The sequence below is a fragment of the Mesoplodon mirus genome, assembly GCF_964341445.2.
Source record: "Mesoplodon mirus genome assembly, contig: HAP1_SCAFFOLD_34, whole genome shotgun sequence".
Taxonomy (NCBI): domain Eukaryota; kingdom Metazoa; phylum Chordata; class Mammalia; order Artiodactyla; family Ziphiidae; genus Mesoplodon; species Mesoplodon mirus.
Window position 1 is genome coordinate 4620849 of NW_028295813.1, and position 72089 is coordinate 4692937.

Below are 72089 nucleotides of genomic sequence, written 5' to 3' on the forward strand. Positions count from 1 at the left end.
GGGATGACAAGGGCATGGAGCATTGTGATGACCAGGTCATGCAGTATTGTGAAAAGAGGTGTCAAGGAGCATTGTGATGACATATGTTTTGGCCCATTGTGATGACAATGGCATGGAGCATTGTGATGACAAGTGTCATGGAGGATTCTGATGACAAAGGTAATGGAGCATTGTGATCACAATGGCTTGGAGCATAGTGATGACAAGGTTCAGGGAGCATTGTGCTGACAAGTGCATGGAGAATTGTGATGACAAGGGTCATGGATCATTTTGATTTCAAAGAGCATGGAGCATTGTGATGAAAAGGGCATGAAGCAACGTGATCCCAAGGTTCATGGAGGATAGTGATGACAATGGTAATGGAGTATTGTGATGACAAGCGCATAGAGTATTGTAATGAGAAAGTCATGTAGCATTTTGATGACAAAGGCATGGAGCATTGTGATGACAGGTGTCATGGAGCACTGTGATGACAAGCTTCACGGAGCATTGTGAATACAGGGGTCATGGAGCATTGGGATGACAAGGACATGGATCATTGTGAGGACAAGCGTCATGGAGCATTGGGCTGAAAATATTCATGGAGTATTGTGATGACAGTGGTCATGGAGCATTGTGATGACTAGGGAATGGAGCATTGTGATGACAAGGGTCCCGGATCATTGTGTTGTCAGGTGTCATGGAGTGTTGTGATGACAGTGGTCATGGAGCATTGTGATGATATTGGTCTTGGAGCATTGTGATGAGAATGTCATGGAGCATTGGGCTGTAAATATTCATGGATTATTGTGATGACAGGGGTCATGGAGCATTGTGATGACAAGGGAATGGAGCATGGTGATGACCAGTTCCTGGAGCATTGTGATGAGAAGACCATGGAGACTTGTGATGACAAGTCTCATGGAGCATTTTGATGAAAAGGGGCATGCAGCATTGTGATTACATGGGTCTTGGAGCATTGTGATGACAAGGGCATGGAGCACTGTGATGACAGGGTCATGAAGCATTGGTCTGAGAAGTTTCATAGATGATTGCGATGACAGTGGACATGGAGCATTGTGATGACAAGGGCATGGAGCATTGGTCTAATAAGTTTCATGGATTATTGTGATGACAGTTGGAATGGCGCATTGTGATGACAAGGGCATGGAGCATTGTGATGACCAGGTCATGCAATATTGTGAAGAGAGGTGTCATGGAGCATTGTGATGATATATGTATTGGCCCATTGTGATGACAATGGCATGGAGAATTGTGATGCCAAGTGTCATGGAGGATTCCGATGACAAAGGTAATGGAGCATTGTGATGACAATGGCTTGGAGCATAGTGATGACAAGTTTCAGGGAGGATTGTGCTGACAAGTGAATGGATAATTGTGATGACAAGGGTCATGGAACATTCTGATGACAAGCTTGTGGAGTATTTTGATGACAATGGCATGGAGCATTGTGACGAAAACGGCTTGGGGCTTTGTGATGAAAAATGCATGGAGCCTTTTCGTGACATGGTTCAAGGAGCATTCTGACTACAAGGGTCCGGAAGCATTGTGATGACAAGTGTATTGAGAATTGTGATGACAAAGGTCATGAAGCATTGTGATGAAAAGGGCATGGAGTATTGTGATGATAGGCATCATGGAGCGTTGTGATGAAAAGTGTTATGGAACATTTTGATCACAAGGGTTTGGAGCACTGCGATGACAGAGGTCATGGATCATTTTGATTTCAAGGAGCAGGGAGCATTGTGATGACAAGGGCATGAAGCAATGTGATCCCATGTTTCATGGAGGATTGTGATGACAATTGTAAAGGAGTATTGTGATGACATGCGCAAAGAGCATTGTAATGACAAGGTCATGTAGCATTTTGCTGCCAAAGCATGGAGCATTGTGATGACAAGTTTCATGGAGCACTGTGATGACAAGCGTCACAGAGCATTGTGAATACAGGGGTCATGGAGCATTGGGATGACAAGGGCATGGATCATTTTGATGACAAGGTTCATGGAGCATTGGGCGGAAAATTTTCATGGAGTACTGTGATGACAGGGGTCATGTAGAATTTTGATTTCATTGTGCTGACAATAGCCGGAATCATTATGATGATTGGCAAGATGCATTGTGATGACAGGGTTCATGGAGCATTGAGATGAAGAGGGGCATGGAGCATTGTGATTACTGGGGTCTTGGAGCATTGTGAAGACAAGGGCATAGAAAATTGTGATGGCAGGTGTCCTGGAGCATTGTTATGACAGGGGTAATGGAGCATTGTGATGAGAAGTGCATGGAGCATTGTGATTACAGGGTTCATGGAGCATTGTGATGACAAATTTGTGGACTGTTGGGATGAAAAGTACGTGGCACATTTTGATGACAAGGGTCATGGAGCATTTTTTTGACAAAGACATGGAGCATTGTGATGACAAGGGTCACGGAGCATTGTGATGAAAAGTTCATGGAGCATTGTGGTTACAAAGGTAACAGAGCCTTGTGATGACGTGGGTATCGCCCATTGTGATGACAAATGTTATGAAGAATTGTGATGACTGGAGTCATGGAGCATTGTGATGACAGGGGTCATGGAGCATTGTGATGAAAAGGGCATGGAACATTGTGCTGAGAAAGGCATAGAGCATTGTGATGACATGTGTCATGGAGCACTGTGATGACAAGCGTCACGGACCACTGAGAATACAGGTGTCATGGAGCATTGAGATGACAAGGGCATGGATCATTGTGATGACAAGGGTCATGGAGAATTGGGCTGAAAATGTTCCTGGAGTATTGTGATGACAGGTGTCATGGGGCATTGTGATTACAGGGGTCTTGGAGCATTATGATGACAAAGGTCCCAGATCATTAGGTTGTCAGGTGTCATGGAGTGTTGTGATGACAGTGGTCATGGAGCATTGTGATGATATTGTTCATGGAGCATTGTGATGAGAAGGTCATGGAGCAGTGGGCTGAAAATATTCATGGAGTATTGTGATGACAGGGGTCATGGAGAATTGTGATGACAACGGAATGGAGCATGGTGATGACAAGTTCCTGGAGCATTGTGATGAGATGACCATGGAGACTTGTGATGACAAGTCTCATGGAGCATTCTGATGATAAGGGGCATGGAGCATTGTGATTACAGGGGTCTTGGAGCATTGTGATGACAAGGGCATGGAGCATTGTGAGGAGAAGGCCATGGAACATTCTGATGACATGCGTCATGGAGTTTTGTGATGACAAGGCCGTGGAACATTGTGATGGCAGCGGTCATGGAGCATTGTTATGACAGAGATAATGGAGCATTGTGATGAGAAGGGCATGGAGCATTGGTCTGAAATGTTTCATGGATTATTGTGATGAGAGTGGGCATGGAGCATTGTGATGACAAGGGCACGGAACACTGTGATACATGGGTCATGGAGGATTGTAATTACAAGGGCATGGAGCATTGTGATGGGAAGGGCATCGAGCATTGTGATGACAAGTGTCATGGTGCTTTGTAATGACAAGTTCATGGAGCCATGTGATGAGAGGGTTCATGGAGCATTGTGATGACAATGACATGGAGCATTGTGATGCCAAGGGCCATGGAGTTTTGTGATGACAATGGTCATGGAGCTTTTTGATGACAAGAGTGTGGTGCATTGTGATGAGAAGGGCAGGGAGCATTTTGATGACAGGGTCTTGCAGCAATTTGATGAAAAGTGTAATGGTACATTTCGATGACAGGGGTTATGAACATTGTGATGCCAGGGGTCATGGATCTTTGGGATGAAAAGTGTCATGGAGCATTTTGATGACAGGGGTTATGGAACATTGTGATGTCAGGGGTCATGGAACATTGTGCAGATAAGCGGATATAGCATTGGGATGACAGGGGTCATGGAACATTGTGATAACAGGGGTGAGGGAGGATTGTGATGACTAGTGGAGGAACATTGTGATATCTCATGTGAGAGAGCATTTGGATGAGAAGTTCATGGAGCATTGTGATTACAAGGTTTATGGAGCATAGCGATGAGAAGGTTGTGGATCATTGTGATGAAAAGTGCATGGCACATTGTGAACACAAATGTCATGGAGCATTGTTCTGAGAAAGGCATGGAGCATTGTGATGACAAGGGTCACGGAGCATTGTGATGAAAAGTTCATGGAGCATTGTGGTTAAAATGGACACAGAGCCTTGTGATGATGCGGGCATGGACCGTTGTGATGACAAACGTTATGAAGCATTGTGATGACTGGAGTCACGAGGCATTGTGATGACAGGGGTCATGGTGCATTATGATGACAGAGGTCATGGAGAATTTTGATTTCATTGTGCTGACAATAGCTGGAAGCATTATGATGATGGGCATGATGCATTGTGATGATAAGTTTCATGGACCATTGAGTTGAAAAGGGGCATGGAGCATTGTGATTACAGGGGTCTGGGAGCATTGTGATGACAAGGGCATGGAGCATTTTGATGAGAAGACCATGGAACATTCTGATGACATGTGTCATGGAGCTTTGTGATGACAAGGGCATGGAACATTGTGAGTACAGGGATTTTGGAGCATTGTGATGACAAGGGTCATGGAGCATTGTTATGACAGGTATAATGGAGCATTGTGATGAGAACGGCATGGAGCATTTTGATTAGAAAGTTTATGGAGCATTGCACTGACAAATTTGTGGACCGTTGGGCTGAAAATCGTGTGGCACATTGTGAAGACAAGTGTCATGGAGTTTTTTTCTGACAAAGGCTTGGAGCATTGTGATGACAAGGGTCTCGGAGCATTGTGATGAAAAGTTCATGGAACATTGTGGTTACAAAGGTAACAGAGCCTTTTGATGACGTGAGCATTGACCATTGTGATGACAAATGATATGAAGAATTGTGATGACTGGAGTCACGGAGCATTGTGATGACAGGAGTCATGGAGCAATGTGATGACAAGGGCATGGAGCATTGTCCTGAGAAAGGCATAGATCATTGTGATGGCAAGTGTCAAAGAGCATTGTGATGAAATGTTCATGGAGCATTGTGCTTAAAAAGGTCACAGAGACAGTTGATGATGAGGGCATAGACCATTGTGATGACAAAGGTCATGGAGCATTGTGATGACTGGAGTCACGGAGCATTGTGATGACAGGGGTCATGGAACATTGTGATAACAAGGGCATGGAGCATTGTGATGACAATGGCATGGAGCATTGGTCTAATAATTTTCATGGAGTATTGCGATGACAGTTGGAATGGCGCATTGTGATGACAAGGGCATGGAGCATTGTGATGACCAGGTCTTGCTGTATTGAGAAGAGAGGTGTCAGGGAGCACTGTGATCACATATGTAATGGCCCATTGTGATAACAACGGCCTGGAGCATTGTGATGCCAAGTTTCATGGAGGATTCTGATGACAAATTTAATGGAGCATTGTGATGACATGGGTCAGTGATCATTGTGCTGACAAGTGCATGGAGAATTGTGATGACAAGGGTCATGGAGCATTCTGATGACAAGCTTGTGGAGTATGTTGATGACAATGGCATGGAGCATTGTGATGAAAATGGCATGGGGCTTTGTGATAAAAAAGGCATGGAGCCTTTTCGTGACAGGGTTCAAGGATCATTCTGACGACAAGTGTTAGGGAGCATTGTGATGAAAAGTGTATTGAGAATTGTGATGACAAAGGTCATGGAGCATTGTGATGAAAAGGGTATGGAGTATTGTGATGACAGGCATCATGGAGCGTTGTGATGACAAGTGTTATGGAACATTGTGATTCCAAGTGTATGGAGCATGGTGATGAGAGGGGTCATGGATCATTTTGATTTCAAAGTCCATGGAGCATTGTGATGACAAGGGCATGAAGCAATGTGATCCCAAGGTTCATGGAGGTTTGTGATGACAATGGTAATGGAGTATTGTGATGACAAGCACATAGAGCATTGTAATGACAATGTCATGTAGCATTTTGCTGACAATGGCATGGAGCATTGTGATGACAAGTGTCATGGAGCATTGGGCTGAAAATGTTCATGGAGTATTGTGATGACAGGGGTCATGGAGCATTGTGATGAGTAGGGAATGGAGCACTGTGATGACAAGAGTCCCGGATCATTGTGTTGTCAGGTGTCATGGAGTGTTTTGATGACAGTGGTCATGGAGCATTTTGATGATATTTGTCATGGAGCATTGTGATGAGAATTTCATGGAGCATTGGGCTGAGAATATTCATGGAGTATTGTGATGACAGGGGTCATGGAGCATTGTGATGACAAGGGATTGCAGCATGGTGATGACAAGGTTCTGGAGAATTGTGATGATAAAAGCATGGAGACTTGTGATGAGAAGTCTCATGGAGCTTTCTGATGAAAAAGGGCATGGAGCATTGTGATTACAGGTGTCTTGGAACATTTTGATGAAAAGGCATGGAGCCTTGTCATGACAGGGTTCAAGGAGCATACTGACGACAAATGTCAGGGAGAATTGTGATGACAATAGTATTGAGCATTGTGATGACAAAAGTCATGGAGCATTGTGATGAGAAGACCATGGATAATTGTGATGATGAGCGTCATAGGGTGTTGTGATGATAAGTGTTATGGAACATTGTGATCACAAGGGTTTGGAGCATTATGATGACAGTGGTCATGGAGAATATTGATTTCATTGTGATGACAATAGCCTGAAGCATTTTGATGATGGGCATGGAGCATTCTGATGACAGGCTTCATGGAGCATTGAGCTGAAAAGTAGCATGGAGCATTGTGAATACAGGGGTCTTGGAGCATTGTCATGACAAGGGCATGGAGGATTGTGATGAGAAGGCCATGGAACATTCTGATGGCATGCGTCATGGGGCTTTGTGATGACAAGGTCATGGAGCATTGTGATTACAGGGGTCTTGGAGCATTGTGATGACAAGGGTCATGGAGCCTTGTGATGACAGGGCCGTGGAACATTGTGTAGGCAGGGGTCATGGAGCATTGTTATGACAGAGGTAATGGAGCATTGTGATGAGAAGGGCATTGAGCATTGGTCTGAAAGGTTTCATGGATTTATGTGATGAGATTGGGCATGGAGCACTGTGATGACAATGGCAAGGAACACTGTGATACATGGGTCATGGAGGATTGTAATGACAAGGGCATGGAGCATTGTGATGAGAAGGACATCGAGCATTGTGATGACAAGTGTCATGGAGCTTTGTGATGACAAGGGCATGGAGCAATGTGATGAGTGGGTTCATGGAGCATTGTGATGACAATGACATGGAGCAGTGTGATGCCAAGGGTCATGGAACTTTGTGATGACAAAGGTCATTGAGCATTTTGATGACAAGGGTGTCGTGCATTGTGATGAGAAGGGCAGGGAGCATTTTGATGACAGGGTCATGCAGCAATTTGATGAAAAGTGTAATGGGACATTTTGATGACAGGGGTTATAGAACATTGTGATGCCAGGGGTCATGGAGCTTTGGGATGAAAAGGGTCTTGGAGCATTTTGATGACAGGGGTTATGGAACATTGTGATGTCAGGGGTGATGGAACACTGTGATGACAAGCGCCACAGAGCATTGTGAATACAGGTGTCATGGAGCACTGTGATGACAAGTGTCACGGAGCATTGTGAATAAAGGGGTCATGGAGCATTGTGATGACAAGGGCATGGATCATCGTGATGACAAGAGTCATGGATCATTGGACTGAAAATGTTCATGGAGTATTTTGATGACAGGGGTCATGGTGCATTGTGATGACTAGGGAATGGAGCATTGTGATGACAAGAGTCCCGGATCATTGTGTTGTCAGGTGTCATGGAGTGTTGTGATGACAGTGGTCATGGAGCATTGTAATGATATTGGTCATGGAGAATTGTGATGAGAAGGTCATGGAGCATTGGGCTGAATATATTCATGGAGTATTGTGATGACAGTGGTCCAGGAGCATTGTGATGACAAGGGAATGAAGCATGGTGATGACAAAGTCCTGGAGCATTGTGATGAGATGACCATGGAGACTTGTGGTGACAAGTCTCATGGAGCATTCTGATGAAAAAGGGCCTGGAGCATTGTGATTACAGGGGTCTTGGACCATTGTGATGATAAGGGTCATGGAGCCTTGTCATGACAAGGCTGTGGAACATTGTGATGGCAGGGGTCATGGAGCATTGTTATGACAGATGTAATGGAGCATTGTGATGATAAGGGCAAGGAGCATTGTGATGATAGGTATCATGGAGCATTGTGATGACAAGTGTTATGGAAAATTGTGATCACAAGGGTTTGGAGCACTGCGATGACAGTGGTCATGGATCATTTTGATTTCAAGGAGCATGGAGCATTGTGATGACAAGGGCATGAAGCAATGTGATCCCAAGTTTCATGGAGGATAGTGATGACAATGGTAATGGAGTATTGTGATGAAAAGCGCATAGAGCATTGTAAAGACATGGTGATGTAGCATTTTGCTGAAAAAGGCATGGAGGATTGTGATGACAGGTGTCATGCAGCACTGTGATGACAAGCGTCACGGAACATTGTGAATACAGGGTTCATGGAGCATTGGGATGACAGGTATAATGGGCCACTGAGATGACAATGGCAGGGAGCATTGTGATGCCAAATGTAATGGAGGATTGTGATCACAAATATAATGGAGCATTGTGATGACTAGGGCTGGGAGCATTATGATGACAAAACCATGGAGCCATGTGATGACAAGTCTCATGGAGTTTACTGATGAAAAATGGCATGCAGCATTGTGATTACAGGGGTCTTGGAACTTTGTGATGACAAGGGCATGAAGCATTGTGAGGAGAAGTCCAAGGAGCATTCTGATGGCATGCATCATTGAGCTTTGTGATGACAAGTGCATGGAGCATCGTGATCACATGGGTCTTGGAGCATTGTGATGAAAAGGGCATGGAGCCTTGTCATGACAGGGTAAAAGGAGCATACAGAAAACAAGTGTCAGGGAGCAGTATGATGACAAGTGTATTGAGCATTGTGATGAAGAAGGTCATGGAGCATTGTGATAAGAAGACCATGGATAATTGTGATGACGAGCGTCATGGGGCATTCTGATGTCAAGTGTTATGGAATATTGTGATCACAAGGGTTTGGAGCATTGTTATGACAGAGGTCATGGAGCATTTGATTTCATTGTTATGACAATAGCATGAAGCATTATGTTGATGGGCATGGTGCATTGTGATGACAGGTTTCATGGATCATTGAGATGAAAAGGGGCATAGAGCATTGTGATTACAGTGTTCTTGGAGCATTGTGATGAGAAGGGTCATGGAGCCTTGTGATGACAAGGCCATGGAACATCGTGATGGCAGGGGTCATGGAGCATTGTTATGACAGGTATAATGGAGCATTGTGATGGCAAGGGCATGGAGCATTGTGATGAGAAGATCATGGAGCATTCTGATGACATGTGTCATGGAGCTATGTGAAGTCAAGGGCATGGAGCAATGTGATGAGAGCGTTCATGGAGCATTGTGATGACAATGACATGGAGCATTGTGATGCCAAGGGTCATGGATATTTGTGATGACAATGGTCATGGAGCATTTTGATGGCAAGGGCGTTGTGCATTGTGATGAGAAGGGCAGGGAGCACTGTGATGACAGTGTCATGGAGCAATTTGATGAAAAGTGTCATGGAACATTTTGATGACAGGTGTTATGGAACATTGTGATGTCATGGGTCATCGAACATTATGATGATAAGTGCATGTAGCATTGTGATGACAGGAGTCATGGAATATTGTGGTGACAGTGGTGAGGGTGTATTGTGACAAATAATGATGTAGCATTGAGATATCAGTGGTGAGAGAGCATTTTGAAGAGAAGTGCATGGAGCATTGTGATGACAAATTTTATGGAGCATTGTGATGACAAGATTGTGGAGCACAGTGATGATAAGCGCATGGTGCATTGTGATGACATGTGTCATGGAACATTGAGCTGACAAGCACATGGAGCACTGTGATGACATGTGTCATGGAGCATTGTGCTGAGAAAGGCATAGAGCATTGTGATGACAAGGGTCAAAGAGCATTGTGATGAAAATTTCATGGAGCATTGTGGTTAAATAGGTCACAGAGACTGTTGATGACCAGTGCATGGACCATTGTGATGACAAAGGTAATGAAGCACTGTGATGACTGGAGTCACGGAGCATTGTGATGACAGGGGTCATGGAGCATGGTGATAAAAAGGGCATGGAACATTGTGATGACAAGGGCAATGAATATTTGTCAAATATGTTTCATGGATTATTGCGATGACAGTTGGAATGGCGCATTGTGATGACAAGGGCATGGAGCATTGTGATGACCAGGTCATGCAGTATTGTGAAGACAGGTGTCAGGGAGCATTGTGATGACATATGTAATGGCCCAGTGTGAAGACAATGGCATGGAGCATTGCGATGCCAAGTGTCATGGAGGATTCTGATGACAAAGGTAATGGAGCATTGGGATGAAAATGCCTTGGAGCATTGCGATGACAATTGTCAAGGAGCATTGTGCTGACAAGTGCATGGAGAATTGTGATGACAAGGGTCATGGAGCATTCTGATGACAAGCCTGTGGAGTATTTTGATGACAATGGCATGGAGCATTGTGATGAAAACGGCATGGGACAGTGTGATGAAAAAGGCATGGAGCCTTTTTGTGTCAGTGTTCAAGGAGCATTCTGATGACAAGTGTCAGGGAGCATTGTGATGACACGTGTATTGAGAATTGTGATGACAAAGGTCATGGAGCATTGTGATGAGAAGGCCAAGGATAATTGTGATGATGATCGTCATGGGGTGTTGTGATTATAAGTGTTATGGAACATTGTGATCACAATGTTTTGGAGCATTATGATGACAGAGGTCATGGAGAATTTTGATTTCATTTTGATGACAATAGCCTGAAGCATTATGATGATGGGCATGGTGCATTGTGATGACAGGGTTCATGGAGCATTGAGATGAAATGGGGCATGGAGCATTGTGATTACAGGGATCTTGGAGCACTGTGATGACAAGGGCATGGAGCATTGTGATTACAGGGTTCTTGGAGCATTGTGATGACAAGGGTCATGGAGCCTTGTGATGACTACGCCGTGGAACATTGTGATGGCAGTGGTCATGGATCATTGTTATGACAGAAGTAATGGAGCATATTGATGAGAAGGGCATTGAGCATTGGTCTGAAATATTTCATGGATTATTGTGATGAGAGTGGGCATGGAGCATTGTGATGACAAGGGCACGGAAGACTGTGATACATGGGTCATGGTGGATTGTAATTACAGGGGTATGGAGCACTGTGATGAGAACGCATCGAGCATTGTGATGACAAGTGTCATGGAGCTTTGTGATGACAAGGGCATGGAGCAATGTGATGAGAGGGTTCATGGAGCATTGTGATGACAATGACATGGAGCATTGTGATGCCAAGGGTAATGGAGCTTTGTGATGACAAAGGTCATGGAGCATTTTGATGACAAGGTTGTGGTGCATTGTGATGAGAATGGCAGGGAGCATTTTTTTGACAGGGTCATGCAGCAATTTGATGAAATGTGTAATGGAACATTTTGATGACAGGGGTTATAGAACATTGTGATGTCAGGGGTCATGGAGCTTTGGGATGAAAAGGGTCATGGAGCATTTTGATGACAGGGGTTATGGAACATTGTGATGTCAGGGGTCATGGAACACTGTGCTGATAAGGGGATGTAGCATTGTGATGACAGGGGTATGGAACACTGTGATTACAGTGGTGAGGGAGCATTGTGATAACTAGTGTTGGAACATTGTGATATCTCATGTGAGAGAGCATTTGGATGAGAAGTGAATGGAGCATTGTGATTACAAGGTTTATGGAGCATAGACATGACAAGGTTGTGGATCATTGTGATGAAAAGCGCATGGCACATTGTGATGACAAGGGTCATGGAGCATTGTTCTGACAAAGGCATGGAGCACTGTGATGACAAGGGTCACGGAGCAGTGTGATGAAATGTTCATGGAGCATTGTGCTTACAAAGGACACAGGGCCTTGTGATGACACGGGAATGGACCGCTGTGATGACAAACGTTATGAAGCATTGTGATGACTGGAGTCATGGAGCATTGTGAGCACAGGGGTCATGGAGCATTGGGCTAACCAGGGCATGGGGCATTGTGAAGACAGGGGCATGGAGCATTGGTCTGAGAAGTTTCAGAGATTATTGTGATGACAGTGGACATGGTGCATTGTGATGACAAGGGCATGGGGCATTGTGATGAGAAGGTCATGGAGTATTGTGAAGAGAGGTGTCAGGGAGCATTGTGATGACATATGTCATGGTCCATTGCGATGACAATGGCAGGGAGCATTGGGATGCCAAGTGTCATGGAGGATTCTGATGACAAAGGTAATGGAGCATTGTGATGACAATGGCTTGGAGCATTGTGATGACAAGGGTCAGGGAGCATTGTGCTGACAAGTGCATGGAGAATTGTGATGACAAGTGTCATGGAGCATTCTAATTACAAGCTTGTGGAGTATTTTAATGACAATGTCATGGAGCATTGTGATGAAAACGGCATGGGGCATTGTGATGAAAAAGGCATGGAGCATTTTCGTGACAGGATTCAAGGAGAATTCTGATGACAAGTGTCAGGGAGCATTGTGATGACCTGTATTGAGAATTGTGATGACAAAGGTCATGGAGCATTGTGATGAAAAGGGCATGGAGTATTGTGATGACAGGCATCATGGAGCGTTGTGATGACAAGTGTTATGGAACATTGTGATCACAAGGGTTTGGAGTATTGTGATGACAGAGGTCATGGATCATTTTGATTTCAAGGAGCAGGGAGCATTGTGATGACAAGGGCATGAAGCAATGTGATCCCAAGGTTCATGGAGGATTGTGATGACAATGGAAATGGAGTACTGTGATGACAAGCGCATAGAGCATTGTAATGGAAAAGTCATGTAGCATTTTGCTGACAAAGGCATGGAGCATTGTGATGACATGTGTCATGGAGCACTGTGATGACAAGCGTCACGGAGCATTGTGAATACACGGGTCATGGAGCATTGGGATGACAAGGGCATGGATCATTGTGATGACAAGGGTCATGGAGCACTGGGCTGAAAATGTTCATGGAGTGTTGTGATGACAGGGGTCATGGAGCATTGTGATGACTAGGGAATGGAGCATTGTGATGACAAGAGTCCCAGATCATTTTGTTGTCAGTTGTCATGGAGTGTTGTGATAACAGTGGTCATGGAGCATTGTGAGGATATTGGCCATGGAGCATTGTGATGAGTAGGTCGTGGAGCATTGGGCTGAAAATGTTCATGGACTATTGTGATGACAGGGGTCATGGAGCATTGTGATGACAAGGGAATGGAGCATGGTGATGACAAGGTCCTGGAGCATTGTGAGGAGAAGACCATGGAGACTTGTGATGACAAGTCTCATGGAGCATTCTGATGAAATGGGGGATGGAGCATTGTGATTACAGGGGTCTTGGAGCATTGTGATGACTAGGGCATGGAACTTTATGATGAGATGGCCATGAAGCATTCTGATGACATGCGTCATGGAGCTTTTTGATGACAAGGGCATGGATCATTGTGATTACAGGGATCTTGGAGCATTGTTATGAAAATGGCATGGATTATTGTGATAACAAAGGCATGGAGCCTTGTCATGACAGGGTTCAAGGAGCATCCTGACGACAAGTGTCAGGGAGCATTGTGATGACAAGTGTATTGAGCACTGTGATGACAAAGATCATGGAGCATTGTGAAGAGAAGACCATGGATAATTGTGATGATGAGCGTCATGGGGTGTTGTGATGATAAGTGTTATAGAACATTGTGATCACAAGGGTTTGGAGCATTATGATGACAGAGGTCATGGAGAATATTGATTTCATTTTGATGACAATAGCCTGAAGCATTATGATGATGGGCATGGTGCATTGTGATGGCAGGGTTCATGGAGCATTGAGATGAAAAGGGGCATGGAGCATTGTGTTTACAAAGGTCTTGGAGCATTGTGATGAGAAGGGCATGGAGCATTGTGATGAGAAGGCCATGGAACTTTCTGATGACATGCGTCATGGAGCTTTGTGATGACAAGGGCAAGGAGCATTGTGATTACAGGGGCCTTCAGCATTGTGATGACAAGTGTCATGGAACCTTGTGATGACTAGGCCGTGGAACATTGTGATGGCAGGGGTCATGGTGCATTGTTATGACAGAGGTAATGGAGCATTGTGATGAGAAGGGCATGGAACATTGGTCTGAAATGTTTCATGGATTATTGTGATGAGAGTGGGCATGGAGCATTGTGATGACAAGGGTACGGAACACTAAGATACATGGGTCATGCAGGATTGTAATGACAAGGGCATGGAGCATTGCAATGAGAAGGGCATCGAGCATTGTGATGACAAGTGTCATGGAGCTTTGTGATGACAAGGGCATTGAGCAATGTTATGAGAGGGTTCATGGAGCATTGTGATGACAATGACATGGAGCATTGTGATGCCAAGGGTCATGGAGTTTTGTGATGACAAGTCATGGAGCATTTTGATGACAAGGGCATGGTGCATTGTGATGAGAAGTGCAGGGAGCATTTTGATGACCGGGCCATGCAGCAATTTGATGAAAAGTGTAATGGAATATTTTGATGGCAGGTGTTATAGAACATTGTGATGTCAGGGGTCTTGGAGCTTTGGGATGAAAAGGATCATGGAGCATTTTGATGACAGGGGTTATGGAACATTGTGATGTCAGGGGTCATGGAACATTGTGATGATAAGGGGATGTAGCAGTGTGATGACAGGGTCATGGAACATTGTGATTACAGGGGTGAGGGTGTATTGTGATGACTAGTCATGGAACACTGTGATATCTCTGGTGAGAGAGCATTTTGATGAGAAGTGCATGGACCATTGTGATTACAAGGTTTATGGAGCATTGCAATGACAAGGTTGTGGACCGTTGTGATGAAATGCGTGTGGCACATTGTGAAGACAGTGGTCATGGAGCACTGTTCTGACAAAGAAATGGAGCATTGTGATAACAAGGGTCACTGTGAATTGTGATGAAAAGTTCATGGAGCATTGTGGTTACAAAGGTCACAGAAACTTGTGATGACACGGGCATGGATCACTGTGATGACAAACGTTATGAAGCATTGTGATGACTGGAGAAACGGAGCATTGTGATGACAGGTGTCATGGAGCAATGTGATGACATGTGTCATGGAGCATTGTGCTGACAAGCGCATGGAGCATTGTGATGACAAGGGTCATGGAGCATTGTGCTGAGAAAGGCATAGAGCATTGTGATGACAAGGGTCAAAGAGCATTGTGATGAAAAGTTCATGGATCATTTTGGTGAAAAAGCTCACAGAGAGTGATGATGACGAGGGCATGGCCCATTGTGGTGACAAAGGTCATGAAGCATTGTGATGACTGGAGTCACAGAGCATTGTGATGGCAGGGGTCATGGAGCATTGTGATAACAAGGGCATGGAGCATTGTGATGACCAGGGCAAGGAGCATTGGTATAATAAGTTTCATGGATTATTGTGATGACAGTTGGAATGGCGCATTGTGATGACAAGGGCATGGAGCATTGTGATGGCCAGGTCAGGCAGTATTGTGAAGACAGGTGTCAGGGAGCGTTGTGATGACATATGTAATGGCCCATTGTGATGACAATGGCATGGAGCATTGGGATGCCAAGTGTCATGGAGGATTCTGATGGCAAAGTTAATGGAGCATTGTGATGACAATGGCTTGGAGCATTGTGATGACAAGGGTCAGGGAGCATTGTGCTGACAAGTGCATGGAGAAATGTGATGACAAGGGTCATGGAGCATTCTGATGACAAGCTTGTGGAGTATTTTGATGACAATGGCATGGAGCATTTTGATGAAAACGGCATGGGGCATTGTGATGAAAAAGGCATGGAGCCTTTTCCTGATAGGGTTCAAGGAGCATACTGATGACAAGTGTCAGGGAGCCATGTGATGACAAGTGTATTGAGAATTGTGATGACAAAGGTCATGGAGCTTTGTGATGAAAAGTGCATGGAGTATTGTGATGACAGGCATCATGGAGCATTGTGATGACAAGTGTTATGGAGCATTGTAATCACAAGGGTTTGGAGCATTGTGATGACAGATGTCATGGATCATTTTGATTTCAAGGAGCATGGAGCATTGTGAGGACAAGGGCATGAAGCAATGTGATCCCAAGTTTCATGGAGGATTGTTATGACAGTGGAAATGGAATATTGTGATGACAAGCGCATAGAGCATTGTAATGACAAGGTCATGTAGCATTTTGCTGACCAAGGCATGGAGCATTGTGATGACATGTGTCATGGAGCACTGTGATGACAAGCGTCACGGAGCATTGTGAATACAGGGGTCATGGAGCATTGGGAGGACAAGGGCATGGATCATTGTGATGACAAGGGTCATGGAGCACTGTGATGACAAGCGTCACGGAGCATTGTGAATACAGGGGTCATGGAGCATTGGGAGGACAAGGGCATGGATCATTGTGATGACAAGGGTCATGGAGCACTGGGCTGATAATGTTCATGGAGTGTTGTGATGACAGGTGTCATGGAGCATTGTGATGACTATGGAATGGAGAATTGTTATGACAAGAGTCATGGATCATTGTGTTGTCGGGTGTCATGGAGTGTTGTGATGAGAGTGGTCATGGAGCACTGTGATGATATTGGCCATGGAGCTTTGTGATGAATAGGTCTTGGAGCATTGGGCTGAAAATATTCATGGTTTATTGTGATGACAGTGGTAATGGAGCATTGTGATGAGAAGGAAATGGAGCATGGTGATGACAAGGTCCAGGAGCATTGTGATGAGAAGACCATGGAGACTTGTCATGACAATTCTCATGGAGCATTCTGATGAAAAGGGGCATGGAGCATTGTGATTACAGGGGTCTTGGAGTATTGTGATGACTAGGGCATGGAACACTGTGATACATGTGTCATGGGTCATGGAGGATTGTGATGACAAGTCATGGAGCATTGTGATGACAAAGGCATGGAGCATTGTGATGACAGGAGCATGGAGCATTTGTCTGACAAGATTCATAGATTATTGTGATGACAGTGGACATGGTGAATTGTGATGACAAGGGCATGGATCATTGTGTAGAGAAGGTCATGGTGTATTGTGAAGACAGGTGTCAGGGAGCATTGTGATGACATACGTCATGGTCCATTGCGATGACAATGGCAGGGAGTATTGTGATGCCAAATGAAATGGAGAATTGTGATGACAAATATAATGGAGCATCGTGATGACTATGGCTTGGAGCATTATGATGACAATGGCCATTGAGAATTTTCATGACAAGGTCGTGAAGCATTGTGATGACAAGTTCCTTGAGCATTGTGATGACAAAACCATGGAGACTTTTGATGACAAGTCTCATGGAGCATACTGATGAAAAGGGTCTTGGAACATTGTGATGACAAGGGCATGGAGCATTGTGAGGAGAAGACCAAGGAGCATTCTGATGGCATGCGTCATCGAGCTTTGTGATGACAAGGGCATGGAGCATTGTGATTATATGGGTCTTGGAGCATTGTGATGAAAATGGCATGGATCATTGTGATGAAATAGGCATGGAGACTTGTCATGACAGGGTTCAAGGAGCATACAGACAAAAAGTGTCAGGGAGCATTTTGATGACAAGTGTATTGAGCATTGTGATGACAATGGTCATGGAGCATTGTGATGAGAAGACCATGGATAATTGTGATGACGAGCGTCATGGGGCATTGTGATGACAAGTGTTATGGAATATTGTGATCACAAGGGTTTGGAGCATTGTTATGACAGAGGTCATGGAGCAATTTGATTTCATTGTGATGACAATAGCATGAAGCATTATGATGATGGGCATGGTGCATTGTGATGACAGGGTTCATGGATCATTGAGATGAAAAGGGGCATAGAGCATTGTGATTACAGCGTTCTTGGAGCATTTTGATGAGAAGGGTCATGGAGCTTTGTGATGACAAGGCCATGGAACATCGTGATGGCAGGGGTCATGGAGCATTGTTATGACAGTGGTAATGGAGCATTGTGATGGCAAGGGCATGGTTCATTGTGATGGGAAGGCCATGGAGCATTCTGAAGACATGTGTCATGGAGCTTTGTGAAGACAAGGGCATGGAGCAATGTGATGAGAGCGTGCAAGGAGCATTGTGATGACAATGACATGGAGCATTGTGATGCCAAGGGTCATGGATCTTTGTGATGACAAAGGTCATGGAGCATTTTGATGGCAAGGGCGTTGTGCATTGTGATGAGAAAGGCAGGGAATATTCTGATGACAGGGTCTTTGAGCAATTGGATGAAAAGTGTCATGGAAAATTTTGATGACAGGTGTTATGGAACATTGTGATGTCAGGGGTCATCGAACATTGTGATGATAAGTGCATGTAGCATTGTGATGACAGGAATGACGGAGTATTGTGACAAATAGTGATGTAGCATTGTGATATCAGTGGTGAGAGAGCATTTTGATGAGAAGTGCATGGAGCATTGTGATGACAAATTTTATGGAGCATTGTGATGACAAGATTGTGGAGCACTGTGATGACAAGAACATGGTGCATTGTGATGACATGTGTCATGGAGCATTGTGCTGCCACGCGCATGGAGCATTGTGATGACAAGGGTCAAAGAGCTTTGTGATGAAAAGTTCATGGAGCATTGTGGTTAAAAAGGTCACAGAGACTGTTGATGACCAGGGCATGGACCATTGTGATGACAAAGGTCATGAAGCATTGTGATGATTGGAGTCACGGAGCATTGTGATGACAGGGGTCATGGAGCATTGTGATAACAAGGGCATGGAGCATTGTGATGATAAGGGCATGGAACATTGGTCTAATAAGTTTCATGGATTATTGTGATGACAGTTAGAATGGCGCATTGTGATGACAACGGCATGGAGCATTGTGATGACCAGGCCATGCAGTATTGTGAAGACAGGTGTCAGGGAGCATTGTGATGACATATGTAATGGCCCATTGTGATGACAATGGCATGGAGCATTGGGATGCCAAGTGTCATGGAGGATTCTGATGACAAAAGTAATGGAGCATTGTGATGACAATGGCTTGGAGCATTGTGATGACAAGGGTCAGGGAGCATTGTGCTGACAAGTGCGTGGAGAATTGTAATGACAAGTGTCAAGGATCATTCTGATGACAAGCTTGTGGAGTATTTTGATGACAATGGCATGGATCATTTTGATGAAAACGGCATGGGGCATTGAGATGAAAAAGGAATGGAGCCTTTTCGTGACAGGGTTCAAGGAGCATTATGACAACAAGTGTCAGGGAGCATTGTGATGACAAGTGTATTGAAAATTGTGATGACAAATCTCATGGAGCATTGTGATGAAAAGGGCATGGAGTATTGTGATGACAGTCATCATGGAGCGTTGTGATGACAAGTGTTATGGAACATTGTGATCACAAGGTTTTGGAGTATTGTGATGACAGAGGTCATGGATCATTTTGATTTCAAGGAGCAGGGAGCATTTTGATGACAAGGGCATGAAGCAATGTGATCCCAAGGTTCATGGAGGATTGTGATGACAATGGAAATGGAGGACTGTGATGACAAGCGCATAGAGCATTGTAATGGAAAAGTCATGTAGCATTTTGCTGACAAAGGCATGGAGCATTGTGATGACATGTGTCATGGAGCACTGTGATGACAAGCGTCACGGAGCATTGTGAATACACGGGTCATGGATCATTGTGATGACAAGGGTCATGAAACACTGGGCTGAAAATGTTCATGGAGTGTTGTGTTGACAGGGGTCATGGAGCATTCTGATGACAAGCTTGTGGAGTATTTTGATGACAATGGCCTGGAGCATTGTGATGAAAACGGCATGGGGCATTGTGATGAAAAAGGCATGGAGCCTTTTCCTGACAGGGTTCAAGGATCATACTGATGACAAGTGTCAGGGAGCCTTGTGATGACAAGTGTATTGAGAATTGTGATGACAAAGGTCATGGAGCTTTGTGATGAAAAGAGCATGGAGTATTGTGATGACAGGCATCATGGAGCATTGTGATGACAAGTGTTATGGAACATTGTGATCACAAGGTTTTGGAGCATTGTGATGACAGAGGTCATGGATCATTTTGATTTCAAGGAGCATGGAGCATTGTGAGGACAAGGGCATGAAGCAATGTGATCCCAAGTTTCATGGAGGATTGTGATGACAATGGAAATGGAGTATTGTGATGACAAGCGCATAGAGCATTGTAATGGAAAGGTCATGTAGCATTTTGCTGACCAAGGCATGGGGCATTGTGATGACATGTGTCATGGAGCACTGTGATGACATGCATCACGGAGCATTGTGAATACACGGGTCATGGAGCATTGGGATGACAAGGGTCATGGAGCACTGAGCTGAAAATGTTCATGGAGTGTTGTGATGACAGGGGTCATGGAGCATTGTGATGACCAAGGAATGGAGCAATGTGATGACAAGAGTCCTGGATCATTGTGTAGTCAGGTGTCATGGAGTGTTGTGATGACAGTGGTCATGAAGCATTGTGATGATATTGGCCATGGAGCATTGTGATGTGTAGGTCGTGGAGCATTGGGCTGAAAATGCTCATGGATTATTTTGATGACAGGGGTCATGGAGCATTGTGATGACAAGGGAATGGAGCACGGTGATGACAAGGTCCTGGAGCATTGTGATGAGAAGACCATGGAGACTTGTGATGACAACACACATGGAGCATTCTGATGAAAAGGGGCATGGAGCATTATGATTACAGTGGTCTTGGAGCATTGTGATGACAAGGGCATGGAGCATTGTGATGACATGCGTCATGGAGCATTTTTATGACAAGGGCATGGAGCATTGTGATTACAGGGATCTTGGAGCATTGTGATGAAAAGGACATGGATTATTGTGATGAAAAATGCATGGACCCTTGTCATGACAGGGTTCAAGGAGCATACTGAAGTCAAGTGTCAGTTAGCATTGTGATGACAAGTGTATTGAGCATTGTGATGACAAAGATCATGGAGCATTGTGATGAGAAGACCATGGATAATTGTGATGATGAGTGTCATGGGGTGTTGTGATGATAAGTGTTATGGAACATTGTGATCACAAGGTTTTGGAGCATTATGATGACAGAGGTCATGGAGAATATTGATTTCATTGTGATGAGAATAGCCTGAAGCATTATGATGATGGGCATGGTGCATTGTGATGAAAGGTTTCATGGAGCATTGAGATGAAAAGGGGCATGGAGCATTGTGTTTACATGGGTTTTGGAGCATTGTGATGACAAGGGCACGGAGCATTGTGATGAGAAGGCCATGGAATATTCTGACCACATGAGTCATGGAGGTTTGTGATGACAAGGGCATGGAGCATTGTGATTACAGGGGTCTTCAGCATTGTGATAACTAATGTCATGGAACCTTGTGATGACTAGGCCGTGGAACATTGTGATGGCAGGGGTCATGGTGGATTGTTATGACAGAGGTAATGGAGCATTGTGATGAGAAGGGTATGGAACATTGGTCTGAAAAGTTTCATGGATTATTGTGATGAGAGTGGGCGTGGAGCCTTCTGATGACAAGGGTACAGAACACTATGATACATGGGTCATGCGGGATTGTAATGACAAGGGCCTGGAGCATTGTGATGAGAAGGTCATCGAGCATTGTGATGACAAGTGTCATGGAGCTTTTTGATGACAAGGGCATTGAGCAATGTTATGAGAGGGTTCATGGAGCATTGTGATGACAATGACATGGAGCATTGTGATGCCAAGTGTCATGGGTCTTTGTCATGACAAGTAATGGAACATTTTGATGACAAGGGCATGGTGCATTGTGATGAGAAGGGCAGGGAGCATTTTGATGACCGGGCCATGCAGCAATTTGATGAAAAGTGTAATGGAATATTTTGAAGGCAGGGGTTATAGAACATTGTGATGTCAGGGGATTTGGAGCGTTGGGATGAAAAGGGTCATGGGGCAATTTGATGACAGGTGTCATGGAACATTGTGATGATAAGGGGATATAGCATTGTGATGACAGTGTCATGGAACATTGTGATTACAGGGGTGAGGGAGTATTGTGATGACTAGTGATGGAACACTGTGATATCTCTGGTGAGAGAGCATTTTTATGAGAAGTGCATGGAGCATTGTGATTTCAAGGTTTATAGAGCATTGCAATGACAAGGTTGTGGACCGTTCTGATGAAATGTGCGTGGCACATTGTGAAGACAATGGTCATGGAGCATTGTTCTGACAAAGACAGGCAGCATTGTGATGACAAGGGTCACAGAGAATTGTGATGAAAAGTTCAAGGAGCATTGTGGTTCCAAAGGTCACAGAGCCTTGTGATGACGCGGGCATGGAGCATTGTGATGACAAACGTTATGAAGCATTGTGATGACGAGTCAAGGAGCATTGTGATGACATGTGTCATGGAGCATTGTGATGCCATGTGTCATGGAGCATTGTGCTGACAAGCGCATGGAGCATTGTGATGACAAGAGTCATGGAGCATTGTGCTGAGAATGGCATAGAGCATTGTGATGACAAGGGTCAAAGAGCATTGTTATGAAACGTTCATGGAGCATTGTAGTTAAAAATGTCACAGAGATTGTTGATGACGAGGGCATGGACCATTGTGATGACAAAGGTCATGAAGCATTGTGATGACTGGAGTCACGGAGCATTGTGATGACAGGGGTCATGGAGCATTGTGATAACAAGGGCATAGAGCACTGTGATGACAAGGCCATGGAACATTGGTCTAATGTGTTTCATGGATTATTGCGATGACAGTTGGAATGGCACATTGTGATGACAAGGGCATGGACCATTGTGATGACGAGGTCATTCAGTATTGTGAAGACAGGTGTCAGGGAGCATTGTGATGATATATGTAATGGCCCGTTGTGATGACAATGGCATGGAGCATTGTGATGCCAAGTGTCATGGAGGATTCTGATGACAAAGGTAATGGAGCATTGTGATGACAATGGCTTGGAGCATTGTGATGACAAGGGTCAGGGAGCATTGTGCTGACAAGTGCATGGAGAATTATGATGACAAGGGTCATGGAGCATTCTGATGATAAGCTTGTGGAGTATTTTAATGACAATAGCATAGAGCATTGTGATGAAAACGGCATGGGGCCTTATGATGAAAGAGACATGGAGACTTTTCGTGACAGGTTTCAAGGAGCATTCTGATGACAAGTGTCAGGGAGCATTGTGATGACAAGTGTATTGAGAATTGTGATGACAAAGGTCATGGAGCATTGTGATGAAAAGGGCATGGAGTATTGTGATGACAGGCATCATGGAGCATTGTTATGACAAGTGTTATGGAACACTGTGATCACAAGGTTTTGGATCATTGTGATGACAGAGGTCATGGATCATTTTGCTTTCAAGGAGCATTGAACATTGTAATGACAGGGGCATGAAGCAATGTGATCCCAAGGTTCATGTAGGATTGTAATGACAATGGAAATGGAGTATTGTGATGACAAGCCCATAGAGCATTGCAATTGCAAGGTCATTTAGCATTTTGCTGACAAAGGCATGGAGCATTGTGATGACATGTGTCATGGGGCACTGTGATGACAAGCATCATGGAGCAATGTGAATACAGGGGTCATGGAGCATTGGGATGACAAGGGCATGGATCATTGTGATGATAAGGGTCTTGGAGCACTGGGCTGAAAATGTTCTTGGAGCATTGTGATGACAGGGACATGGAGCATTGTTATGACAGGGGCATGGAGCATTGGGCTGACAAGTTTCATAGATTATTGTGATGACAGTGGACATAGTGCATTTTGATGACAATGGCATGGAGCATTGTGAAGAGAAGGTCATGGAATATTGTGAAGACAGGTGTCAGGGAGCATTGTGATGACATATGTCAAGATCCACTGAGATGACAACGGCAGGGAGTATTGTGATGCCAAATGTAATGGAGGATTGTGATGACAAATACAATGGAGCATTGTGATGACTACGGATTGGAGCATTATGATGACAAGGGCCATTGAGAATTTTCATGACAAGGTCGTGAAGCATTGTGATGACAAGTCCTGGAGCATTGTGTTGAGAAAATCATGGAGCCTTGTGATGACAAATCTCATGGAGCATACTGATGTAAAGGGGCATGGAGCATTGTGATTACAGGGGTCTAGGCACATTGTGATTACAAGTGCATGGAGCAGTGTGATGACAAGTGCATGGAACATTGTGATGAGAAGGCCATCTAAAATTCTGATGACATGTGTCATGGAGCTTTGTGATGACAAGGCATGGATCATTGTGATGACAAGGGTCATGGAACATTGGGCTGAAAATATTCATGGAGTATTGTGATGACAGGGGTCATGGAGCATTGTGATTACAGGGGTCTTGGAGCATTGTGATGACAAGAGTCCCGGATCATTGTATTGTCAGGTGTCATGGAGTGTTGTGATGAGAGTGGTCATGGATCATTGTGATGATATTGGTCATGAAGCATTGTGATGAGAAGGTCATGGAACACTGGGCTGAAAATGATCATGGAGTATTGTGATGACAGGTGTCATGGAGCATTGTGATGACAAGGACATGGAGCATTGTGAGGAGAAGGCCATGGAACATTCTGATGACATGTGTCATGGAACTTTGTGAAGATAAGTGCATGGAGCAATGTGATGAGAGCGTTCATGGAGCATTGTGATGACAATGACATGGAGCATTGTGATGAGAACGACATGAAGCATTCTGATGACATGCGTCATGGAGCTTTTTGATGATAAGGGCAGGGAGCATTGTGATTACAGGGATCTTGGAGCATTGCGATGAAAAGGGCATGGATTATAGTGATGAAACAGGCATGGAGCCTTGTCATGACAGGGTTCAAGGAGCATACTGACGACAAGTGTCAGGGAGCATTGTGATGTCAAAGATCATGGAACATTGTGATGAGAAGGCCATGGATAATTGTGATGATGAGCGTCATGGGGTGTTGTGATGATAAGCCTTATGGATCATTGTGATCACAAGGTTTTGGAGCATTATGATGACAGAGGTCATGGAGAATATTAATTTCATTGTGATGACAATAGCCTGAAGCATTATGATGATGGGCATGGTGCATTGTGATGACAGTGTTCATGGAGCACTGAGATGAAAAGGGGCATTGAGCATTGTGTTTACAGGGGTCTTGGAGCATTGTGATGACAAGGGAATGGAGCATTGTGATGAGAAGTCCATGGAACATTCTGATGACATGCATCATGGAGCTTTGTGATGACAAGGGCATTGAGCAATGTTATGAGAGGGTTCATGGAGCATTGTGATGACAATGACATGGAGCACTGTGATGTCAAGGGTCATGGAGATTTGTGATGACAAGTCATGGAGCATTTTGATGACAAGGGCATGGTTCATTGTGATGTGAAGGGCAGGGAGCATTTTGATGACCGGGTCATGCAGCAATTTGATGAAAATTGTAATGGAACATTTTGATGGCAGGGTTTATAGAACATTGTGATGTCAGGGGTCTTTGAGCTTTGGGATGAAAAGGGTCATGGAGCATTTTGATGACAGGGGTTATGGAATATTGTGATGTCAGCGGTCATGGAACATTGTGATGATAAGGAGATGTAGCACTGTGATGACAGCGTCATGGAACATTGTGATTACAGGGGTGAGGGAGTATTGTGATGACTAGTGATGGAACACTGTGATATCTCTGGTGGGAGAGCATTTTGATGAGAAGTGCATGGAGCATTGTGATTAAAAGATTTATGGAGCATTGCAATGACAAGGTTGTGGACCGTTGTGATGAAATGTGTGTGGCACATTGTGATGACAATGGTCATGGAGCATTGTTCTCACAAAGACATGGAGCATTGTGATGAAAAGGGTCACAGAGAATTGTGATGAAAATTTCATGGAGCATTGTGGTTACAAACGTCACAGAGCCTTGTGATGACGCGGGCATGGACCAATGTGATGACAAACGTTATGAATCATTGTGATGAGTGGGGTCATGGAGCATTGTGATGACAAGGGCATGGAGCATTGTGATGACAGTGGCATGGAGCATTGGTTTGACAAGTTTCATAGATTATTGTGATGACAGTGGGCATGGTGCATTGTGATGACAGGGTTCATGGATCATTGAGATGAAAAGGGGCATAGAGCATTGTGATTACAGCGTTCTTGGAGCATTTTGATGAGAAGGGTCATGGAGCTTTGTGATGACAAGGCCATGGAACATCGTGATGGCAGGGGTCATGGAGCATTGTTATGACAGTGGTAATGGAGCATTGTGATGGCAAGGGCATGGATCATTGTGATGGGAAGGCCATGGAGCATTCTGAAGACATGTGTCATGGAGCTTTGTGAAGACAAGGGCATGGAGCAATGTGATGAGAGCGTGCAAGGAGCATTGTGATGACAATGACATGGAGCATTGTGATGCCAAGGGTCATGGATCTTTGTGATGACAAAGGTCATGGAGCATTTTGATGGCAAGGGCGTTGTGCATTGTGATGAGAAAGGCAGGGAATATTCTGATGACAGGGTCTTTGAGCAATTGGATGAAAAGTGTCATGGAAAATTTTGATGACAGGTGTTATGGAACATTGTGATGTCAGGGGTCATCGAACATTGTGATGATAAGTGCATGTAGCATTGTGATGACAGGAATGACGGAGTATTGTGACAAATAGTGATGTAGCATTGTGATATCAGTGGTGAGAGAGCATTTTGATGAGAAGTGCATGGAGCATTGTGATGACAAATTTTATGGAGCATTGTGATGACAATATTGTGGAGCACTGTGATGACAAGAACATGGTGCATTGTGATGACATGTGTCATGGAGCATTGTGCTGCCACGCGCATGGAGCATTGTGATGACAAGGGTCAAAGAGCTTTGTGATGAAAAGTTCATGGAGCATTGTGGTTAAAAAGGTCACAGAGACTGTTGATGACCAGGGCATGGACCATTGTGATGACAAAGGTCATGAAGCATTGTGATGATTGGAGTCACGGAGCATTGTGATGACAGGGGTCATGGAGCATTGTGATAACAAGGGCATGGAGCATTGTGATGATAAGGGCATGGAACATTGGTCTAATAAGTTTCATGGATTATTGTGATGACAGTTAGAATGGCGCATTGTGATGACAACGGCATGGAGCATTGTGATGACCAGGCCATGCAGTATTGTGAAGACAGGTGTCAGGGAGCATTGTGATGACATATGTAATGGCCCATTGTGATGACAATGGCATGGAGCATTGGGATGCCAAGTGTCATGGAGGATTCTGATGACAAAAGTAATGGAGCATTGTGATGACAATGGCTTGGAGCATTGTGATGACAAGGGTCAGGGAGCATTGTGCTGACAAGTGCGTGGAGAATTGTAATGACAAGTGTCAAGGATCATTCTGATGACAAGCTTGTGGAGTATTTTGATGACAATGGCATGGATCATTTTGATGAAAACGGCATGGGGCATTGAGATGAAAAAGGAATGGAGCCTTTTCGTGACAGGGTTCAAGGAGCATTATGACAACAAGTGTCAGGGAGCATTGTGATGACAAGTGTATTGAAAATTGTGATGACAAAGCTCATGGAGCATTGTGATGAAAAGGGCATGGAGTATTGTGATGACAGTCATCATGGAGCGTTGTGATGACAAGTGTTATGGAACATTGTGATCACAAGGTTTTGGAGTATTGTGATGACAGAGGTCATGGATCATTTTGATTTCAAGGAGCAGGGAGCATTTTGATGACAAGGGCATGAAGCAATGTGATCCCAAGGTTCATGGAGGATTGTGATGACAATGGAAATGGAGGACTGTGATGACAAGCGCATAGAGCATTGTAATGGAAAAGTCATGTAGCATTTTGCTGACAAAGGCATGGAGCATTGTGATGACATGTGTCATGGAGCACTGTGATGACAAGCGTCACGGAGCATTGTGAATACACGGGTCATGGATCATTGTGATGACAAGGGTCATGAAACACTGGGCTGAAAATGTTCATGGAGTGTTGTGTTGACAGGGGTCATGGAGCATTCTGATGACAAGCTTGTGGAGTATTTTGATGACAATGGCCTGGAGCATTGTGATGAAAACGGCATGGGGCATTGTGATGAAAAAGGCATGGAGCCTTTTCCTGACAGGGTTCAAGGATCATACTGATGACAAGTGTCAGGGAGCCTTGTGATGACAAGTGTATTGAGAATTGTGATGACAAAGGTCATGGAGCTTTGTGATGAAAAGAGCATGGAGTATTGTGATGACAGGCATCATGGAGCATTGTGATGACAAGTGTTATGGAACATTGTGATCACAAGGTTTTGGAGCATTGTGATGACAGAGGTCATGGATCATTTTGATTTCAAGGAGCATGGAGCATTGTGAGGACAAGGGCATGAAGCAATGTGATCCCAAGTTTCATGGAGGATTGTGATGACAATGGAAATGGAGTATTGTGATGACAAGCGCATAGAGCATTGTAATGGAAAGGTCATGTAGCATTTTGCTGACCAAGGCATGGGGCATTGTGATGACATGTGTCATGGAGCACTGTGATGACATGCGTCACGGAGCATTGTGAATACACGGGTCATGGAGCATTGGGATGACAAGGGTCATGGAGCACTGAGCTGAAAATGTTCATGGAGTGTTGTGATGACAGGGGTCATGGAGCATTGTGATGACCAAGGAATGGAGCAATGTGATGACAAGAGTCCTGGATCATTGTGTAGTCAGGTGTCATGGAGTGTTGTGATGACAGTGGTCATGAAGCATTGTGATGATATTGGCCATGGAGCATTGTGATGTGTAGGTCGTGGAGCATTGGGCTGAAAATGCTCATGGATTATTTTGATGACAGGGGTCATGGAGCATTGTGATGACAAGGGAATGGAGCACGGTGATGACAAGGTCCTGGAGCATTGTGATGAGAAGACCATGGAGACTTGTGATGACAACACACATGGAGCATTCTGATGAAAAGGGGCATGGAGCATTATGATTACAGTGGTCTTGGAGCATTGTGATGACAAGGGCATGGAGCATTGTGATGACATGCGTCATGGAGCATTTTTATGACAAGGGCATGGAGCATTGTGATTACAGGGATCTTGGAGCATTGTGATGAAAAGGACATGGATTATTGTGATGAAAAATGCATGGACCCTTGTCATGACAGGGTTCAAGGAGCATACTGAAGTCAAGTGTCAGTTAGCATTGTGATGACAAGTGTATTGAGCATTGTGATGACAAAGATCATGGAGCATTGTGATGAGAAGACCATGGATAATTGTGATGATGAGTGTCATGGGGTGTTGTGATGATAAGTGTTATGGAACATTGTGATCACAAGGTTTTGGAGCATTATGATGACAGAGGTCATGGAGAATATTGATTTCATTGTGATGAGAATAGCCTGAAGCATTATGATGATGGGCATGGTGCATTGTGATGAAAGGTTTCATGGAGCATTGAGATGAAAAGGGGCATGGAGCATTGTGTTTACATGGGTTTTGGAGCATTGTGATGACAAGGGCACGGAGCATTGTGATGAGAAGGCCATGGAATATTCTGACCACATGAGTCATGGAGGTTTGTGATGACAAGGGCATGGAGCATTGTGATTACAGGGGTCTTCAGCATTGTGATAACTAATGTCATGGAACCTTGTGATGACTAGGCCGTGGAACATTGTGATGGCAGGGGTCATGGTGGATTGTTATGACAGAGGTAATGGAGCATTGTGATGAGAAGGGTATGGAACATTGGTCTGAAAAGTTTCATGGATTATTGTGATGAGAGTGGGCGTGGAGCCTTCTGATGACAAGGGTACAGAACACTATGATACATGGGTCATGCGGGATTGTAATGACAAGGGCCTGGAGCATTGTGATGAGAAGGTCATCGAGCATTGTGATGACAAGTGTCATGGAGCTTTTTGATGACAAGGGCATTGAGCAATGTTATGAGAGGGTTCATGGAGCATTGTGATGACAATGACATGGAGCATTGTGATGCCAAGTGTCATGGGTCTTTGTCATGACAAGTAATGGAACATTTTGATGACAAGGGCATGGTGCATTGTGATGAGAAGGGCAGGGAGCATTTTGATGACCGGGCCATGCAGCAATTTGATGAAAAGTGTAATGGAATATTTTGATGGCAGGGGTTATAGAACATTGTGATGTCAGGGGATTTGGAGCGTTGGGATGAAAAGGGTCATGGGGCAATTTGATGACAGGTGTCATGGAACATTGTGATGATAAGGGGATATAGCATTGTGATGACAGTGTCATGGAACATTGTGATTACAGGGGTGAGGGAGTATTGTGATGACTAGTGATGGAACACTGTGATATCTCTGGTGAGAGAGCATTTTTATGAGAAGTGCATGGAGCATTGTGATTTCAAGGTTTATAGAGCATTGCAATGACAAGGTTGTGGACCGTTCTGATGAAATGTGCGTGGCACATTGTGAAGACAATGGTCATGGAGCATTGTTCAGACAAAGACAGGCAGCATTGTGATGACAAGGGTCACAGAGAATTGTGATGAAAAGTTCAAGGAGCATTGTGGTTCCAAAGGTCACAGAGCCTTGTGATGACGCGGGCATGGAGCATTGTGATGACAAACGTTATGAAGCATTGTGATGACGAGTCAAGGAGCATTGTGATGACATGTGTCATGGAGCATTGTGATGCCATGTGTCATGGAGCATTGTGCTGACAAGCGCATGGAGCATTGTGATGACAAGAGTCATGGAGCATTGTGCTGAGAATGGCATAGAGCATTGTGATGACAAGGGTCAAAGAGCATTGTTATGAAACGTTCATGGAGCATTGTAGTTAAAAATGTCACAGAGATTGTTGATGACGAGGGCATGGACCATTGTGATGACAAAGGTCATGAAGCATTGTGATGACTGGAGTCACGGAGCATTGTGATGACAGGGGTCATGGAGCATTGTGATAACAAGGGCATAGAGCACTGTGATGACAAGGCCATGGAACATTGGTCTAATGTGTTTCATGGATTATTGCGATGACAGTTGGAATGGCACATTGTGATGACAAGGGCATGGACCATTGTGATGACGAGGTCATTCAGTATTGTGAAGACAGGTGTCAGGGAGCATTGTGATGATATATGTAATGGCCCGTTGTGATGACAATGGCATGGAGCATTGTGATGCCAAGTGTCATGGAGGATTCTGATGACAAAGGTAATGGAGCATTGTGATGACAATGGCTTGGAGCATTGTGATGACAAGGGTCAGGGAGCATTGTGCTGACAAGTGCATGGAGAATTATGATGACAAGGGTCATGGAGCATTCTGATGATAAGCTTGTGGAGTATTTTAATGACAATAGCATAGAGCATTGTGATGAAAACGGCATGGGGCCTTATGATGAAAGAGACATGGAGACTTTTCGTGACAGGTTTCAAGGAGCATTCTGATGACAAGTGTCAGGGAGCATTGTGATGACAAGTGTATTGAGAATTGTGATGACAAAGGTCATGGAGCATTGTGATGAAAAGGGCATGGAGTATTGTGATGACAGGCATCATGGAGCATTGTTATGACAAGTGTTATGGAACACTGTGATCACAAGGTTTTGGATCATTGTGATGACAGAGGTCATGGATCATTTTGCTTTCAAGGAGCATTGAACATTGTAATGACAGGGGCATGAAGCAATGTGATCCCAAGGTTCATGTAGGATTGTAATGACAATGGAAATGGAGTATTGTGATGACAAGCCCATAGAGCATTGCAATTGCAAGGTCATTTAGCATTTTGCTGACAAAGGCATGGAGCATTGTGATGACATGTGTCATGGGGCACTGTGATGACAAGCATCACGGAGCAATATGAATACAGGGGTCATGGAGCATTGGGATGACAAGGGCATGGATCATTGTGATGATAAGGGTCTTGGAGCACTGGGCTGAAAATGTTCTTGGAGCATTGTGATGACAGGGACATGGAGCATTGTTATGACAGGGGCATGGAGCATTGGGCTGACAAGTTTCATAGATTATTGTGATGACAGTGGACATAGTGCATTTTGATGACAATGGCATGGAGCATTGTGAAGAGAAGGTCATGGAATATTGTGAAGACAGGTGTCAGGGAGCATTGTGATGACATATGTCAAGATCCACTGAGATGACAACGGCAGGGAGTATTGTGATGCCAAATGTAATGGAAGATTGTGATGACAAATACAATGGAGCATTGTGATGACTACGGATTGGAGCATTATGATGACAAGGGCCATTGAGAATTTTCATGACAAGGTCGTGAAGCATTGTGATGACAAGTCCTGGAGCATTGTGTTGAGAAAATCATGGAGCCTTGTGATGACAAATCTCATGGAGCATACTGATGTAAAGGGGCATGGAGCATTGTGATTACAGGGGTCTAGGCACATTGTGATTACAAGTGCATGGAGCAGTGTGATGACAAGTGCATGGAACATTGTGATGAGAAGGCCATCTAAAATTCTGATGACATGTGTCATGGAGCTTTGTGATGACAAGGCATGGATCATTGTGATGACAAGGGTCATGGAACATTGGGCTGAAAATATTCATGGAGTATTGTGATGACAGGGGTCATGGAGCATTGTGATTACAGGGGTCTTGGAGCATTGTGATGACAAGAGTCCCGGATCATTGTATTGTCAGGTGTCATGGAGTGTTGTGATGAGAGTGGTCATGGATCATTGTGATGATATTGGTCATGAAGCATTGTGATGAGAAGGTCATGGAACACTGGGCTGAAAATGATCATGGAGTATTGTGATGACAGGTGTCATGGAGCATTGTGATGACAAGGACATGGAGCATTGTGAGGAGAAGGCCATGGAACATTCTGATGACATGTGTCATGGAACTTTGTGAAGATAAGTGCATGGAGCAATGTGATGAGAGCGTTCATGGAGCATTGTGATGACAATGACATGGAGCATTGTGATGAGAACGACATGAAGCATTCTGATGACATGCGTCATGGAGCTTTTTGATGATAAGGGCAGGGAGCATTGTGATTACAGGGATCTTGGAGCATTGCGATGAAAAGGGCATGGATTATAGTGATGAAACAGGCATGGAGCCTTGTCATGACAGGGTTCAAGGAGCATACTGACGACAAGTGTCAGGGAGCATTGTGATGACAAAGATCATGGAACATTGTGATGAGAAGGCCATGGATAATTGTGATGATGAGCGTCATGGGGTGTTGTGATGATAAGCCTTATGGATCATTGTGATCACAAGGTTTTGGAGCATTATGATGACAGAGGTCATGGAGAATATTAATTTCATTGTGATGAAAATAGCCTGAAGCATTATGATGATGGGCATGGTGCATTGTGATGACAGTGTTCATGGAGCACTGAGATGAAAAGGGGCATTGAGCATTGTGTTTACAGGGGTCTTGGAGCATTGTGATGACAAGGGAATGGAGCATTGTGATGAGAAGTCCATGGAACATTCTGATGACATGCATCATGGAGCTTTGTGATGACAAGGGCATTGAGCAATGTTATGAGAGGGTTCATGGAGCATTGTGATGACAATGACATGGAGCACTGTGATGTCAAGGGTCATGGAGATTTGTGATGACAAGTCATGGAGCATTTTGATGACAAGGGCATGGTTCATTGTGATGTGAAGGGCAGGGAGCATTTTGATGACCGGGTCATGCAGCAATTTGATGAAAATTGTAATGGAACATTTTGATGGCAGGGTTTATAGAACATTGTGATGTCAGGGGTCTTTGAGCTTTGGGATGAAAAGGGTCATGGAGCATTTTGATGACAGGGGTTATGGAATATTGTGATGTCAGCGGTCATGGAACATTGTGATGATAAGGAGATGTAGCACTGTGATGACAGCGTCATGGAACATTGTGATTACAGGGGTGAGGGAGTATTGTGATGACTAGTGATGGAACACTGTGATATCTCTGGTGGGAGAGCATTTTGATGAGAAGTGCATGGAGCATTGTGATTAAAAGATTTATGGAGCATTGCAATGACAAGGTTGTGGACCGTTGTGATGAAATGTGTGTGGCACATTGTGATGACAATGGTCATGGAGCATTGTTCTCACAAAGACATGGAGCATTGTGATGAAAAGGGTCACAGAGAATTGTGATGAAAATTTCATGGAGCATTGTGGTTACAAACGTCACAGAGCCTTGTGATGACGCGGGCATGGACCAATGTGATGACAAACGTTATGAATCATTGTGATGAGTGGGGTCATGGAGCATTGTGATGACAAGGGCATGGAGCATTGTGATGACAGTGGCATGGAGCATTGGTTTGACAAGTTTCATAGATTATTGTGATGACAGTGGGCATGGTGCATTGTGATGACAAGGGCATGGAGCATTGTGATGAGAAGTTCATGGAGTATTGTGAAGACAGGTGTCAGGGAGCATTGTGATGACATATGTCAGGGTCCATTGCGATGACAATGGCATGGAGCATTGTGATGCCAAATGTAATGGAGGATTGTGATGACAAATATAATGGATCATTGTGATGACCAGGGCTTGGAGCATTATGATGACAAGGGCCATTGAAAATTTTCATGACAATGTCGTGAAGCATTGTGATGACAACGTCCTGGAACTTTGTGATGACAAAACCATGGAGCCTTGTGATGACAAGTCTCATGGAGCATACTGATGGAAAGGGGTATGGAGCATTGTGATTACAGGGATCTTGGAACATTGTGATGACAAGAGCATGGAACATTTTGAGGAGAAGACCAAGGAGCATCCTCATGGCATGTGTCATTGAGATTTGTGATGACAAGGGCGTGGAACATTGTGATTACATGGGTCTTGGAGCATGGTGATGAAAAGGGCATGGATCATTGTGATGAAAAAGGCATGGAGCCTTGTCATGACAGTGTTCAAGGAGCATACAGACAACAAGTGTCAGTGAGCATTTTGATGACAAGTGTATTGAGCATTGTGATGAAAATGGTCATATAGCATTGTGATGAGAAGACCATGGATAATCGTGATGACGAGCGTCAAGGGGCATTGTGATGACAAGTGTTATGGAATATTGTATTCACAAGGGTTTGTAGCATTGCTATGACAGAGGTCATGGAGCACTTTGATTTCACTGTGATGACAATAGCATGAAGCATTATGATGATGTGCATGGTCCATTGTGATGACAGGGTTCATGGATCATTGAAATGAAAACGGGCATAGAGCATTGTGATTACAGGGTTCTTGGAGCACTGTGAATAGAAGGGTGATGGAGCGTTGTGATGACAAGGCCATGGAATATCGTGATGGCACGGGTCATGGAGCAATGTTATGACAGTGGTAATGGAGCATTGTGATGGCAAGGGCATGGAACATTGTGATGAGAAGGCCATGGAGCATTCTGATGACATGTGTCATGGAGCTTTGTGACGACAAGGGCATGGAGCCATGTGATGAGAGCGTTCATGGAGCATTGTGATGACAATGACATGGAGCATTGTGATGCCAAGGGTCATGGATCTTTGTGATGACAAATGTCATGGAGCATTTTGATGGCAAGGGCGTTGTGCATTGTGATGAGAAGGCCAGGGAGCATTGTGATGACAGGGTCATGGAGCAATTGGATGAAATGTGTCATGGAACATTTTGATGACAGGAGTTATGGAACATTGTGATGTCAGGGGTCTTGGAGCATTTTGATGAAAAGTGTCATGGAGCATTTTGATGACAGGTGTTATGGAACATTGTGATGTCAGGTGTCATCGAACATTGTGATGATAAGTGCATGTAGCATTGTGGTGACAGGAGTCATGGAATATTGTGATGACAGGGATGAGGGAGTACTGTGACAAATAGTGATGTAGCATTGTGATATCAGTGGTGAGAGAGCATTTTGATGAGAAGTGCATGGAGCATTGTGATGACAAGTTCTAAGGAGCATTGTGATGACAAGATGGTGGAGCACTGTGATGACAAGCACATTGTGCATTGTGATGACATGTGTCATGGAGCATTGTGCTGACAAGCGCATGTAGCATTGTGATGACAAGGCTCATGGAGAATTGTGCTGAGAAAGGCATAGAGAATTTTGATGACAAGGGTCAAAGAGCATTGAGATGAAAAGTTCATGAAGCACTCTGGTTAAAATGGTCACAGAGACTGCTGATGACGAGGGCATGGACCATTGTGATGACAAATGTCATGAAGCATTGTGATGACTGGAGTCACGGAGCATTGTGATGACAGGGGTCATGGAGCATTGTGACAACAAGGGCATGGAGCATTGTGATCAGAAGGGCATGGAACATTGGTCTAATATGTTTCATGAATTATTGCGATGAGATTTGGAATGGCACATTGTGATGACAAGGGCATGGAGCATTGTGATGGCCAGGTCATGCAGTACTGTGAAGACAGGTGTCAGGGAGCATTGTGATGACATATGTCATGGCCCATTGTGATGACAATGGCATGGAGCATTGTGATGCCAAGTGTCATGGAGGATTCTCATGACAAGGGTCAGGGAGCATTGTGCTGACAAGTGCATGGAGATTTGTGATGAAAAGGGTAATGGAGAATTCTGATGACAAGCTTTTGGAGTATTCTGATGACAATGCAATGGAGCATTGTCATGTAAACGGCATGGGGCATTGTGATGAAAAGTCATGGAGCCTTTTCGTGACAGGGTTCAAGGAGCATTCTGACGACAATTGTCAGGGAGCATTGTGATGACAAGTGTATTGAGCATTGTGATGACAAATGTCATGGAGCATTGTGATGAAAAGGGCATGGAGTATTGTGATGACAGGCATCATGGAGCGTTGTGATGACAAGTGTTATGGAAAATTGTGATCACAAGAGTTTGGAGCATTGTGATGACAGAGGTCATGGATCATTTTGATTTCAAGGAGCATGGAGCATTGTAATGACAAGGGCATGTAGCAATGTGATCCCAAGATTCATGGAGGATTGTGATGACAATGGTAATGGAGTATTGTGATGACAAGCGCATAGAGCATGGTAATGACAAGGTCATGTAGCATTTTGTTGACAAAGGCATGGAGCATTGTGATTAAAGGTGTCATGGAGCACTGTGATGACAAGCGTCACAGAACATTGTGTATACAGAGGTTATGGAGCATTGGGATGACAAGGGCATGGATCATTGTGATGACAAGTGTCATGGAGCATTGTGATGACTAGGGAATCGAGCATTGTGATGACAAGAGTCTCGGATCATTGTGTTGTCAGGTGTCATGGAGTGTTGTGATGACAGTGGTCATGGAGAATTGTGATGATATTGGTCATGGTGCATTGCGATGACAAGGGAATGGAGCGTGGTGATGACAAAGTCCTGGAGCATTGTGATGAGAAGACCATGGAGACTTTTGATGAGAAGTTTCATGGAGCATTCTGTTGAAAAGGGGCATGGAGCATTGTGATTACAGGGGTCTTGGAGCATTGTGATTACAAGGGCATGAATCATGTTGATGAGAATTCCATGGAGCATTCTGATGACATGTGTCATGGAGCTTTGTGATGACAAGGGTAGGAAGCATTGTGATTACAGGGATCTTGGAGCATTGTGATGAAAAGGGCATGGATTATTTTGATGAAAAAGGCATGGAGCCTTGTAATGACATGGTTCAAGGCGCATACTGACGACAACTGTCATGGAGCATTGTGATGACAAGTGTTTTGAGCATTGTGATGACAAAGATCATGGAACATTGTCATGAGAAGACCATGGATAATTGTGATGACGAGCGTCATGGGGTATTGTGATGACAAGTTTCATGGAGCCTTGTGATGACAAGGCCGTGTAACATTTTGATGGCACGGTCATGGAGCATTCTTATGACAGGGGTAATGGAGCATTTTGATGAGAAGTGCATGGAACATTGGTCTGAAATATTTCATGGAGTATTGTGATGAGAGTGGCATGGTGCATTGTGATGACAAGGGCACGGAACACTGTGATACATGGGTCATGGGTCAAGGAGCTTTGTGATGAAAAATCATAGAGCATTGTGATGACCAGGGCATGGAGCATTGTGATGACAGGGACATGGAGCTTTGTTATGACCTGGGCATGGAGCATTGGTCTGACAAGTTTCATAGATTATTGTGATGACATTGGACATAGTGCATGGTGATGGCAATGGCATGCAGCATTGTGAATAGAAGCTCATGGAGTATTGTGAAGACAGGTGTCAGGGAGCATTGTGATGACATATGTCATGGTCCATTTCGATGACCATGGCAGGGAGTTATGTGATGCCAAATATAATGGAGGATTGTGATGACGAATATATAATGGAGCATTGTGATGACTAGGGCTTAGAGCATTATGATGACAAGGGCCATTGAGAATTTTCATGACAAGGTCGTGAAGCATTGTGATGAAAAGTTCCTGGAGCACTGTGATGAGAGAAACATGAGGCTTTGTAATGACAAGTCTCATGGAGCATACTGATGAAAAAGGGCATGGAGCATTGTGATTACAGGGGTCTTGCCACATTGTGATGAAAAGGGCATGGAGCATTGTGAGCAGAAGGCCAAGGAGCATTCTGATGCCATGTGTCACTGAGCTTTGTGATGACAAGTGCATGGAACATTGTGATGACAAGGGCATGGAGCATTGTGAGCAGAAGGCCAAGGAGCATTCTGATGATATGTGTCATTGAGCTTTGTGATGACAAAGGCATTGAGCATTGTGATTAAAGAGGTCTTGAAGCATTGTGATGAAAAGGGCATGGATCATTGTGATGAAAATGGCATGGAGCCTTGTCATGACAGGTTTCAAGGAGCTTACATAAAACAAGTGTCAGCGAGAATTTTGAAGACAAGTGTATTGAGCACTGTGATGACAAAGGTCATGGAACATTCTGATGAGAAGACCATGGATAACTGTGATGACGAGCGTCATGGGTCATTGTGATGACAAGTGTTATGGAATATTGTGATCACAAGGGTTTTGAGCATTGTTATGACAGAGGTCATGGAGCATTTTGATTTCATTGTGATGACAATAGCATGAAGCATTATGATGATGGGCATGGTGCATTGTGATGACAGGGTTCATGGATCATTGAAATGAAAAGGGGCATAGAGCATTGTGATTACAGGGTTCTTGGAGCATTGTGATGAGAAGGGTGATAGAGCCTTGTGATGACAAGGCCATGGAATATCGTGATGGCAGGGGTCATGGAGCATTGTTATGAGAGGGGTAATGGAGCATTGTGATGGCAAGGGCATGGAGCATTGTGATGAGAAGGCCATGGAGCATTCTGATGACATGCGTCATGGAGCTTTGTGATGACATTGGCTTGGAGCATTGTGATTACAGGGATCTTGGAGCATTGTGATGAAAATGGCATGGATTATTGTGATGAAAAAGGCATGGAGCCTTGTCATGACAGGGTTCAAGGAGCATACTGACAACAAGAGTCAGGGAGCATTTTGATGACAAGTGTATTGAGCATTGTGATGACAAAGATCATGGAGCATTGTGATGAGAAGGCCATGGATAATTGTGATGATGAGCGTCATGGGGTGTTGTGATGATAAGTGTTATGGAACATTGTGATCACAAGGGTTTGGAGCATTATGATGACAGTGGTCATGGAGAATATTGATTTCATTGTGATGACAATAGCCTGAAGCATTATGATGATGGGCATGGTGCATTGTGATGACAGGTTTCATGGAGCATTGAGATGAAAAGGGGCATGGAGCATTGTGTTTACAGGGGTCTTGGAGCATTGTGATGACAAGGTCATGGAGCATTGTGATGAGAAGGCAATGGAACATTCTGATGACATGCGTCATGGAGCTTTGTGATGACAAGGGCATGGAGCATTGTGATTACAGGGGCCTTCAGCATTGTGATGACAAGTGTCATGGAGCCTTGTGATGACTGGGCCGTGGAACTTTGTGATGGCAGGAGTCATGGTGCATTGTTATGACAGAGGTAATGGAGCATTGTGATGAGAATGGCATGGAAAATTGGTCTGAAATGTTTCATGGATTATTGTGATGAGAGTGGGCATGGAGCATTGTGATGGCAAGGGTACGGAACACTATGATACATGCGTCATGCGGGATTGTAATGACAAGGGCATGGAGCATTGTGATGAGAAGGGCATCGAGCATTGTGATGACAAGTGTCATGGAGCTTTGTGATGACAAGGGCATTGAGCAATGTAATGAGAGGGTTCATGGAGCATTGTGATGACAATGACATGGAGAATTGTGATGCCCAGGGTCATGGAGCTTTGTGATGACAAGTCATGGATCATTTTGATGACAAGGGCATGGTTCATTGTGATGAGAAGGGAAGGGAGCATTTTGATGACCGTGTCATGCAGCAAATTGATGAAAAGTGTAATGGAACATTTTTATGGCAGGGGTTATAGAACATTGTGATGTCAGGGGTCTTGGAGCTTTGGGATGAAAAGGGTCATGGAGCATTTTGATGACAGGTGTTATGGAACATTGTGATGTCAGGGGTCATGGAACTTTGTGATGATAAGCGGATGTTGCAGTGTGATGACATGGTCATGGAACATTGTGATTACAGGGGTGAGGGTGTATTGTGATGACTAGTGAAGGAACACTGTGATATCACTGGTGAGAGAGCATTTTAATGAGAAGTGCATGGAGCATTGTGATTACAATGTTTATGGAGCATTGCAATGACAAGGTTGTGGACCGTTGTGATGAATTGCCCGGGGCACATCGTGATGACAATCGTCATGGAGCATTGTTCTGACAAAGACATGGAGCATTGTGATGACAAGGGTCACAGAGAATTGTGATGAAAAGTTCATGGAGCATTGTGGTTACAAAGGTCACAGAGCCTTGTGATGATGCGGGCAGGGCCCATTGTGATGACAAACGTTATGAAGCATTGTGATGACTGGGTTCATGGAGCATTGTGATGAAAGGGTTCATGGAGCATTGTGAGGACAAGGGCATGGAGCATTGTGATGACAGGGGCATGGAGCATTGGTCTGACCAGTTTCATAGATTATTGTGATGACAGTGGGCATGGTGCATTGTGAGGACAAGGGCATGGATCATTATGATGAGAAGGTCATGGAGTATTGTGAAGATAGGTGTCAGGGAGCATTGTGATGACATATGTCATGGTCCATTGAGATGACAATGGCATGGAGCATTGTGATGCCAAATGTAATGGAGGATTGTGATGACAAATATAATGGAGCATTGTGATGACTAGTGCTTGGAGCATTATGATGACAGGGGCCATTGAAATTTTCATGACAATGTCGTGAAGCATTGTGATGACAATGTCATGTATCATTTTGCTGACAAAGGCATGGAGCATTGTGATGACAGGTGTCATGGAGCACTGTGATGAAAAGCATCAAGGATCATTGTGACTACAGGGGTCATGGAGCATTGGGATGACAAGGGCATGGATCATTGTGATTACAAGGGTCATGGAGCATTGGGCTGAAAATGTTCATGGATTATTGTGATGACAGGGGTCATGGATCACTCTGATTACAGGGGACTTGGAACATTGTGATTACAAGAGTCCCGGATCACTGTGTTGTCAGGTTTCATGGAATGTTGTGATGACAGTGGTCATGGAGCATTGTGATGATATTGGTCATGGAGCATTGTGATGAGAATGTCATGGAGCATTTGGCTGAATATATCCATAGAGTATTGTGATGACAGGGGTCATGGAGCATTGTGATGACAAGGGAATGGAGCATGGTGATAACAAGGTCCTGGAGCGTTTTGATGAGAAGACCATGGAGACTTGTGATGACAAGTCTCATGGAGCGTTCTGATGAAAAGGGGCATGGAACATTGTGATTACAGGGGTCTTGGAGCATTGTGATGACAAGTGCATGGAGCATGGTGATGACAGTGTCCTGGAGCATTGTGATGAGATGACCATGGAGAATTGTTATGACAAGTCTCATGGAGCATTCTGATGAAAAGGTGCATGGATCACTGTGACTACAGGGGTCTTGGAGCATTGTGATGACAAGTGCATGGAGCATTGTGAGGAGAAGGCCATGGAACATTCTGATGACATGTGCCATGGAGCTTTGTGATGACAAGGGCATGGAGCTTTGTGATTACAGGGGTCTTGGAGCATTGTGATGACAAGGGTCATGGAGCCTTGTGATGACAAGTCCGTGGAACCTTGTGATGGCACGGGTCATTGAGCATTGTTATGACAGAAGTAATGGAGCATTGTGATGAGAAGGGCATTGAGCATTGGTCTGAAATATTTCATGGATTATTGTGATGACATTGGATATGGAGCATTGTGATGAGAAGGGCACGGAACACTGTGATACTTGGGTCATGGACGATTGTAATGTCAAGGGCACGGAGCATTGTGATGAGAAGAGCATCGAGCATTGTGATGACAAGTGTCATAGAGCTTTGTGATGACAAGGGCATGGAGCAATGTGATGCGAGGGTTCATGGAGCATCGTGATGACAATGACATGGAGCATTGTGATGCCAACGGTCATGGAGTTTGTGATGACATAGTTCATGGAGCATTTTGATGACAATTGTGTGGTGCATTGTGATGAGAATTGCAGGGAGCATTTTGATGACAGGGTCATGCAGCAATTTGATGAAAATTGTCATGGAGCACTTTGATGACAGGGGTTATGGAACATTGTGATGTCAGGGGTCATGGAACATTGTGCTGATAAGGGGATATAGCATTGTGATGATAGGGGTCATGGAACATTGTGATAACAGGGGTGAGGGAGGATTGTGATGACTAGTGATGGAACATTGAGATATCTCATGAGAGAGAGCGTATGGATGAGAAGTGCATGGAGCATTGTGATTACAAGGTTCATGGAGCATAGCGATGACAAGGTTGTGGATCATTGTGATGAAAAGAGCATGGCACATTGTGATGACAATGGTCCTGGAGCATTGTACTGACACAGGCATGGAGCACTGTGATGACAAGGATCACGGAGCATTGTGATGAAAATTTCATGGAGCATTGTGGTTACAAATGTCACAGAGCCTTGTGATGATGTGGGCATGGACCGTTGTGATGGCAAACGTTATGAAGCATTGTGATGACTGGAGTCACGGAACATTGTGATGAAAGGGGTCATGGAGCTTTGTGATGACAAGGGCATGGAGCATTGTGATGACAGGGGCATGGAGCATTGGTCTGACAAGTTTCATAGATTATTGTGATGACAGTGGACATCGTGCATTGTGATGACAAGGGCATGGAGCATTGTGAAGACAAGGGCATTGAGTATTGTGAAGACAGGTGTCAGGGAGCATTGTGATGACATATGCCATGGTCCATTGCGATGACAATGGCATGGAGCATTGTGATGCCAAATGTAAAGGAGGATGTGATGACAAATATAATGGAGCATTGTGATGACTAGGGCTTGGAGCATTATGATGACAAGGGCCATTGAGAATTTTCATGACAATGTCGTGAAGCATTGTGATGACAAGGTTCTTGAGCATTGTTATGAGAAAACCATGGAGCCTTGTGATAAAAATTTCATGGAGCATACTGATTAAAAGGGACATGGAGCATTCTGATTACAGGGGTGTTGGAACTTTGTGATAACAGGGCATGGAGCATTGTGATGCCAAGGGCATGGAACATTTGTCTAATAAGTTTCATGGATTAATGTGATGACAGTAGGAATGGCGCATTGTGATGACAAGGGCATGGAGCATTGTGATGACCAGGTCATGCAGTATTGTGAAAAGAGGTATCAGGGAGCAATGTGATGACATTTGTAAGGGCCCATTGTGATGACAATGGCATGGAGCATTGTGATGCCAAGTGTCATGGAGGATTCTGATCACAAAGGTAATGGAGCATTGTGATGACAATGGCTTGTAGCATTGTGATGACCAGGTCATGCAGTATTGTGAAGAGAGTTATCAGGGAGCATTGTGATGACATATGTAATGGCCCATTGTGATGACAATGGCATGGAGCATTGTGATGCCAAGTGTCATGGAGGATTCTGATGACAAAGGTAATGGAGCATTGTGATGACAATGGCATGGAGCATTGTGATGACAAGGGTCAAGGAGCATTGTGCTGACAAGTGCATGGAGAATTGTGATGACAAGTGTCATGGAGCATTCTGATGACAAGCTTGAGGAGTATTTTGAAGACAATGGCATGGAACATTGTGAAGGAAATGGAATGGGGCTTTGTGATGCAAAAGGCATGGAGCCTTTTCGTGACAGGTTTCAAGGAGCATTCTGACAACAAGTGTTAGGGAGCATTGTGATGACAAGTGTATTGAGAATTGTGATGACTATGTTCATGGAACATTGTGATGAAAAGGGCATGGAGTATTGTGATGACAGGCATCATGGAGCGTTGTGATGACAAGTGTTTTGGAACATTGTGATCAAAAGGTTTTGGAGCATTGCAATGACAGAGGCCATGGATCATTTTGATTTCAAGGAGCATGGAGCATTGTGATGTCAAGGGCATGAAGAAATGTGATCCTAAGGTTCATGGAGGATTGTGATGACAATGGTAATGGAGTATTGTGATGACAAGCGCATAGAGCATTGTAATGAAAAGGTGACCTAGCATTTTGCTGACAAAGGCCTGGAGCATTGTGATGACAGGTGTCATGGAGCACTGTGATGAGAAGCGTCACGGAGCATTGTGAATACATGGGTCATGGGGAATTTGGATGACAAAGACATGGATCATTGTGCAGACAAGTGTCATGGAGCATTGGGCTGAAAATGTTCATGTAGTATTGTGATGACAGGGGTCATGGAGCATTGTGATGACAGAGGTCATGGAGAATTTAGATTTTATTGTGCTGAAAATAGCCGGAAGCATTATGATGATGGGCATGATGCATTGTGATGACAGGGTTCATGGAGCATTGAGATGAAAAGGGGCATGGAGCATTGTGATTACAGGGGTCTGGGAGCATTGTGATGACAAGGGCATGGAACATATTGATGAGAAGGCCATGGAACATTCTGATGACATGCGTCATGGAGCTTTGTGATGACAGGGGCATGGAGCATTTTGATTAAGGGTTCTTGGAGCATTGTGATTAAAAGGGTCATGGAGAATTGGGATGACAAGGTCATGGATGATTGTGATGACAAGGGTCATGGATCATTGGGCTGAAAATGTTCATGGAGTACTGTGATGACAGGGGTCATGGAACATTGTGATGAGTAGGAAATGGAGCATTTTGATGACAAGAGTCCCGGGTCATTGTGTTGTAATGTGTCATGGAGTGTTGTGATGACAGTGGTCATGGAGTATTTTGATGATATTTGTCATTGAGCATTGTGATGAGAAGTTCATGGAGCACTGGGTTGAAAATGTTCATGGAGTATTGTGATGAGAGGGTTCATGGAGCATTATGATGACAAGGGAATGGAGCATGGTGATGACAAGGTCCTGGAGCATTGTGATGGGAAGACCATGGAGACTTGTGATGACAAGTCTCATGGAGCATTGTGATGAAAAGGGGCATGGAGCATTGTGATTACACGGGACTTGGAGCATTGTGATGACAAGCGCATGGAGCATTGTGTGGAGGAGGCCATGGAGCATTCTGATGACATGCGTCATGGAGCTTTGTGATGACAAGGGCATGGAGCATTGTGATTACAGGGGTCTTGGAGCATTGTGATGAAAAGGGCATGGTTCATTGTGATGAAAAAGGCATGGAGCCTTGTCATGACAGGATTCAAGGAGCATACAGACAACAAGTGTCAGGGAGCATGTTGATGACAAGTGTATTGAGCATTGTGAGGACAAAGGTCATGGAGCATTGTTATGAGAAGTCCATTGATAATTGTGATGACGTGCATCATGGGGCATTGTGATGACAAGTGATATGTAATATTGTGATCACAAGGGTTTGGAGCATTGTTATGCCAGAGGTCATGGAGCATTTTGATTTCATTGTGAGGAAAATAGCATGAAGCATTATGATGATGGGCATGGTGCATTGTGATGACAGGGTTCATGGATCATTGAGATGAAAAGGGGCATAGAGCATTGTGATCACAGTGTTCCTGGAGCATTGTGATGAGAAGGGTCATGGAGCTTTGTGATGACTAAGCCATGGAACATCGTGATGGCAGGGGTCATGGAGAATTGTTATGTCAGGTGTAATGGAGCATTCTGATGGCAAGGGCGTGGAGCATTGTGATGAGAATGCCAAGGATCATTCCTGATGACATGTGTCATGGAGCTTTGTGAAGACAAGGGCATAGAGCAAAGTGATGAGAGCGTTCATGGAGCATTGTGATGACAATGACATGGAGCATTGTGATGACAAGGGTCATGTATCTTTGTGATGAAAAAAGTCATGGAGCATTTTGATAGCACGGGCGTTGTGCATTGTGATGAGAAGGGCAGGGAGCATTGTGATAACAGGGTCATGGAGCAATTTGATGAAAAGTGTCATAGAACATTTTGATGACAGATGTTATGGAACATTGTGATGTCAGGGGTCATCGAATATTGTGATGATAAGTGCATGTAGCATTGTGATGACAGGAGTCATGGAACATTGTGATGACAGGCGTGAGGGAGTATTGTGACAAATATTGATGTAGCATTGTGATATCAGTGGTGAGAGAGCATTTTGATGAGAAGTGCATGGAGCATTGTGATGACAAATTTTAAGGAGAATGTGATGAAAAGATTGTGAAGCACTGTGATGACAATCGCATGGTGCATTGTGATGTCAAGGGTCAAAGAGCATTGTGATGAAAAGTTCATGGAGCACTGTGGTTAAAAAGTCACAGACTGTTGATGACGACGGCATGGACCATTGTGATGACAAAGGTCATGAAGCATTGTGATGACGGGAGTCACGGAGCATTGTGATGACAGGGGTCATGGAGCATTGTGATAACAAGGGCATGGAGCATTGTGATGACAAGGGCATGGATCATTGGTCTCATATGTTTCACGGATTATTGCAATGACATTTGGAATGGCCCATTGTGATGACAATGGCATGGAGCATTGTGAAGCCAAGTGTCATGGAGAATTCTGATGACAAATGTAATGGAGCATTGTGATGACAATGGCTTGGAGCATTGTGATGAAAAGGGCATGGAGTATTGTGATGACAGGCATCATGGAGTGTTGGGATGACAAGTGTTATGGAACATTGTGATCACAAGGTTTTGGAGCATTGTGATGACAGAGGTCATGGATCATTTTGATTTCAAGGAGCATGGAGCATTGTGATGACAACGGCAGGAAGCAATGTGATCCCAAGGTTCATGGAGGATTGTGATGACAATGGAAATGGAGTATTGTGATGACAAGTGCATAGAGTATTGTAATGACAAGGTCATGTAGCATTTTGCTGACAAAGGCATGGAGCATTGTGATGACAGGTGTCATGGAGCACTGTGATGACAAGGGTTACTGAGCATTGTGAATACAGGGGTCATGGAGCATTGGGATGAAAAGGGCATGGATCATTGTGATGACAAGGGTCATGGAGCACTGGGCTGAAAATGTTCATGGAGTGTTGTGATGACAGTGGTCATGGAGCATTGTGATGACAAGGGAATGTAGCATTGTGATGACAAGTGTCCCGGATCATTGTGTTGTCAGGTGTCATGGAGTGTTTTTTTTTTTTTTTTTTTTTTTTTTTTTTTTTGCTGTACGCGGGCCTCTCACTGTTGTGGCCTCTCCCGTTGCAGAGCACAGGCTCCGGACGCACAGGCTCTGCGGCCATGGCTCACGAGCCCATCCGCTCCGTGGCATATGGGATCCTCCCACACCGGGGCACGAACCCGTATCCCCTGCATCGGCAGGCGGACTCTCAACCACTGCGCCACCAGGGAGGCCCTTCATGGAGTGTTTTGAAGACAGTGGTCATGGAGCATTGTGGTGATATGGGCTATGGTGCATTGTGATGAGAATTTCGTAGAGCATTGGGCTGAAAATATTCATGGATTATTGTGATGACAGGGGTCATGGAGCATTGTGATGACAAGGGAATGGAGCACTGTGATGACAAGGTCCTGGAGCACTGTGATGTGAAGACCATGGAACCTTGTGATGACAAGTCTCATGGAGCATTCTGATGAAAAGGCGCAGGGATCATTTTGATTACAGGGGTCTTGGAGCATTGTGATGACAAGGGCATGGAACATTATGATGAGAAGGACATGGAGCATGCTGATGACATTCGTCATGGAGCTTTGTGATGACAAGTGCAAGGAGCATTGTGATCACAGGTGTCTTGGAACATTTTGATGAAAAGGGCATGGATCATTGTGATGAAATAGGCATGGAGCCTTGCCATGAAAGAGTGCATGGTGCATACTGAGGTCAATAGTCAGAGAGCATTGTGTTGACAAGGGTACTGAACATTGTGTTGACAAAATTCATGGTGCATTGTGATGAGAAGCCCATGGATAACTGTGGTGACCAGCGTCATGGGGCATTGTGATGGCAAGTGTTATGGGACATTGTGATCACAAGGGTTTGCAGCATTGTGGTGACAGATGTCATGGAGCTTTTTGATTTCATTGTGATGACAATAGCATGAAGCATTATGATGATGGGCATGGTGCATTTTGATGACAGCGTTCATGGAGCATTGTGATGAAAAGTATCATGGAGCATTGGTCTGACAAGTTTCTTGGATTATTGTGATAAGAATGGGCATGGCACATTGAGATGACAAGGTCATGGAGCACTGTGATGACAAGGTCATGGATTATTGTGAAGAAAGGTGTCAGGGAGCATTGTGATGAAATATGTAATGTTCCAGTTTGATGACAATATCATGGAGCATTGTGATGCCAAATGTTATGGAGGATTGTTGTGACAAAGTAAAGGAGCATTGTGATGACAAGGGCATGGAGCATTGTGATATCAAGGGCCATTGAGAATTTTAATGCCCTGGTCGTGAAACATTTTGATGAAAATCACATGGAGCTTCCTATGACAGGGGTCATGGAACATTGCGTTGACAAGTGAATGGAGTATTGTGATGACAAGACCATATAACATTGTGATGTGAAGTGCCATGGAGCACTGTAATGACAAGTACGTGGAGAATTGTGAGGACAAGGGACATTGAGATTTGAGATGACAAGGCATGGAGCATGGTGATGGCAAAACCGTGGAGCATTGTGATGAGAAGACCTTGGGTAATTGTGATGTCGAGCATCATGGAGCACTGTAATGACAAGGGGCATGAAGCATTGTGATGACAGGTGTCAGGGAGCAATGTGATGACAGGGGTCATGGAGCAATGTGATGACAAAGGCATGGAGCATTGTGATGACAAGGGCATGGAGCATTGCAATGTCAAGAGAATGGAGAATTGTGATGACAAGAGCATGTAACATTTTGATGAGAAGTGTCATGTAGCATTGTGATGACAAGTACGTGGAGAATTTTGATGACAAGAGACATGGAGCCTTTTGATAACCAGGGCATGGATCATTGTGATGACAGGGGTCATGAAGCATTATTATGACAAGGGCCATGGTGCATTCTGACATAAGATATCACTTATGAAGGGAATGTAAACATGGCTACATATGAACTGATTTAGGGAAGAGAACAGAGTCTCAGATTTAGAAAACACTCTAACGCTTGCTTAAGGGGAAAGACAGGTGGGGAGATGCACAAAACAAAAGATTGATATTAGCACAGATACCGTTCCATAATCCAAAAACAAAAGAGACAAGCCCTACTCCTTCCTCAGTGAACGGAACTCAACATCCTTATTCCCCGCAGAGAAATATATCTGACTAGTAAGAATTTTAAAACCTATGTATTGATATGTCTCCGTAAGGTAACTAAGTGTGTCTAGTATGACATAAACATGGCAGGGAGAATCAGCTCAAACCCAATATAAAAATGAAATTCAAACAAAACATAAAAACAGAACAATTCTTACACAATACCTTCAGAGTCGCTGATGAAACCTGGAATGACCCTATCTACAACGACAGCTGGATGTGGCATAAGGCTGGACACTTGGGACTGAGAGGATTGGTGAGATTGGGAGAGCAAATGTAGACCCTTTAAAGCAATAAGGTGTGGCACCCATTCCATCGGTCCCAACAGGCCAGGTTTGATGGCATATTACTACAGCTATAATATGTACGGGAACCCTAGAGAATGGACACAGAGGGAATACGAAAGGTTTCTAAAACTCAACGAATAGTCCCTCTCCTGGTGCTCCCATTTGACTTTCCAACTGCTTTACTATCATTCTCCCAACTTGGAGAGACAGAACCTTTAACCTCCTGGTTCGCACAGGTTGCCAATTTGGCAGAGAATGAAAGGGAAGAGGGAGACCAGTGAGAGAGTAGCTGTTAGACATTTGTACGGGCACATGTCACTCTTACTTCGCGGGAAGAAGAAGAAATAACCAAAGCCTCAGCCACCCACCGGGAACCAGTATAGGTCCTGAACCAAAATATTGGACGCGGGAATGGACCATTGTTATGACAAATGTTATGAAGCATTGTGATGACTGGAGTCAAGGAGCATTGTGATGACAGTGTTATGGAGCATTGTGATGACAAGGGCATGGAGCATTGTGCTGAGAAAGGCGTAGATCACTGTGATGACAAGGGACAAAGAGCATTGTGATGAAAAGTTCATGGAACATTGTGGTTAAAAAGGTCACAGAGACTGTTGATGATGAGGGAATGGACCACTGTGATGACAAAGGTCATGAATCATTGTGATGAGTGGAGTCACGGAGCATGGTGATGACAGGGGTCATGGAGCATTGCGATAACAAGGGCATGGAGCATTGTGATGACAAGGGCATGGAGCATTGGTCCAATATGTTTCATGGATTATTGCGATGACATTTGGTATGGCACATTGTGATGACAAGGGCATGGAGCATTGTGATGACCAGGTCATGCATTATTGTGAAGAGAAGTGTCAGGGAGCATTGTGATGACATATGTAATGGCCCATTGTGATGAAAATGGCATGGAGCATTGTGATGCCAAGTGTCATGGAAGATTCTGATGACAAAGGTAATGGAGCATTGTGATGACAATGGCTTGGAGCATTGTGATGAAAAGGGTCAGGGAGCATTGTGCTGACAAGTGCATGGAGAATTGTGATGACAAGGTTCATGGAGCATTCTGATGACAAGTTTGTGGAGTATTTTGATGACAAAGGCATGGAGCATTGTGATGAAAACGGCATGGGGAAATGTGATGAAAAAGGCATGTAGGCTTTTCGTGGCAGGGTTCAAGGAGCATTCTGACGACAAGTGTCTGGGAGCATTGTGATGACAAGTGTATTGAGAATTGTGATGACAAAGGTCATGGAGCATGGTGATGAGAAGGCCATGGATAATAGTGATGATGATCGTCATGGGGTGTTGTGATTATAAGTGTTATGGAACACTGTGATCACAAGGTTTTGGAGCATTATAATGACAGAGGTCATGGAGAATTTTGATTTCATTGTGATGACAATAGCCTGAAGCATTATGATGATGGGTATGGTGCATTGTGATGACAGAGTTCATGGAGCATTGAGATGAAAAGGGGCATGGAGCACTGTGATTACAGGGGTCTTGGAGCATTTTGATGACAAGCGCATAGAGCATTGTAATGACAAGGTCATGTAGAATTTTCCTGACAAAGGCATGGAGCATTGTGATGACAGGTGTCATGGAGAACTGTGATGACAAGTGTCACGGAGCATTGAGAATACAGGGGTCATGAAGCATTGGGATGACAAGTGCTTGGATCATTGTGATGACAAGTGTCATGGAGCATTGGGCTGAAAATGTTCATGGAGTGTTGTGATGACAGGGGTCATGGAGCATTGTGATGACAGAGGTCATGGATAATTTTTATTTCATTGTGATGACAATAGCCTGAATCATTATGATGATCATCATGATGCATTGTGATGACAGGGTTCATGGAGCATTGAGATGAAAAGGGGCATGGAGCACTGTGTTTACAGGGGTTTTGGAGCATTGTGATGACAAGGGCATGGAGCAATTTGATGAGAAGTCCAAGGAACAAACTGATGACATGTGTCATGGAGCTTTGTGATGACAACGACATGGAGCGTTGTGATTAAAGGGGTCTTGGAGCATTGTGATGACAATTGTCATGGAGCCTTGTGATGACAAGGCCGTGGAACATTGTGATGGCAGGGGTCATGGAGCATTGTTATGACAGGGGTAATGGAGCATTGTGATGAGAAGGGCATGCAGCATTGTGATTACAAATTTTATGGAGCATTGTGATGACAAATTTTTGGACCGTTGGGATGAAAAGCACGTGGCACATTGTGATGACAATGGTCATGGAGCATTTTACTGACAAAGGCATGGAGCATTGTGATGACAAGGGTCACGGAGCATTGTGATGAAATGTTCATGGAGCATTGTGGATACAAAGGTAACAGAGCCTTGTGATGACGCGGGCATGGACCATTGTGATGACAAATATTATGAAGCATTGTGATGACTGGAGTCACAGAGCATTGTGATGACAGGTGTCATGGAGCATTGTGATGACAAGGTCCTGGAGCATTGTGATGAGTTGACCATGGAGACTTGTGATGACAAGTCTCATGGAGCATTCTGATGAAAAGGGGCATGGAGCATTGTGATTACAGGGGTCTTGGAGCATTGTGATGACAAGGGCATGGAGCATTGTGAGGAGAAGGCCATGGAGCATTCTAATGACATACGTCAGGCAGCATTGTGCTGAGAAAGGCATAGAGCATTGTGATGACAGGGGATAAAGAGCATTGTGAAGAAAAGTTCATGGAGCACTGTGGTTAAAAAGGTCACAGAGACTGTTGATGATGAGGGCATGGACAATTGTGATGACAAAGGTCATGAAGCATTGTGATGACTGGAGTCACGGAGCATTGTGATTACAGGGGTCATTAAGCATTGTGATAACAAGGGCATGGAGCATTGTGATGACAAGGGCATGGAGCATTGTGATGACCAGGTCATGCAGTATTGTGAAGACAGGTGTCAGGGAGCATTGTGATGGCATATGTAATGGCCCATTGTGATGACAATGACATGGAGCATTGTGATGCCACGTGTCATGGAGGATTCTGAAGACAAAGGTAATGGAGCATTGTGATGACAATGGCTTGGAGCATTGTGATGACAAGGGTCAGGGAGCATTGTGCTGACAAGTGCATGGAGAATTGTGATGACAAGGGTCATGGAGCATTCTGGTGACAAGCTTGTGGAGTATTTTGATGACAATGGCATGGAGCATTGTGATGAAAACCGCATGGGGCTTTGTGATGAAAAAGGCATGGAGACTTTTCGTGACAGGGTTCAATGAGCATTCTGATGACAAATGTCAGGGAGCATTGTGATGACAATGTATTGAGAATTGTGATGACAAAGGTCATGGAGCATTGTGATGAAAAGGGCATGGAGTATTGTGATGACAAGCATCATGGAGCGTTGTGATGACAAGTGCTATGGAACACTGTGATCACAAGGATTTGGAGCATTGTGATGACAGAGGTCATGGATCATTTCGATTACAAGGAGCATGGAGCACTGTGATGACAAGGGCATGAAGCAATGTGATCCTGAGTTTCATGGAGGATTGTGATGAAAATGGAAATGGAGTATTGTGATGACAAGCGCATAGAGCATTGTGATGACAAGGTCATGTAGCATTTTGCTGACAAAGGCATGGAACATTGTGATGACATGTGTCATGGAGCACTGTGATGACAAGCGTCACTGAGCATTGTGAATACAGGGGTCATGGAGCATTGGCAAGACAAGGGCATGGATCATTGTGATGACAAGAGTCATGGAGCACTGGGCTGAAAATGTTCCTGGAGTGTTGTGATGACAGGGGTCATGGAGCATTTTGATGAGTAGGGAATGGAACATTGTGATGACAAGAGTCCCGGATCATTGTGTTGTCAGGTGTCATGAAGTGTTGTGATGACAGTGGTCATGGAGCATTGTGATGATATTGGCCATTGAGCATTGTGATGAGTAGGTCGTGGAGCATTGGGCTGAAAATATTCATGGATTATTGTGAAGACAGGGGTCATGGAGCATTGTGATGACAAGGGAATGGAGCATGGTGATGACAAGGTCCTAGAGCATTGTGATGAGAAGACCATGGAGACTTGTGATGATAAGTCTTATGGAGCATTCTGATGAAAAGGGGCATGGAGCATTGTGATTACAGGGGTCTTGGAGCATTTTGATGACAAGAGCATGGAGCATTGTGATGAGAAGGCCATGAATAATTCTGATGACATGTGTCCTGGAGCTTTTTGATGACGAGGGCATGGAGCATTGTGATGACATGTGTCATGGAGCATTGTGATGACAACGGAATGGAGCATGGTGATGACAAGGTCCTGGGGCATTGTGATGAGAAGACCATGGAGACTTCTGATGAGAAATCTCATGGAGCATTCTGATGAAAAGGAGCATGGAGCATTGTGATTACAGGTGTCTTGGAGCATTGTGATGGCTAGGGCATGGAGCATTGTGATGAGAAGGCCATGGAGCATTCTGATGACATGCGTCATGGAGTTTTGTGATGACAAGGGCATGGAGCATTAGTGATTACAGGGATCTTGGAGCATTGTGATGAAAAGTGCATGGATCATTGTTATGAAAAAGGCATGGAGCCTTGTCATGATAGGGTTCATGGAGCATTCTGACGACAAGTGTCAGGAAGCATTGTGATGACAAGTGTATTGAGCATTGTGATTACAAAGATCATGGAGCATTTTGATGAGAAGGCCATGGATAATTGTGATGATGAGCGTCATGGGGTGTTGTGATGATAAGTGTTATGGAACCTTGTGATCACAAGGGTTTGGAACATTATGATGACAGAGGTCATGGAGAATATTGATTTCACTGTGATGACAATAGCCTGTAGCATTATGATGATGGGAATGGTGCATTGTGATTACAGGTTTCATGGAGCATTGAGATGAAAAGCGGCATGGAGCATTGTGATTACAAGGGTCTTGGAGCATTGTGCTGACAAGGGCATGGAGCACTGTGATGAGAAGGCCATGGAACTTTCTGATGACATGCGTCATGGAGCTTTGTGATGACAAGGGCATGGAGCATTGTGCTTTCAAGGGTCTGGAGCATTGTGATGACAAGTGTCATGGAACCTTGTGATGACTAGGCCGTGGAAAATTTTGATGGCAAGGGTCATGGTGCATTTTTATGACAGGTGTAATGGAGCATTTTGATGAGAAGGGTATGGAACATTGGTCTGAAATGTTTCATGGATTATTGTGATGAGAGTGGGCATGGAGCATTGTGATGAGAAGGGCACGGAACACTGTGATATATGGGTCATGCTGGATTGTAATGACAATGGCATGGAGCATTGTGATGAGAAGGGCATCGAGCATTGTGATGACAAGTGTCATGGTGCTTTGTGATGACAAGTGCATGGAGCAATGTGATGAGAGGGTTCATGGAGCATTGTGATGACAATGACATGGAGCATTGTGATGCCAAGGGTCATGGAGCTTTGTGATGACAAGTCATGGAGCATTTTGATGACAAGGGCATGGTGCATTGTGCTGAGAAATGCAGGGAGCATTTTGATGACCAGGTCATGCAGCCATTTGATAAAAAGGGTAAAGGAACATTTTGATGGCAGGGGTTATAGATCATTGTGATGTCAGGGGTCTTGGAGCTTTGGGATGAAAAGGTTCATGGAGCATTTTGATGACAGGGGTTATGGAACATTGTGATGTCAGGGGTCATGGAACATTGTGATGATAAGGGGATGTAGCATTGTGATGACAGGGTCCCGGAACATTGTGATTACCGGGATGAGGGAGTATTGTGATGACTAGAGATGGAACATTGTGATATCTCTGGTGAGAGAGCATTTTGCTGAGAAGTGCAGGGACCATTGTGATTACAAGGTTTATGAAGCATCGCAATGACAATGTTGTGGACCGTTGTGATGAAATGCGCGTGGCACATTGTGATGACTATGTTCATTGAGCATTGTTCTGACAAAGAAATGGAGCTTTGTGATGACAAGGGCATGGAGCATTGTGATTACATGCGTCATGGAGCATTTTAATGACAATGGCGTCGAGCATTGTGATGAGAAAGCCATGGATAATTGTGATGACGTGCGTCATGGAGCACAGTAATGACAAGGTGTATGGAGCATTGTGATGACAGTGGCCATGGAGAAATGTGATGACAAGTGTCATGGAGCATTCTGATGACAAGCTTGTGGAGTATTGTGACGACAATGGCTTGGAGCATTGTGATGAAAAGGGCATGGAGCATTGTGATGAAAAAGGCATGAAGCCATTTCATGACAGGTTTCAAGGAGCATTCTGATGACAAGTGTCAGGGAACATTGTGATGACATGTGTATTGAGAATTGTGATGAAAAAGATCATGGAGAATTTTGACGAAAAGGGCATAGAGTATTGTGATCACAGGCATCATGGAGCGTTGTGATGACAAGTGTTATGGAACATTGTGATCACAAGGGTTTGGAGCATTGTGATGATAGAAGTCATGGATCATTTTGTTTTCAAGGAGCATGGAGCATTGGGATGACAAGGGCATGAAGCAATGTGATCCCAAGGTTCATGGATGATTGTGATGACAATGCTAAGGGAGTATTGTGATGACAAGCAAATGGAGCATTTTGATGGCAAGGTCATGTAGCATTTTGCTGACACAGGCATAGAGCATTGTGATGATAAGGGTCATAGAGCACTTTGATGAGAAGCATCACGGATCATTGTGATTACAGGGGTCATAGAGCATTGGGATGGCAAGGTCATGGATCATTGTGATGACAAGTGTCATGGAGCATTGGGCTGAAAATATTAATGGAGCATTGTGATGACTAGGGAATGGAGCATTGTGATGACTAGAGTCCCGGATCACTGTGTTGTCAGGGGTCATGGAGCGTTGTGATGACAGTGGTCATGGAGCATTGTGATGATAGGGATCATGAAGCATTGTGATGAGAAGTTCCTGGAGAATTGGCGTGAAAATATTCAGGAAGTATTGTGAGGACAGGGGTCATGGAGCATTGTGATGACTAGGGAATGGAGCACTGTGATGAAAGTTTCCTGGAGCACTGTGATGAGGAGACCATGGAGCCTCGTAATAAGAAGTCTCATGGAGCATTCTGATGAAAAGGGGCATGGAGTATTGTGATTACAGGGGTCTTGGAGCATTGTGATGACAAGGGCATGGAGCATTGTGATTACTGGTGTCTTGGAGCATTGTGATGAAATTGGCATGGATCATTGTTATGAAAATGGTATGGAGCCTTGTCATGACAGGGTTCCAGGAGCATACTGATGAGAAGTGTCAGGGAGCATTGTGATGACATGTATATAGAGCATTGTGATGACAAAGGTCATGGAGCACTGTGATGAGAAGACCATGGATAACTGTGATGATGAGCTTCATGGGGCGTTGTGATGATAAGTGTTATGGAACATTGTGATCACAAGGATTTGGAGCATTGTGATGAGATAGATCATCGAATATTTTGATTTCATTGTGATGACAATAGCCTGAAGCATTATGATGATGGTCATGGTGCATTTTGATGACAGGGTTCATGGAGCATTGAGTTGCAAAGGGGCATGGAGCATTGTGATTAGAGGGTTCATGGAGCATTGTGATGAAAATGGCATGGAGCATTGAGATGCCAATTGTCATGGAGCTTTGTGATGACAAAGGTCATGGAGCATTTTGATGACAAGGGCGTGGTACATTGTGATGAGAAGGGCAGGGAGCATTGTGATGACAAGGTCATAGAGCAATTTGATGAAAAGTTTCATGGAATATTTTAATGACAGGGCTTATGGAACATTGTGATGTCAGGCTCCATGGAGCATTTTGATGAAAAGGATCATGGAGAATTATGATGACAGGGGTTATGGAACATTGTGATGTCAGGGGTCATTGAGCATTTTGAGGAAAAGTGTTATGGAGCATTATGATGACAGGGGTTCTGGAACATTATGATGTCAGGGGTCACCGAACTTTGTGATGATATGTGCATGTAGCATTGCAAAGACAAAAGTCATGGAATATTGTGATGACAGGGGTGAGGGAGTATTGTGATGAATAGTGCTGTAACATTGTGTTATCATTGGTGAGAAACATTTTGATGAGAAGTGCATGGAGAATTGTGATGACAAGTTTTATGGAGCATCGTGGTGACAAGATTGTGGAGCACTGTGATGAGAAGCGCAGGGTGCATTGTGATGACATGGGTCATGGAGCATTGATCTGACAAGCGCATGGAGCATTGTGCTGAGAAAGGCATAGAACATTGTGATGACAAGGGTCAAAGAGCATTGTGATGAAAAGTTATTGGACCATTGTGGTTAAATATGTCACAGAGACTGTTGATGACGAGGACATGGACCATTGTGATGAAAAAGTTCATGAATCATTGTGATGAATGGAGGCATGGAGCATTGAGATGACAGGCGTCATGGAGCATTGTGATAACAAGGACATGGAGCATTGTGATGACAAGGGAATGGAGCATTGGTCTAATAAGTTTCATGGATTATTGTGATGACTGTTGTAATGGCGCATTGTGATGACCAGGTCATGCAGTATTGTGAAGACAGGTGTCAGGGAGCATTGTGATGACATATGTAATGGCCCATAGTGATGACAATGGCATGGAGCATTGTGATGCCAAGTGTCATGGAGGATTCTGATGACAAAGGTAATGGAGCATTGTGATGACAATGGCTTGGAGCATTGTGATGAAAAGGGTCAGGGAGAATTTTGCTGACAGGTGCAGGGAGAATTGTGATGAAAACGGTCATGAAGTATTCTGATGACAAGCTTGTGGCGTATTTTGATGACAATGGCATGGGGCATTGTGATGAAAAAGGCATGTGGCATTGTGATGACAAGTGTATTGAGAATTGTGATGTCAAATGTCATGGAGCATTGTGATGAGTAGGGCATGGAGCATTGTGATGACAGGCATCATGGAGCGTTGTGATGACAAGTGTTATGAAACATTGTGATCACAAGGGTTTGGAGCATTGTGATGACAGAGGTCATGGATCATTTTGATTTCAAGGAGCATGGAGCATTGTGATGACAAGGGCATGAAGCAATGTGATCCCAAGGATCATGGAGGACTGTGATGACAATGGGAATAGAGTATTGTGATGAAAAGCGAATAGAGCATTGCAATGACAAGGTCAGGTAGCATTTTGCCGACAAAGGCATGGAGCATTGTGATGACAGGTGTCATGGAGCAATGTGATGACAAGCGTCACGGAGCATTGTGAATACAGGGGTCATGGAGCATTGGGATGACAAGGGCATGGATCTTTGTGATGACAAGTGTCATGGAGCATTGGGCTGAAAATGTTCATGGAGTATTGTGATGACAGGGATCATGGAGCATTTTGATGACAAGTTCCTGGAGCACTTAGATGAGAAGACAATGGCGACTTGTGATGACAAGTCTCATGGAGCATTCTGATGAAAAGGGACATGTAGCATTGTGATTACAGGGGTCATGGAGCATTGTGATGACAAGGGCATGGAGCATTGTGAGGAGAAGGCCATGGAGCATTCTGATGACATGCGTCATTGAGCTTTGTGATGACAAGGGCATGGAGCATTGTGATTACAGGGGTCTTAGAGCATTGTGATTAAAAGTGCATGGATCATTGTGATGAAAAAGGCATGGAGACCTGTCATGACAGGGTTAATGGAGCATACTGATGACAAGTGTAAGGGAGCATTGTGATGACAAGTGTATTGAGCATTGTGATGACAAAGGTCATGGAGCATTGTGATGAGGAGACCATGGATAATTGTGATGATGAGCATCATTGGGTTATGTGATGATAAGTGTTATGGAACATTGTGATCACAAGGGATTGGAGCATTGTGATGACAGAGGTCATGGAGCATATAGATTTCATTGTGATGACAATAGCCTGAAGCATTATCATGATGGGCCTGATGCATTGTGATGACAGTGTTCATGGAGCATTGAGATGAAAAGGGGCATGGAGCATTGTGATTACAGTGTTCTTGGAGCATTGTGATGTAAAGGGCATGGAGCATTTTGATGAGAAGGACATGGAACATTCTGATGGCATGTGTCATGGAGCTTTGTGATGAAAAGGGCATGGAGCAATGTGATTACAGGGGTCTTGGAGCATTGTGATGACAAGTGTCATGGAGCCTTGTGATGACAAGGCCGTGGAATATTGTGATGGCAGGGGTCATGGAAAATTGTTATGACAGGGATAATGGAGCATTTTGATGAGAAGGACATGGAGCATTGTGAATACAAGGTTTATGGAGCATTACCATGACAAGTTTGTGGACTGCTGTGATGAAAAGCGCGTAGCATATTGTGATGACAAGGGTCATGGAGAATTTTTCTGACAAAGGCATGGAGCATTTTGATGACAATGGTCACGAAGCATTGTGATGAAAAGTTCATGGAACATTGTTGTTATAAAGGTCACAGAGCCTTGTGATAACGCGGTCATGGACCACTGTGATGACAAATGTTATGAAGCATTGTGATAACTGGAATCATAGAGCACTGTGATGACATTGGACATGGAGCATTGTGATGACAAGGGCATAGAGCATTTTGGTGACAGGGGCTTGGAGCATTGGTCTGACAAGTTTCATAGATTATTGTGATGACAGTGGACATGGTGCATTGTGATGACAAGGGCATGGATCATTGTGATGAGAAGGTCATGCAGTATTGTGAAGACAGCTGTCAGGGAGCATTGTGATGACATATGTAATGGCCCATTGTGGTGACAATGGCATGGAGCATTGTGATGCCAAGTGTCATGGATGATTCTGATGACAAATGTAATGGAGCATTGTGATGACAATTGCTTGGAGCATTGTGATGACAAGGGTTAAGGAGCATTGTGCTGACCAGTGCATGGAGAATTGTGATGACAAGGGTCATGGAGCAATCTGATGACAAACTTGTGGAGTATTATGATGACAATGGCATGGAGCAGTGTGATGAAAACGGCATGGGGCATTGTGATGAAAAAGGCATGGAGACTTTTCATGACAGAGTTCAAGGAGCATTCTGACGACAAGTGTCAGGGAGCATTGTGATGACAAGTGTATTGAGAATTGTGATGACCAAGGTCATGGAGCATTGTGATGCAAAGGGAAAGGAGTATTGTGATGACAGGCATCATGGAGCGTTCTGATGACAAGTGATATGGAGCATTGTGATCACAAGTCTTTGGAGCATTTTGATGACAGATTTCATGGATCATTTTGATATCAAGGAGCATGGAGCATTGTGATGACAAGGGCATAAAGCAATGTGATCCCAAGGTTCATGGAGGATTGTGATGACAATGGTAATGGAGTATTGTGATGACAAGTGCATAGAGCATTGTAATTACAAGGTCATTTAGCCTTTTGCTGACAAAGTCATCTAGCATTGTGTTGACAGGTGTCATGGAGCACTGTGATGACAAGCATCACGGAGGATTGTGAACACAGGGGTCATGGAGCATTGGGTTGAAAAGGGCATGCATCATTGTGATGACAAGTATCATGGAGCATTGGTCTGAAAATATTCATGAAGTATTGTGATGACAGGGGACATGGAGAATTATGATGACATAGGTCATAGAGAATTTTGATTTCATTGTGCTGACAATAGCCGGAAGCATTATAATGATGGGCATGATGCATTGTGATGACAGGGTTCATGGAGCATTGAGATGAAAAGGGGCATGGAGCATTGTGATTACAGGGGTCTTGAGCATTGTGATGACAAGGGCATGGAGCATTGTGATGAGAAATCCATGGAACATTCTGATGACATGTGTCATGGAGCTTTGTGATGACAAGGGCATGGAGCATTGTGATTACAGGGGTCTTGGATCATTGTGATGACAAGTGTCATGGAGCCTTGTGATTACAAGTCCGTGGAACATTGTTATGGCAGGGGTCATGGAGCATTGTGATGAGAAGTGCATGGAGCATTGTGATTACATGGGCACGGAACACTGTGATACATGGATCATGCAGGATTTTAATGACTAGGGCATGGAGCATTGTGATGAGAAATGCATCGAGCATTGTGATGACACGTGTCATGGAGCTTTCTGATGACAACGGCATGGAGCAATGTGATGAGAGGGTTCATGGAGCATTGTGATGATAATGACATGGAGCATTGTGATGCCATGTGTCATGGAGCTTTGTGATGACAAGTCATGCAGCATTTTGATGACAAGGGCATGGTGCATTGTGATGAGAAGAGCAGGGAGCATTTTGATGACCGGGTCATGCAGCAATTTGATAAAAAGTGTAATGGAATATTTTGATGGCATGGGTTATAGAACATTGTGATGTCAGGGTTCTTGGAGTTTTGGGATGAAAAGGGTCATGGAGCATTTTGATGACAGGGGTTATGGAACATTATTATGTCAGGGGTCATGCAATATTGTGATGATAAAGGGATGTAGCATTGTGATGACAGGGTCATGGAACATTGTGATTCCAGGGGTGAGGGTGTATTGTGATGACTAGTGATGGAACATTGTGATATCTATGGTGAGAGAGCATTTTGATGAGAAGTTCATGGACCATTGTGATAACAAAATTTATGGAGCATTGCAATCATAAGTTTGTGGACAGTTGTGATGAAATGTGCATGGCACATTGTGATGACAATTGTCATGGAGCATTGTTCTGACAAAGACATGGAGCATTGTGATGACATGGGTCCCAGAGAATGGTGAGCAAATGTTCATGGAGCATTGTGGTTACAAACGTCACAGAGCCTTGTGATGACGCGGGCATGGACCATTGTGATGACAAACGTTATGAATCATTGTGATGACTGGAGTCACGGAGCACTGGGATGACAGGGGTCATGGAGCATTGTGATGACAAGTGCATGGAGCATTGTGATGACAGGGGAATGGAGCATTGGTCTGAAAAATTTCATAGATTATTGTGATGACCATGGGCATGGTGCATTGTGATGGCAAGGGCATGGAGCATTGTGATGAGAAGGTCATGGAATATTGTGAAGAGAGATGTCAGGGAGCATTGTGATGACATATGTCATGGTCCATTGCGATGACAATGGCATGGAGAATTGTGATGCCAATTGTAATGGAGGATTGTGATGACAAATATAATGGAGCATTGTGATGATTAGGGCTTGCAGCATTTTGATGACAAGGGCCATTGAGAATTTTCATGACAAGGTCGTGAAGCATTGTGATGACAAGATCCTGGAGCATTGTGATGACAAAGCTATGGAGCCTTGTGATGACAAGTCTCATGGAGCATACTGATGAAAAGGGGCATGGAGCATTGTGATTACAGGGGTCATGGAACATTGTGATGACAAGGGCATGGAACATTGTGAGGAGAAGACCAAGGAGCATTCTGATGGCATGCGTCATTGAGATTTGTGATGAAAATGGCATGGATCATTGTGATGGAAAAGGCATGGAGCCTTGTCATGACAGAGTTCAAGGAGCATACAGACAACAAGTGTCAGGGAGCATTTTGATGACAAGTGTATTGAGCATTGTGATGACAAAGGTCATGGAGCATTGTGATTAGAAGACCAAGGATAATTGTGATGACGAGCGTCAAGGGGCATTGTGATGACAAGTGTTATGGAATATTGTGATCACAAGGGATTGGAGCATTGTTATGACAGAGGTCATGGTGCATTTTGATTTCATTGTGATGACAATAGCATGAAGCATTATGATTACAGGCATGGTGCATTGTGATGACAGGGTTAATGGATCATTGAGATGAAAAAGGGCATGGAGCATTGTGATTACAGGGTTCTTGGAGTGTTGTGATGAGAAGGGTCATGGAGCCTTGTGATGACAAGGCCATGGAATATCGTGATGGCAGGGGCATGGACCATTATTATGAGAGGGGTAATGGAGCATTGTGATGGCAAGGACATGTATCATTGTGATGAGAAGGCCATGTAGCATTCTGATGACATGTGTCATGGAGCATTGTGATGACAATGACATGGAGCATTGTGATGCCATGGGTCAGGGCTCTTTGAGATGACAAAGGTCATGGAGCATTTTGATGGCAAGGGCGTTGTGCATTGTGATGAGAAGGGCAGGGAGAATTGTGATGACAGGTTCATGGAGCAATTTGTTGAAAATTTTCATGGAACATTTTGATGACAGGTGTTATGGAACATTGTGATGTCAGGGGTCATCGAACATTTTGATGATAAGTGCATGTAGCATTGTGATGACAGGAGTCATGGAACATTGTGATGACAGGTGGGAGGGAGTATTGTGACAAATAGTGATGTAGCATTGTGATATCAGTGGTGAGAGAGCATTTTGATTAGAAGTGCATGGAGGATTATGATGACAATGTTTATGGAGCAATGTGATGACAAGATTGTAGAGCACTGTGATGACAAGCGCATGGTGCATTGTGATGGCATGTGTCATGGAGCATTGTGCTGACAAGCGCAAAGAGCATTGTGATGACAAAGGTCATGGAGCATTGTGCTGAGAAAGGCATAGAGCATTGTGATGACAAGGGTCAAAGGGCATTGTATGAAAAGTTCATGGAGCATTGTGGTTAAAATGGTCACAGAGACTGTTGATGACGAGGGCATGGACCATTGTGATGACAAAGGTCATGAAGCATTGTGATGACTGGAGTCACAGAGGATTGTGATGACAGGGGTCAGGGAGCATTGTGATAACAAGGGCATGGAGCACTGTGATGACAAGTGCATGGAACATTAGTCTAATAAGTTCCATGGATTGTTGCGATGACAGTTCGAATGGCACATTGTGATGACAAGGGCATGGAGCATTGTGATGACCAGGTCATGCAGTATTGTGAAGAGAGATGTCAGGGAGCACTGTGATGACATATGTAATGGCCCATTGTGATGACAATGCCATGGAGAATTGTGATGACCAGGTCATGCAGTATTGTGAAGAGAGGTGTCAGGGAGCATTGTGATGACATATGTAATAGCCCATTGTGATGACAATGGCATGGAGCATTGTGATGCCAAGTGTCATGGAGGATTCTGATGACAAAGGTTATGGAACATTGTGATGAGAATGGCTTGGAGCATTGTGATGACATGGGACAGGGAGCATTGTGCTGAAAATTGCATGGAGAATTGTGATGACAAGGCTCATGGAGCATTCTGATGACAAGCTTGTGGAGTATTTTGATGACAATGGCATGGAGCATTGTGATGAAAATGGCATGGGGCATTGTGATGAAAAAGGCATGGAGCCTTTTCGTGGCAGGTTTCAAGGAGCATTCTGATGACAATGTCAGGGAGCATTGTGATGACATGTATATTGAGAATTGTGATGACAAAGGTTATGGAGCATTGTGATGAAAAGGGCATGGAGTATTGTGATGGCAGGCATCATGGAGCGTTGTGATGACAAGTGTTATGGAAGATTGTGATCACAAGGGTTTGGAGCACTGTGATGACAGAGGTCATGGATCATATTGATTTAAAGGAGCATGGAGCATTTTGATGACAAGGGCATGAAGCAATGTGATCCCAAGGTTCATGGAGGATTGTGATGACAATGGAAATGGAGTATTGTGATGACAAGCGCATAGAGCATTATAATGACAAGGTCATGTAGCATTTTGCTGACAAAGGCATGGAGCATTGTGATGACATGTGTCATGGAGCACAGTGATGACAAGTGTCATGGACCATTGTGAATACACGGGTCATGGAGCATTGGGATGACAAGGGCATGGATCATTGTGATGACAAGTGTCATGGAGCACTGGGCTGAAAATGTTCATGGAGTGTTTTGATGACATGGGTCATGGAGCATAGTGATGAGTAGGGAATGGAGCATTGTGATGACAAGAGTCCCGGATCATTGTGTTGTCAGGATTCATGGAGTGTTGTGATGACAGTGGTCATGGAGCATAGTGAAGATATTGGCCATGGAGTATTGTGATGTGTAGGTCGTGGAGCATTGAGCTGAATATGTTAATGGATTATTGTGATGACAGGGGTCATGGAGCATTGTGATGACAAGGGAATGGAGAATGGTGATGACAATATCCTGGATCTTTGTGATGAGATGACCATGGAGACTTGTGATGAGAAGTCTCACGGAGCATTCTGATGAAATGGGGCATGGAGCATTGTGATTACAGGGGTCTTGGAGCATTTTGATGACTAGGGCATGGAGCATTGTGCTGAGAAGGCCATGGGGCATTCTGATGACATGCTTCATGGAGTTTTGTGATGACAAGCACATGGAGCATTGTGATGACAGTGATCTTGGAGCATTGTGATGAAAAGGGCACGGATCATTGTGATGAAAAAGTCATGGAGCCTTGTCATGACAGGATTCAAGGAGCATACTGATGACAAGTGTCAGGGAGCATTGTGATGACAAGTGTATTGAGCATTGTGATGACAAAGGTCATGGAGCATTGTGATGAGAATACCATGGATAATTGTGATGATGAGCGTCATGGGGATTTGTGATGATAAGTGTTATGGAACATTGTGATCACAAGGGTTTGGAGCATTATGATGACAGAGGTCATGGAGAATTTTGATTTCATTGTGATGACAATAGCCTGAAGCATTATGATGATGGGCATGGTGCATTGTGATGACAGGGTTCATGGAGCATTGAGATGCAAAGTGGCATGGAGCATTGTGATTACAGGGGTCTTGGAGCATTGTGATGTCAAGGGTCAGGGAGCCTTGTGATGACAAGTCCGTGGAACATTGTGATGGCAGGGGTCATGGAGCATTTTTATGACAGAGGTAATGGAGCATTGTGATGAGAAGTGCATTGAGCATTGGCCCGAAAGTTTTCATGGATTATTGTGATGAGAGTGGGCATGGAGCACTGTGATGACAAGGGCAAGGAACACTGTGATACATGGGTCATGGAGGATTGTGATGAAAAAGGCTTGGAGCATTTTGATGAGAAGGGCATCGAGCATTGTGATGACAAGTGTCATGGAGCATTGTGATGACAACTGCATGGAGCAATGGGATGAGAGCGTTCAGGGAGCATTGTGATGACAATGACATGGAGCATTGTGATGCCAAGGGTCATGGAGCTTTGTGATGACAACAGTCATGGAGCATTTTGATGACAAGCGTGTGGTGCATTGTAATGAGAAGGAAAGGGAGCATTTTGATGACAGGTTCATGCTGCAATTTGATGAAAAGTGTCATGTAACATTTTGACGACAGGGGTTACAGAACATTGTGATGCCATGGGTCATGGAGCTTTGGGATGAAATGTGTCATGGAGCATTGTGATGACAGTGGTTATGGAATATTGTGATGTCACGGGTCATGGAACATTGTGATTACTGTGTTGAGGGAGGATTGTGATGACTAGTGATGGAACATTGTGATATCTCAGGTGAGAGAGCATTTGGATGAGAAGTGCATGGACCATTGTGATTACAAGGTTTATGGAGCATATCGATGACAAGGTTGTGGATCATTGAGATGAAAAGCACATGGCACATTGTGATGACAAGGGTCATGGAACATTGTTCTGACAAAGGCATGGAGCATTGTGATGACAAGTGTCACGGAGCATTGTGATGAAAAGTTCATGGAGCATTGTGGTTTCAAAAGTCACAGAGCCTTGTGATGACACGGGCATGGACCGTTGTGATGACAAACGTTATGAAGCATTGTGATGACTGGAGTCACGGAGCATTGTGATGTCAAAAGTAATTTAGCATTGTGATGACAATGGCTTGGAGAATTGTGATGACAAGGTTCAGGGAGCATTGTGCTGACAAGTGCATGGATAATTGTGATGAAAAAGGTCATGGAACATTCTGATGACAATCTTGTGGAGTATTTTGATGACAATGGCATGGAGCATTGTGATGAAAACGGCATGGGGCATTGTGATGAGAAAAGCATGGAGCCTTTTCGTGACAGGTTTCAAGGAGCATTCTGATGGCAAGTTTCAGGAAGCATTGTAATGACAAGTGTATTAGAATTGTGATGACAAAGGTTATGGAGCATTATGATGAAAAGGCCGTGGAGTATTGTGATGACAGGCATCATGGAGCGTTGTGATGACAAGTGTTATGGAACTTTGCGATGACAAGGGTTTGGAGCATTGTGATGACAGAGGTCATGGATCATTTTGATTTCAAGGAGCATGGAGCATTGTGATGACAAGGGTATGAAGCAATGTGATCCCAAGGTTCATGGAGGATTGTGATGACAATGGTAAAGGAGTATTGTGATGACAAGCGCATAGAGCATTGTAATGACAAGGTCATGTAGCATTTGCTGACAAAGGCATGGAGCATTGTGATGACAGGTGTCATGGAGCACTGTGAATACAGTGGTCATGGAGCATTGGGATGACAAGGGCATGGTTCAATGTGATTACAAGGGTCATGGAGCATTGGGCTGAAAATGTTCATGGAGTATTGTGATGACAGGGGTCATGGAGCATTGTGATGACTTGGGAATGGAGCATTTTGATGACAAGAATTCCGGATCATTGTGTTGTCAGGTGTCATGGAGTGTTGAGATGACAGTGGTCATGGTGCATTGTGATGATATTGGCCATGGAGAATTGTGATGTGTATGTCGTGGAGCATTGTGATTACAGGTGTCTTGATGCACTGTGATGAAAAGGGCATGTATCATTGTGAAGAAAAAGGCATTGAGCCTTGTCATGACAGTGTTCTAGAAGCATACTTACGACAAGTGTCAGGTAGCATTGTGATGACAAGTGTATTGAGCATTTGATGACAAAGGTCATAGAGCATTGTGATGAGAAGACCATGGATAATTGTGATGATGAGCGTCATGGGGTGTTGTGATGATAAGTCTTATGGAACATTGTGATCACAAGGGTTTGGAGCATTATGATGACAGATGTCATGGAGAATTTAGATTTCATTGTGATGACAATAGCATGAAACATTATGATGATGGGCATGGTGCATTGTGATGACTGGGTTCATGGAGCATTGAGATGAAAAGGGGAATGGAGCATTATGATTACCGGGGTCTTTGAGCATTGTGTTGACTAGGGCATGGAGCATGGTGATGAGAAGGCCATGGAAAATTCTGATGATATGCATCATGGAGCACTGTGATGACAAGGGCATGGAGCATTGTGATTACAGGGGTCTTGGGGAATTGTGATGACAAGGATCATGGAGCCTTGTGATGACATGCCGTTGAACAATGTGATGGCAGGTGTCATGGAGCATTGTTATGACAGAGGTAATGGAGCATTGTGATGAGAAGGGCATTGAGCTTTGGTCTAAAATATTTCATGGATTATTGTAATGAGAGTGGGCATGGAGCATTGGGATGACAATTGCATGGAACACTGTGATACATGGTTCATGGAGGATTGTAATGCCCAGGACATGGAGCATTGCGATGAGAAGGGCATCGAGGATTGTGATGACAAGTGTCATGGAGCTTTGTGATGACAAGGGCATGGAGCAATGTGATGAGAGTGTTCATGGAGCATTGTGATGACAATGACATGGAGCATTGTGATGCCAAGGGTCATGGAGATTTGCGATGACAAATAACAGGGATCATTTCGATGACAATGGTGTGGTGCATTGTGATGAGAAGGGCAGGGAGCATTTTGATTACAGGTTCATGCAGCAATTTGATTAAAATATAATGGAATATTTTGAGGGCAGGGGTTATAGAACATTGTGATGTCAGGTGTCATGGAGCTTTGGGATGAAAAGGGTCATGGAGCATTTTGATTACAGGGGTTATGGAACATTGTGATGTCAGGGATCGTGGAACACTGTGATGATAAGGTTATGTAGCACTGTGATGACAGGGGTCATGGAACATTATGATTACAGGGGTGAGGGCGTATTGTGATGACTAGTGATGGAACATTGTGATATCTCTGGTGAGAGAGCATTTGGTTGAGAAGTGCATGGAGCATTGGGATTACAAGGTTTATGAAGCATAGCGATGACAAGGTTGTGGACCGATATGATGAAAAGCACGTGGCACATTGTGATGAGAAGGGTCATGGCGCATTGTTCTGACAAAGGCATGCAGCATTGTTATGACAAGGGTCACGGAGCATTGTGATGAAAAGTTCATGGAGCATTTTGGTTACAAAGGTCAGAGAGCCTTGTGATGACACGGGCAAGGACCATTTTGATGACAAACATTATGAAGCATTGTGATGACTGGAGTCACGGAGCACTGTGATGATAGGGGTCATGGAGCATTGTGATGACATGGGCATGGAGCATTGTGATGACAGGGGCATGGAGCATTGGTCTGACAAGTTTCATAGATTATTGTGATGACAGCGGACATGGTGAATTGTAATGACAAGGGTATGGATCATGGTGATGAGAAGGTCATGGAGTATTGTGAAGACAGGTGTCAGGGAGCATTGTGATGACATATGTCATGGTCCATTGCGATGATAATGGCATTGAGCATTGTGATGCCAAATGTAATGGAGGATTGGGATGACAAATAAAATGGAGCATTGTGATGACTAGGGCTTGGAGCATTATGATGACAAAACCATGGAGCCATGTGATGACAAGTCTCATGGAGCATACTGATGAAAAAGGGCATGGAGCATTGTGATTACAGTGGTCTTGGAACTTTGTGATGACAAGGGCATGGAGCATTGTGAGGAGAAGACCAAGGAGCATTCTGATGGCATGCATCATTGATCTTTGTGATGACAATGGCATGGAGCATCGTGATTACATGGGTCTTGGAGCACTGTGATGAAAAGGGCATGGATCATTGTGATGAAAAAGGCATGGAGCCCTGTCATGACAGGGTAAAAGGAGCATACAGACAACAAGTGTCAGGGAGCATTTGGATGACAAGTGTATTGAGCATGGTGATGACAAAGGTCATGGAGCATTGTGATGAGAAGAACATGGATAATTGTGATGACGAGCGTCATGGGGCATTGTGATGACAAGTGTTATGGAATATTGTGATCACAAGGGTTTGGAGCATTGTTATGACAGAGGTCATGGAGCATTTTTATTTCATTGTTATGACAATAGCAGGAAGCATTATGATGATGGGCATGGTGCATTGTGATGACAGGGTTCATGAATCATTGAGATGAAAAAGGGCTTAGAACTTTGTGATTACAGTGTTCTTGGAGCATTGTGATGAGAAGGGTCATGGAGCCTTGTGATGAAAAGGCCATGGAACATCATGATGGCAGGGGTCATGGATCATTGTTATGACAGAAGTAATGGAGCATTTTGATGAGAAGGGCATTGAGCATTGGTCTGAAATATTTCATGGATTATTGTGATGAGAGTGGGCATGGAGCATTGTGATGGAAAGGGCACGGAAGACTGTGATACATGTGTCATGGAGGATTGTAATGACAGGGGCATGGAGCATTGTGATGAGAACGCATCGAACATTTTGATGACAAGTGTCATGGAGTTTTGTGATGACAAGGGCATGGAGCAATGTGATGAAAGTGTTCATGGAGCATTGTGATGACAAAGCCATGGAGCATTGTGATGCCAAGGGTCATGGAGCTTTGTGATGACAAAGATCATGGAGCATTTTGATGACAAGTGTGTGGTGCATTGTGATGAGCAGGGCAGGGATCATTTTGATGACATGGTCATGCAGCAATTTGATAAAAAGTGTAATGGAACATTTTGATGACAGGGGTTATAGAACATTTTGATGCCATGGGTCATGGAGCTTTGGGATGAAATGTGTCATGGAGCATTTTGATGACAGGGTTTATGGAACATTGTGATGTCAGGGGTCATGGAACATTGTGATGATAAGGGGATGTAGCATTGTGATGACAGGGGTCATGGAACAC